Raw genomic sequence first — 72,089 nt, forward strand, 5'->3', positions numbered from 1 at the left:
TCTCTCTTCCTCTCTTTTTCAGAATTAGTATCCTCCTCTCCAGAATCTCAAGCTCATATGAGTCTACTATGGGGGCCCACTCAGAACCCCAAAGTTGATACAATTATTTTAAACTGAAGACATTTGATTCAACCAATGCGGCGGGAAAAAAAAAGCTTTCTTGGAGCTTCCCTTATCTGACCCAAAGCAGCAACTTCTGGGAGTTACATGCAACTCTCTGGGGGAGTTTTATGGTTCTGAAGACCACTCATACCTACAGGACAAACATTATCACAAACATTCTTATCTCTTATTTGTTTCAGAAAATCCATTTATCTTTCCTAAAGAAGCCTATTTGTACTTCCCATAGGAATCTTTTCTCTTCCTCCCTTTCCCCCTACTAAGTTGGGTATATAAGTCCAAGTTCTCACCACCCCTTTGAGTTACTCATTGTTGAGCACTCTTGCATATATGAGCATTGCGCATGTAAATAAACTCCTTTGTCTTGCTAAATCTGTCTCTTGTCAGTTTAATTTGCAGCCCTCCCAAGTACTCCACCTAAAGAAGGTAGAGGAAAAATTTTCCTCCCTTACAATACTCACCCTCAGCCCTCATCTCCAGAGTTTCAGTCTCTATTCCAAGTGGTATTATCCAGGAATTGTCCCCACAAAGGTGTGTTTTTTAGATGTAGAAATTCTTGTGCCAGTTGCTGAGATAAAAAAAATAATTTCTTCTTTTAATGCACAGATATAGGAAAACCAGTGCCTGCTTAACTCTTTGGGGGATGAGTTAAGGTAAACCCAAATTACTCAAAGGAATATTCACATTTTCCACAGACCACAATCCAGTCTCACTGGGCTTAAGAAAAACTATTCCTTAGGGAGAATACAAGAAGGAAGTTGCACATTTTTTGTCAAAATATTTGGCTGCCAAAAAGTTCCTGTTTGCTTAACAAAGACAAATGCATGAATGCCACAGTACTATCTGTTCTCTGTTTATGATTCTCCCCCAAATAACAGACTTTGTTGATATACGCTGGCAATTTGAGAATAAGAAACTTAAAAAAAGTAACTAGATAACCAGTTCACAGTAGTAGACAATGTACATGCCGCAGCATTCCACTCCTGCCCTAACTTCTGAGAAGTGACAGAAATAATTATTTTAAGAAGGTCCCATAACTATGCTGGGAAGGAAGAAGAAATGCTGTTGATGGACAGTAATTATGAGAAGTCCCTTAGGTTGAGTAAAGAAACTGCAGTCAAAAACCCTCTGTAGAAGAGGAAAACTGCAAAAGACAAGAGTGGGTCCAAGGACATGGCAAGCCCATAGATGGTGACACCAGGATTAGAGCAGACCCTGAGGCACCTGACAGGGTGAGTAATGGGAGATGCAGTCTTTTTGTCAGCTAACAATGCTACTTTGTCTGTCTTGTTTTAAGAGGGAGTGGTGGCTGTTTGGGTCAGAGAGGCAGAGTGGGGACTGGGGTGGCTGACAACACTCAGAAAAACCAGACAGCCCCATATGCCAAGAAGATTAGTTAATTTCCTTCCCCTTCAGCATGTCTCATTTCTCTGTCATAATCACCAGGAAGGCTGATGTATCTGCCTGGGCAGCACATTTGGTCCCTTCCTACATGCAGGCTTTTGTATGTTGATATATCTTCTCCAGCCTGGCACACAGGGAACTTTACAAACAAAGATGAACACACAACCCAAACCCAAGAACATTTGAGGGAAGCCATGAGAGAGGCACCGAACTTGACAGATGAATTTACATCTGAAAAAAGTTTAAAAAGCAAGCAGAATTGGACTGTGAATGTATTTAATTATTATCCTCAGAAAGATGTGGGAAGATATTACAACCATAAGAATCAATGTTATATACCCATGTTCATATTATTATTCGAATAACCAAAAGGTAGAAGCAACCCAACTGTCCATCCACAGATGAATGCATAAACAAAATAGGGTGTATTCATGCAATGCATATTAATATTATTCAGCCTTGAAAAGGAAGGAAATACTGACACATGTTACAATATGAATGAATCTTGAAGACATTATGTTAAGTGAAATTAACCAGTCACAAAAAGGCAAATATTCTATGATTTCACTTACATGAGGTACTTAGAGTAGTGAAATTCATAGAGACAGAAAAGAGAATGGTGGCTGTCAAAGGCTGGGGGAGCGGAAAATGGAGAGTTATTGTTTAATAGATAGAGGCTCTGTTTGGGATGATTATAAGAGTTCTTGAGATGGATGGTAGTAATGGTAGCACAACAATATGAATAAGCTTAATGAATGGTACACTTAAAAATAGCGAAAATTTGTTTCTTTTCCAACTTTATTGAGGAATAATTGACAAATATAATTGTATGTGTTTAAAGTGCACAGAGTGATGATTTGATACATGTACTGTGCAATGATTACCAAGATCAAGAAAATCCACACATCCATCACCTCACACAGTTAGTTCTGTGTGTGTATGTGTATGTGTGTGTGTGTTGAAAATGCTTAAGATCTACTCTCAGCAACTTTCAAGTATACAATGCAGTATTATTACCTATAATCATTATTGTGAACATCTTCTTATAACTGAAAATTTGTACCATTTGACCTACATCTCCCTATTTTTCTCCTCCCCTTATTCATGGTAACCACCATTCTATTCTCTGTTTCTATGAATGCAAAAGTCAGGATTTCTTTTTTATGGCTGAATAATATTCCATATATATATGATACATCACATTTTCTTTATCCATTCATCCATTGAAGGACATTTAGGTTGTTTCCATATCTGAATAATTCTGTATTAAACGTGGGCATGCAGATATCTCTTCAAGATACTATTTTCATTTCCTTTGGGTATATATACCCAGGAGTGGGAATACTGAATCAGATGGTAGTTCTATTAAAAATTTTTTGAATACTGTTTTCCATAGTGGCTGCACCAATTTACATTCACATCAATGGTGCACAAGGGTTCCCTTTTCTCCACATCCTCAACAATACTTATTATTTCTTGTCTTTTTGATAAGAGGCATCCTAACAGGTAGAGGTGATACCTCATTGTGGTTTTGATTTACATTTCCCTGATGATCAGTTATGTTGAGCATCTTTTCATATACCACTGACCATTTGTATATCTTTGAAAAATGTCTGTCGAGGTCCTTTGCCCATTTTATATTAAATAATTTGCTTTTTTGCTATTGAGTTGTGTGAGTTCTTTATATATTTTGGATAATAACCCCTTATCAGATATATTGTTTGCAAATATTTTCTCCCATTGTAAGCTGGCTTTTCAATTTATTGATGTTTCCTTTGCTGTGCAGAAACATTTAGTTTGATGTAGCCCCACTTGTTTATTTTTAGCTTTTGTTGCCTGTGCAATTGGTGTCTTATCTGAGAAATCATCGCCAAGACCAATGTCAAAAATATTTTTCTTACATTGTCTTCTTTTACATAATACTAATAAATAACATTAGAAAAAAATGTAAGTTTAGAAAGAACCACTTTATTGAGGTATGATTGACATGAAAAAGCTGTACATATTTAATGTACACAACTCAATGAGTTTGGGGATAAGCATACACCCATGAAACCATGACTACCATCAATGCCAAAAAAAAAAATCCATCATTTCCCAAAGTTTCCTCTCACCCCCTTTATTATCAGTACCATTATTAAGAAAAAATGTAAGTTTAAGCAGCTATGATGAAAAGATAAAAATACCCTGTGGGAGAGTAAATAAAATATGTAAATTCCAAACTTAGAAGAAAAATGAAACAAGTCAGAAAGAACAAGAAGAAAGTGTGGAAAATACAAAATTATTTGGCAGGAATAAGTCTAAGTAACCATAACAATGTGTTAAATTGACTTATCAGAAGACAGAGACGCTCACATTAAGTAAAAAACCCAAATCTGGATATATGTTGCTTACATGAGAAATTCTTATAATGACAAAGGAATATTGAAAATAAAGAGATTAAAAATATACACAAATATTAGCCAATAAATCTGGAATAGTGATATTAATATCGGGCAGAATGGAATTTAATGTGAAAACCTTTTATAAAGGGCAAATTAAAGCACTGTTTATAAATATAAGGCACAATGCATCAAGGAATGATCATAATTATGAATCATTTTGTACCAACAACATAGATTTGAAATATTAAAGCAAAACCAAATAAGATTATAAGGAGAAATGCACAAAGCCACAATCATATATAAAGCTAAAATGGAAATGCAAGGAAAAATTATAAAGCCTCATAATTCACTTATAAACTGACATAGCAAATAGATTAAAAAATAGTTAAGAAAATAAGAAATTCAAATAGAAAAATACAAGGTTTGATTTTGTTAGTTTTGTACCTAACGGAGAATGTAGTTCTTTTTTTTTTTCAATTATATTACTTGCAATTATGTTTTATATTAAAAATCAGCACAAGTTGGGCCACAAAGGAAATTTTGATAAACTCTAAAAGGCAGAAACAGGCCATTTTCATTTAGGTCAATTCAAACAGACTATTTTCATATGCAAAAGGCAATAGAACTACATATTAACAACAAAAAGATAACCAAAAAATCTTATACACTTAAGAGTTTTAGAAAACCACTAAGCTTGCAGGGCAAAATTGGTGACTTATAGACAAAATCATATTCTTAGGAAAATTTTTAGCCATAAATACTTTTAAACAAATAAGAGATCTTAATTTCATCTTTCAGCCCAAGAAGCTAGACAAGTACAAATACAAAATCAGACTTGATTCCCTAGTTTAAAAAAAACCCTCAAACTAGATATAATAGAAAACTTCCTTCATTTGATAAAGGGCACTTCTAAAAGACCTACAAAACAGCACACTCGACGTTTCCGATATTTCTAATAAGTTAGGAACAGGATGCAGATGCTGCCTGTCACCTCCACTACGCAATGCTGTACCTGAATCTCCTGAGAGGTTCTCAATCCAGGTTGTCTGTCAGGATCATGTGGGAGTCTTAAAGTAAGACCAGTGTCTGGATAGCATTCGAGTCCACCTGAATCGGAGTTTCTGGTAGTGGATCCAGACATTGGGAGACCTATATCCATATCTCTCTATCTCTATCTCTATCTCTATCTCTATCTCTATCTCTATCTCTATCTCTATCTTTATCTCTATCTCTATTTATCTATACACAATTCTGGAAGTATAGTCACCAAGCTATACAGAGAACAGCAGTACCTTTGGGGAAAGAACTTGGAATTAAGTGTCATGGTCAAAGGAAGATTGCTTTACTTTATCTGTAGTGATTGAAACTTATATTTGTGCACTGATAATTATTTTTATTTACTGGTATAATTAGGAAGATATAAAAAAATTAGTAAGAAGGTAACCAGGGTCTTGTTGGAGCTGAGGCTATAGACCAGCGAACGCCATGAGCCTTGACTTGGCTTCTGGAGTCAAGAGTAGACCTGGTTTCCAGTTCCACCAGTGAGCAGCCGCTTCTGTGCTCTGAGACTCTCCTTTCACATCTGCAAAGAGAGTTGGATGATGATACCCACCAAGACTTGTTGAGATCATATAAGACAATCCATGGACAAATGCTTTGTAAATTCCATTGGTGCACACAAATTATGAGATATAATTATGTCTATTTCTATAGCATTGTATAATTTATTATGTAATTGTATTACAATGTACCACCATGCAATTACACTATAATGTGTAACACTTTGTAGTGAAAGCAGAAATAGAAGACAAAGAAATACTAACTAATTTAATGTATGTGAAAGTGCCAAGTAAAGTGCTTGAGCTCACACTCAAAGTAACAAAGTTAAGTTTCAAACACTAAGCCTGTGACTTTTTCCATACTTCGTAAAAATTTTACCTAGCCCACCCCTTTCACAATCTCATTATTATATCATACATGTTCACTGACTTGTTTTTACCCCCTCTAGGTTTTATTTACCCTTATCACCTATGCCATTGTTTCAACACTGGAATTTCTTAGATCGCCAGTAAATTGTCATTCATTTAGTACATCAAGCTATTGATTAGTTGAATTGGACCTAGGACCAACACAGCTCTCCTGAAATAGGAGGGTAGAGTAGCTATTTTACAGAGTTACCATAGTATCTAGGGAAAATATGAATGTTTACTTTAAAAGGTTTAATAAATCCTTTGTGCTGAACAGGATAATTAGTATTATTACAATGAAGTTGATTTAAAAAAAATACCTGGAAATAATATGGATTCTGTGAGCTTCCAGGACCTATCTTGACAGGAAAGTAGGGATCAGAGTCTGTGGAGCATGAAAGAGTTCAAAATAGACTTAGTCACCAAATATTCAAATGCATAAGCTAAGGCCTGTGCCCAGAGAATTAAGCCATATGCCTGGTAGCAAGAAACTTCCATGTTGAAAATTAACTAATCAATATTTACTCAACTTTAAAAATTGCTATTGTCTTACGCTTAGAATTCACAACAGAGTAATGCAGTAAATTAAATGCACCTTCAATTATTCAAAGCTGCTCCTATGGAATTATTACACCTAAATATTGTGTTTTAATGAACTGTACTTAATTTCTACACCATCAAGTAACTGTCTACACTGCAATTTCCTCCCAGGGGGCTGAGGCAGTCAGTCTGGCGCTGTAGGCGACACATGGTTTCAAATGTCATCTTCAAAACCCCCTCCTCCTCCTTTCCTACTAAGCAAAGCTCAGCAGTGCTCTTCTTATTTACTGCATAAGGTTCCAGGAGGCGAAGGGGAGCAGGGGAGGGGCACTACTACTAATTGCCACATTGGACAATCTTTATCTAGGAGAGAATAAATATAAGCCTTGAAATTGTGAACTCCAGTCTAAGCTCTTAGGCTGCAGAATAGGGAAGCAACAAAAAATTCACGACCCACCCCTCCCCAGGGATGAGAATCCCTAGACCCTGAGACCCAAAGCCAGGAATGGGAATAAAGTGAGGAGGAAAAACGTGGCACAGTTCAAAGTCAGCACACTTTCGTCTTTCTGTCCCAGGTACTAGGCAAATTCATATCAGACACACTGGACAGAAAGCATCCTTCTCTGCTTGGCTCACATTCCATATGGCCCAGATGTCGCCTTCATCACTCCACGAAACTGACTCATTCTCAGAAGCTAGTACTGCACAATTCACCGATGGACCCTGAAGCCTCCTCTTTCTTCTGTCAGGGTTTCACACAGGTAGCGAGATTCTCCCAGCCAGGCCAGGAGAGGAGCCATGACCTGAGCGCAGGCTTCTGCTCACCTTCTGGACCAAACCCTACACCTGTTGTTAGCCAGGGTTATAGTTAAGACCCGTTACATTTTTCCCCCATAACACTTATCACCTTCCAATATACTGTTTATTTAATTAATTTTATTTATTGCTTGTTTCCCTTACTAGAATATAAGCTCCATAGGACCAGCATTTGATTGTTTCATTCACTAATAAATCCCTAATATCTACCTCTTAAAAATCTGATGGATGAATGGAATGAATTCCTGAATACCTACCTATATTTATTTATCATGCACATACTCACCACTCAAATATCTATCCTCCCTAAACCCTTACCCAGGACAGGATAGGTCATGTTGCAGAAAAAGGCACTTTGAAATCTCAGTGGTTTAATACAACTAAGAGCAATTTCTCATTTGTGCTAGATGTCCAACCTTGGTTATCAGGGGGCGGGGTCAAATTCACATGATCACTCAGGGACCCCACAGTGATGAAGTTCTGTCATCTGGAATGTTGCAGGTCACTGGGGCACCAAAAGAGACACTAGAGGGTCACACCCTGGCTCTTCTATGCCTTAGCCCAGAAGGGGCACGAGACAGTTTTGCCTGCAGCCTATGGAATAGTCACATGGGACCTGCCTAATTTCAAAAAGTGGCAGCAAGGTTCAGGGAAGTAGATGGAACATTAAGGGAGCATCACTGTCTCTGCCCACTCAAGCCCATTCATACTCATTCATGTATACTTACACCCACCCACACCCATTCATACCCACTCATGCTCCCTGACACTCATTCTTACTCAGAGCTGTTTCTACCCAACCATAACTTCTCTCGCCCAACCACCATATATCTCTGTGCAATGCCTAACTTCTGCCTCTCTTATTCTCCTTGTCCACCATACCTGCTGTACCCATCGTGTCTGTTCATAGCCAACCATATCTAATTTCTCAGACTCCATTCCTCACGTTTCTTCTGAACCAAACTGTTCTTTGGCACTGGGAGACCTCTCTGGGGAGAGTACTGGATGCCATCTTTTGGGATATGGGGACTTCTTTGTTATGTAAAAAATTTTATAACCTCCCAAATGTTAGCAGCCATATTTGTAATAATTCTTGATTGAACAAACACTTAATATTTAAAGAAAGCTGCTGTTAATTCAATGACTTAAGCGTCTATACCTGCTAGAAACACCGTTGTGCATTGATATGTAAGCATGTCATTTATTGAGGTTGCAGACAATGCTTTGAGCACATATGGATTCAAGCAAGGGTCTTTTACAATATTGTCACGGAATGTAAGTTGGAAGCCACTAAGTGCTAATGAGCAAGAAAGCGAAGTCCGGAGAGGTGTTCACTTTCTCCCTCACTTGCAGTCCAGTGAAGGTGACCGCAGGACATGAATCTAACGCCTCACTCCAATAGTGACTGGTTACTGTCTGTAAGTCTCTGTAGCCACACTTCAATTTTGCTGCATTGCATGTTCTCTCCTCATGGACAAACCCCATTTGCATATAGATCTCTGCTTGCAGCTAATAGAAACTGATATCTAGAAAAGGCAGTCAGTCCATTATCTTCCCTGCTGTGGTCTGTTCATCACCAAGATTTTATTTTACATTTGAGGGTACCTGAAGATGCTAACATTATATCAAGAATTTTTTAAAAATGAAAGGGACTCACTTAGGGAGCTGTGCCAGAGGTGAGGAGAGAGTCCATGAGGTGTCCAGGGAACAAACCCTGAACCTCTGAAATCATCGTAGCTTTTCTCCTCTTCTCCTTTCCATTCCACCCTCTCACCCTAGGCCGCCTGTCCTGTCAGTCTCAAGGACTTTCAGCCTCGGGTCTGCCTCTGCCAAGGGCAGTGAAGACATGGTTCTAGAAGCCATAGTTGTTTCCTAGAAGCTCCTAAATTTTCAATCCGCCCAAGGTTACTTTGTCCTTCAAGAGTTAAATCAGGGGCCGGCTGAATGGCTCAGTTGGTTAAGAGCTCACTCAAGAGTTTGAGCTCTGAGCAACAGCGGTTCGATTCCTGGCCCAAGCTGAGCAGTCACTGAGCTGCCAACAGGCAATAGGATGGCTCAGCTTAAAAAAAAAAAAAGAGTTAAATCAAATTGGTTCAAGTCCCTTCTCATGTACAGTGAATCTTGACTCTGCAGTCATCTTTAGAGTTGAGATTTCCTCTTAGACTGTTTTGCAGCCCACATGGGGGTGGGTAGGGAGTTGACTATTTTTTGTGAATACTGAGGATGGCTGGAAGGGTCATGCCACCAGGCGGAGTACCTCAGTGGCTGGTCTGCTGGATAAGGCATGGCCAACTACCCTGGGTACTGCTCTCTGCACCCCAAGTCCCCACATCCATGGCACTGACTAGAGATGGTCTCTCTACAATCTCTTCTCCTTGTGTTTCTTGCCTGTACATCACCAGCCTGTGGTTCCCTCTTCAATTTGGAAAGGAAGATCAGTTCTTCTTATTTCTATTCTGTAGAAGGTCCTCTTGTTTCCAGGTCACTAATGAATTCCTCCGTAGTTTTTAAATGTAGCTATGTATATATGTGTTTATTTTTATTTATTCTTATTTTTAACTTTGTAATTAAAATTTATTTTTTAGAGCAGTTTTAGGTTCACAGCAAATGTGAGCAGAAAGCATAGAGTTCCCATATACTCCCCACCCCCCCACACGCACAGCAGGTCTATTTTTATAACATCTACATAATTTCTATGAATTTGGGGGTGGGGAGAGGTCTGCAGCCTGGGGTGCCATCTTGAGACCAGAAGTTCGTCTCATGGACAGTGAGAAACCCAGCGTCTCTCCCGATACCTCAAGGATTCCTGGGTACAGATTCTAAGCCCATGCCTCTGCTGAGTTCTTGATCACCCTATATTTTGTCCATTTTCTCCCCTGAATTGCCTCTCTGGGGATCGTCTCACCTCACTGGGCACTTCCCCAATTTCTTTACTCCCTCAGAGTGCCAGGGGACCAAGGTTGTGTCTGCAGCACAACTTACTGAAAGGTTGGGGCAATGGGGAATGTTCTTTCTCAGAGCAGCACAGCAGAAATTAAACGTAGCATGGTAGAAATCCTTGTGCACAAAAGTCCCTGGGTTATTCCAGAATATAAGTCACTTCTACTGGTGTTCTCATCTCATTGGGCTCCAAGTTCCATTGCTTTCCATCCTTCTTCTCTCTGGCTCCATCACCAGCCCTTATTTTCCAAGATAGTTCACAAAGGGCCAGTCAGCCACATCTTTATCTGTGTCCGGACCTTCCAGGTTATGTACAGAGGGCCTCCTTTTCAAAACCAAACACCCATGGAGGTGTGTCCCTCCACCAAGACATTTCTCTTTATGAGAAGAACTCATGATCTGCGCTGCATCTTCCTTCCCCCCTGCCTGTGATCCTTCGGTCATAGAGTCACAGAAGATGAGGTTGAGTGAGACCTCAGAGTCCATCTAGTTTAGCTAACCTCCCCATTGGATGTTTGAATCCCTTCCTTAGTCACTGAAAGTGACTGGCAGCCCCTGCTGGCAGCCCTCCAGCCTCCAGGGTTAGCAGTGGTCCAGCTCATTTTGCCTCATGGACAGTTCGTGTATCTTCTCAAGCTTCCACTTCCTAATCTGTAAAAGGGAGACAATAGACTAGCGTCTGCCTCCAGGGCTGTTGCGAGGATAGAACGAGGTGGTGGAGCCTGGCACAGACTCAGCACTTGGTAAACATTCACTATCGATGTCCCATCAATGAGCAGACCTGACGGATAAAAGGAAGCAGTGCTCGCACAGTGAGCTGATCTGTCCTGGAAACTCTTTGTTTTCAGCCAGTACAGCAGGTCTTTGAATAACATTGTTTTATTCAACTATCATTTCATTATAACACTGATGAGAAAACAAAATCGATTCCTGGCTGGGGCCACTGTCTGTGTGATATTGATATATTCTCCCCATGTCTGCAGGGGTTTTCTCCAGGGTCTCTGGTTTTCTCCCACATCCCAAAGATGTGCACGTGAGTGAAGTGGCGTGTCTACATTGCCCGAGTCTGAATAAGTATGAGTGTGGGTGCTGAGTGTGCCCCACGATGGAGGGTGTTCTGCTCAGTATGTGCTTCCTCCTGGTCCCCTGAGCTGCTGCTGGGAGAAGCTGTGGCCACCTGAGACCCTACACTAGAATAAGCAGGTTGGAAAATTATTATCTTTCTTGTTTATCTTAATCTTTCTTAAGTATATGTATAGCTGATGTTTATTTCAATTTAATACTAAAAGTATTTTGGGTCTTCATTTAGAAGTTTGGAGATGTTTTTGAAATATGCTGTGGGAACTTAACTCTTGTTTATATTAATTAGTGTAAAAGTGGTTTCATTATATGTCATTTCTTTTAAAGTCTCAGTTTCCAAACACCTATTGACAATGTTACGTGAGGACTGACTCTACCACCGCGGAGGGTATCTGCCATGGCATGGTACCCTGAGCAACCCGGGACAGAGTGCTCCTTGAACTTCTGTGGGTGACAGTGCCTGTAGTTGGGAATATCTGATTTTGAAAAACTACAGAATTTCTAGGAGAGTGGTGGCAGAGGGGGAGGCAGGGACATGGGGGAGGGATGTCTGGGAGGATGACAGCTGGGCCAGGGAATGACTCCTCCAGAAACTTTTGTGACTTTATGACTTGATCTTAGAGAGTGGACTCTGCCTGACCTGTGACACTGGTCACAGACAAAGCTGCTACAGCCACAGGCTGAGCCCTGACCTGGGCTCCTTCACCAGGCCAGCTGCACGGTGGCTCTTACCACTGGGTGAAAGCTGATTATCCCTCAGCGTCCCTTTCCATCCCCAGGGACCTATGCTACCCACTGTTGGCAGCAGCAGCCACAGCTCTGAAGCAGATGGCACATGTCTGCCTCAGGAGAGCTCCCAGTTCCGTGTGCAGTTCCCCTAGGATACGATACGACTGATGTTCCCAAGAGGGGTTGTGAAATTCTAAGATAATCCTCAAAATAAGATTAATTTTAATATATTTTCATTTAAAAATAATAAGTGCTAGACAGAACTGTGTGTGTGGGAAAGCTGGTTGCAGAAGGAAGTTAGGAAATGAAGTCAGTCACCATGTTCCACCGAGCCTGGGAGAGCAGGCGAGGTCAACAGGTGCCCAGATCCAGCTGTGGGGGACCCGCTGACCCCATCACCACACCTGTGATGTGGGGACCTGGGCTCCAAACTCCTTGAAGGCAGTGCCTGTCCTTTGCTGCTGCTGGGAAGTGCTTATTACAATCAGGGAGTCCCAGCGAGCCTGAAGACAAGTGTGCTGACTCCTTCCCGCCTTCCCGGCCCCTCCCCCTTTCTCCCTGCTCCAAGTTCATGGGCTGACATTCCTCTCTTCTCACCTCTCCTTTTCTCCCCACAGCTCCTTCTGATCTGCCTCCTTAATTTCTCCACCATCTCCTTTCCCTCTTCTCTTTCCCTTCATCTATTTCTATTACTTCTGTCCTCTTTTCCCTCCTTTTATGTCAGAGAAACAAAGACTAGCAGGCTACACAAAAAACGTCCAGCTCATCGGATCCCAACTCACACTCTTTCAAAGAGCATTTCTCTCCCTCCCCATCACTTTACTTCATTTTCATGATCTTTGTACTTTTCTCTACCTCTGCTTCTGTTTCTGACCATGTCACTGCTGCTAAACGCTTGTTTTGCCCCTCACCCCTCCCTTTCTTCCTCTCTGTCCCTATCCGTGACCCTGTCTTTGTTCCCATGTCTCAGGGTCTAGAACTCTTCATCTGTCCCTGTCCCCTTCCCCCACCTCTGTCGCTTCTCTGTCTTTGTCTCTGTGCCTGTCTCTCTATCATGAGCTTCCTTACTGGAAGGCTTAGAGGAGGTCCTGGCCTCACCCCTTGGCTCGTAGTCATTCGGGAGAAGTTGAGAAGTGGGGGTCTCAGTGACATCTGACAGGGTGAAGAGTCAGGGTCTCAGTAACCATTGTCCTAGGACTGTGGCTTGGCCCTACAGGGAACCTCAGTGGAACCAGTTGCTTTTTCTACAATCTCCCACATCCCTACTCGCCCCCCCCACACACACACACACACTCCCCCGGTTCCCAGGATAAGACTTGCACCCATGGAGGAGCCCTTATACTTGAGACTGGACCTGAGCTGCTCAGAAGCTGGGAAAGGACAGGCCCCCTTTGTTCCTGAGAGCATTGGCTCTGAGGTGGGCATTTGCTGGTTTGGGGATTATTTTCTGGCTGTCGCTTTCCAAATGGAAAATCTGAAGAAACGCAGCGAGCTGTCCCTTATCTGATCTGAGAGCTCAGAGTCCTTTGTATTACAGTCTCCTGAAATATCTCACAGCCTTAAAAGACAGAAGAACATCTGGGTGAAAGACACACACACACACACACACACACACACACACACACAGAGGCTATTTTTTAGGTATGTCTGTGTGTTCTCTCTTGAGCCTGACGTGACCACCTTGCTGTTTCCTTCCATCTGTCAGAATCTTCTTTGAGGCCTAGAACCAATGCTGCTTCCTCTTCATTTCCCCTGATTTCTCTTTCCTTTTACTGTCCACCTCTGCTCCTAACTCCTCCCTCTGCTGAATCCTAGGACATATGGCTTCTCTCCTCTTATGACCCATTTTCTGCCAATTTCCTAATTCCCCCTCTATTCTTTAGTGAGTGATTCAGTAGGGGTTCAACAATAGTTTAATTCATTTCTTCTTCTCTGTATGATTGACAGTTCTGCCTAAATCAGCCCTGGTCAGTCACCTGGTCACTGGTGAAGGAGACAGCCTGGTTAGGCTTTTCCTCATCTGCCCTGTCCTACCAATTCCTTGTTATCAAGTGCTCATAACCTGAGTCTACCCATGTTTTACACTCCCACAGGGCCTCTCTGTCCTTTATTAGTAAAAAACGGGGGCTCAGTCTCTGTCCTATATATGGTGGAAAACCTAGTGTCTTACCCCAATGCCTCTGGGAATTTTCCAACATCGTGCATTTCACCTGCCCTGACTCTCAGTCTCACTCTCACGCCTAATTGTCAGACCAAACTTGGTTCCCCTAAAGGACCGCTAGCCCAGGAAGTGGGCATCATGGCATTTTATTAAAGGTTTGAGAGACTGCAACTTTGAATAGTAAACAACTCAAGTTTGAATGTTAGACATGTCTAATCATTTTGGGGGAATTTCTTATTAAGTTTCAAAAGATTTTTCATTTTGGAACAATTTCTGACTTAAAAATACTGCAAAAGTAGTACAAAATATTTCCAAGAAGGTTTCACCCAGATTTCCCAAGTGTTAACATCATACACAGGTGATTAACTTGATACAGCATTATTATTATTTTTTTATTAGTTTCAGGTGTACAAAACAATGTAATAGTTAGACATTTACACCCCTCACAAAGTGATAACCCTCTCCCCTAATCTACTACCCCTCTGACATCATATATAGCTGTTATAATACCATTAACTCTATTCCCTGTGCTGTTTTCCACATCCTGTTACTATATATATAAATTATAGTTGATATTCCATATTATTCAGCTTCAGCTTCAGGTGTACAGTGCAGTGGTCAGGCATCTACACCATCTATGAAGTTGTCTCCCTAATCAGACAAGTGACCATCTGACCCCCTACAAAATCTTTACAACATTATTGATTATATTCCCCAAACTGTATTTTATAACCTTGTGGTTATATTGTGATTACTAATTTGTACTTTCTAATCCCTTGTTAGTGTTATTATTTAAACTGTAGGCCTTATTCAAAATTTTCCAATTGTTCCATTAATGTTTTTGGTGTGGTCCAGGACTCACTCCAGGATCACATGTTGCATTTAGTTGTCACATCTCCTTAGTGTATCTCTCTCTCTCTCTAAAAAATTTTTATTAAAATAGAGCTAACATACATATTATATCACTTTCAGCTGTACACTATAGTTATTCAACATTCGTAGACCTAAAGAAGTGATCACCATGAGAAATCCAACAACCGCCTGACATCATAAATGTTATCACAATATTATTGACTATATTCCCTATGCTGTACATTGCATCCCTATGACTTATTTGTATTATACCTGGAAACTTGGACCTTTTATTCCCTTTCATCTTTTCCTCCCATTTTTAATTTTTCAATTACAGTTGACATTCAATATTATTTTATATTAATTTCAGGTGCACAGCATAGCAGTTAGAGATTTGTATAATTTAAGAAATGATCCCCTGACTAATCTTGTAACTACCTGGCACTATACACAGTTATTACCATATTACTGACTAGATTCCCTGTGTTTTATTTCATATCCCTGTGAGTATTTAGTAACTACCAGTTTGGACTGGGTTATCAGAAAAGCCATGATGCATTTTTGCAACGAAAAACATAGAAAAAATACGTCATGACTTCTCCGACAACCCAATACATCTTAATCCCTTTACCTTTTTCACCCTGCCCCCCAACCCCTTCCTATCTATCACCCCAACACAACTAGTATCAATATGACACCATACCTAGTTATTACAATATTATTGACTATATTCCCTACATCCCCATGACTACTGTGTGACACCCATTTTGTACTTCTTAATTCCTTCCCCTTTCTCACTTACTCCCAACAACCCTCCCATCTGGCAACCAGTAATATGTTCTCTGTATCTATGAGTTTGTTCCTGTTTTATTTTTTTATTTTGTTCTTTAGATTCCACATATAAGCAAAATCACATTCCACCTGTCTTTTTCTATCTTACCCTTCACTCACCAAAGTGCCCTACAGGTTTATCCATGCTGCTGCAGATGGCAAAAACCCATTCCCTTCCATGGCCAAGCAATATTCCATTGTATATATGTACCACCTCCTCTTTATTCATTCTTCCATTGACAGACACACAGGCTGCCTCCACATCTTGGCCATTGTAAGCAATGCTGCAATGAACATATGGATGCACACATACCCTTGAAGTAGCATTTTGGGTTTCATCAGATAAATACCCAGAAGTGGGATTATTGGGATTACTGGGTCTTTCTTTGTCTCTTGCTATAGCCTTTGTGTTAAAGTCTATTTTGTCTGGTATAAATATTGCTACTCAGTGTGTGTGTGTGTGTGTGTGTGTATGTGTGTGTGTGTGTGTGTGTGTGTGTATTTTCATGAAATGTCTTTTTCCATCCCTTTACCTTCCATCTTTGTAAGTCTTTCAATCTGAAGTGATTCTCTTGTAGGCAGCATATGTAAGAATTTGTTTTCTTATCCATTCAGCCATCCTATGTCTTTCGAGTGGAGCATTTAACCCATTTACACAGGAAGTAATTGTTGACAGATATGTAGCTATTGCCATTTTATTATTCATAATTTTAAGCTTCTCTCCCACCCCCCAATCTTAAAGAAGTCCCTTTAAGACTCTTTGTAATACTGGTTTGATGGTGATGAACTCATTTAGCTTTTTCTTGTCTGGGAAGCTCTTATCCTTCTAAGTGATAGCTTTGCTGGGTAGAGTAATCTTGGTTTTAGGTCTTTGGTTTTCATCAGATTGCATATTTTGTGACCATCCTTTCCAACCTGCAAAGTTTCTGTTGAGAAATCATCTGACAATCTTATGAGGGCTCCCTTATAAGTTACTAGTTGCCTTTCTTTTGTTGCTTTTACGATTCTCTGTCTATAACCTTTGTATTCTGATTATAAAGTGTCTTGGTGCAGGCTTTGGTTTGGGTTCACCTTGTTTGGGACTCTCTGCATTTTCTGGGCTTGTGTGTCTATTTCCTTCACCAAGTTAGGAAAGTTTTCAGTCATTATTTCTTCAAATCGGTTCTTGATTCCTTACTTTCTCTCTTCTCCTTCTGGTACCCCTATCATGCAAATGCTCTTATGCTTGGATATTGTCCCAGAGGTCTCTTAAACTCTCCTTATTTTTTAGATTTTTTTTTTTTTTTGCTATTCTGACTGGGTGTTTTCTGCTACCTTGGCTTCCAAATTGCTAATTTGATCCTCTGCTTCATCTAGTCTGCTGGTGATTCCTTTTAGTGCATTCTTCATTTCAGTTATTGTATTCTTCACTTCTGACTGGCTCTTTTTTATGGTTTCTATGTCTTTTTTCATGCTGCTATCTTTCCATTGACGTTCTCACTAAGTTCCTTGACTATCCTTGTAACCATTGTTTTGGGCTCTGAATCTGGTGGTTTGCTTGTCTCCGTTTCATTTAGTTTTTTTTCTGGAGTTTTCTCCTGTTCTTTCTTTTGGGATGCATTTCCTTGTTTCCTCATTTTGGCTACCTCTCTGTTTCTCTGAATTAGGTAGATCTGCAATGTCTCCCAATCTTGGCCAGTGACCTTATGTAGTATGTAGTAGGTGCCCTGTGGGACCCTGGCACACCTTTGCTAGTCATCTCCCCTGGGTGTTCCAGGAGTGTCCCTTGTGTGGGTTATATGTGCCTTCCTGTTATAGTTGAGTCTTGATTTCTATTGGCACGTCAGTTGGTGGGATTGACCCTTAGGCTGATTGGCTGTGGGGTTTGGCCGTGTCTACAGCTTATAGGCTTCTGTGCATGGGGCTTACCTCACTGAGTGTGATTTGCCTCAGCAGGCTCTGGTGTCTTATGAGATCGCCCTTTAAGTGTGCAGCTTGTAGGGTTAATTGGGCTGTGCTCTGCTATGATCTGAGCCAACCTCTAAATATGTTGGTTCTGGGGCCTCTTGCTAGGGACTCTGGTGTAGGCCCTGATCACCCACTGTCTGTGACTGGCTGGGGACTACCTGGTAGGAGCTACAAAGTGATCCACAGAGTTAGCTGCCTGTGCTAACCCTGAAGTCATGTGGGAGAGGCCACACTGAGAACCGAGGACATATACCACCAGTGCTGGGCCTGGGGTAGCTCTGCAAAAAGCCAGGACACCCTGAGGCCTGCTTCCACCTGCTGGCTGACCCTTAAGCCTCTTGCAGGTATGCAAGTTGGGTGAAGTGGGATCTCAGGGAGTAGTTCACCAGACCGGAAAGAGAGGTGGTCAGCAGGTTAATGTAGACTCCGGTTTGGTGCCAGTGCTGAGCCTGGAGCTACTCAGCAAAAGCCTCAGGGCACACTGAGGCCAGTCGCTGCCCACCTGGGGCCTGTGGACTCTGATAGTTTTACAAAAAAGAGTACAATGTAGGCTGGGCTGACTGCTTGCGGAGAAAGTGCCTCTGGTATTGGGCAAGTTCCCAGTGAGTCAGCACCATGGAGGAAGCAGAGCTCACCAGGCCAATCAGATTCAGATTTGGTGTGTGGGGGCGGGCTCAGCAAAGGAAAGATGGTGCCTGCCTGTCGGCTGCATGGGAGCAGAATCCCACACAGGGAAAATGGTGACTGTCCTCCAGTCCTTGCTTCAAAGCCACACACCTCAGCCTACCCCCACCACATGTCTCCAACACCCTCTGAGTTACTGTCCCTCCACTGGAGCCCAAGGTGAGTGCCTGCAAGTAAGACAGTTTGTGTGTGGGTTGTTTAAGTGAATTTCTGGGTTTCCCATAGCCGTCTGTCCCACCTGCATGTTTGGAATCTCCACTGTTTTTCACAGCCAGATGTTGTGGGGACCTCTCTTTCTGGCACCAATCCTCTAGGCTGGGGAGACTGGTTTGCAGCTGGGGGGTCCCTCGCTCCTTCTGGGGGAACCTTCATGGCTGAGATACCCCTCCTGATTCTCAACCACCACACAGAGGTTTGGGGCTAGCTGGTTTCGCGTCTCTGCTCCTCCAGTCTGGACATGTCTTTTTTATATCCTTAGTTATAAAATTTATGTTCAGCTAGACTTCAGATGGTTCTCCAGGTTGATGGTCTTTAATTTAGTGGTAATTTGAATGTGTTCACTGAAGGAAGCAGGCAGTGTTTACCTACTCCGCCATCTTGGATCTCCTCAGTGTTCTTTAATTAGTCTTTCTTTTTCTTTGATGAAGAGTGCTGGTGAACAATTTTGTAGAATGTTCCTCGATTTGGGTTTATTTGATGTTTCCTCATGATTAATTCGGGTTATATATTTTTGGCAAGAATACCACAGAAGTGATATTGTGTCTTGCTCAGTGTTTCCCATCAGGAGGCAGGTAATATTGAGAAGTCCCATCACTGCTGATGTTAACTTTGATCACTTGGTTCAGGTGGCATCTACCAGGTTTCTCCAATGTAAAGGTATCATTTTCCTCTTGGTGCTTAATAAATATCCTCAGGGAGAACACTGTGAGACTATGTAAATACCCTGTTCCTCATCATATTTTTGTCCACTAGTTTTAGCACCCATGAATGATATTTGACTGAAAAATTCTTACTATGGTCTTTGCCAAATGATAATTTTTTTATTTTAATCATTCCTTCTATTTTTATTAGTTGAAATTCCATTGTAAGAACTTTCCCTTCTCATTGATTGATTGATAGATTCATTCATGTTTTATTCATATTACTATTGGCTCTTGGACACTTATTTTATTCTATAGATTATAATCCATTACAATCATTATTTATCTTATTCAAATTGTCTTATATTTGACCATTGTGAGCCTCTACAAGTTACCACTTATGTCTTATACATGCCCCATCAGTTTATAAATATTGCCTTACTTTCTAGTACTACGAGTTGTCCCAGGATCACCTTGTACTTTCCCAGCCCAGCATGGGAATCAGTCATTCTTCAAAGAGCCATGGTTTCCTAGAGGGCATTATGTTAATTGAAATTAGCCAGACACAGAAAGACAAATACTGTATGCTCTCACTTATATGTGGAATCTAAAAGTCAAACACATAGAACCAGAATGTAGAACAGTGGTTGCTAGGGGCTGGGAGTTTGGGAAAATGGGGAGATGTTGGTCAAAGAGTATAAACTTTCAGTCATAAAATGAAAAAGTTCTGGGGAACTAATATACAGTATGGCAACTATAGTTAATAATGATGACATTTTCTAAGAGAGTAAATCTTAAGTGTTCTTACCACACATACACATAAATTGTAACTATGTGAAGTGATGTATGTTAATTAACTTTGTTGTGGTAATCATTTCACAATGTACCAGTATATTATTAAATCATCATGTTGTACATCTTAAAAAAATAAAACCTTTGATATCTTAAAAGAAGACGAAGGAGGAGGAGGAGGAGGAGGAGGAGGAGGAGGAGGAGGAGGNAGGAGGAGGAGGAGGAGGAGGAGGAGGAGGAGGGGAAGAGAAGGAGCCATGACTCCATTTAATGGAGTATGCTACTTAGAAGCTAAAAATCTGGTTTCTAGGTGTGCTTATTGATGCTGGGATGTCATTGCTTGCAGGCCCTCTCTGCAGACAGAGCTAGGAAACACATGTATGTTGTGAAATAATATATGTTTGTTGTTTTGAACTGCCAAGTTTTGGGGTACTTTTTATGCAGCAATTGATAGCTAATAAGGTTTTAAAATTTTAGATGAAAAGGACTTTCTAAAAATTTTTGTTATAATTTCTAATTGTATTGCATTTTGATCAGAAAGTGCTATTAATAATATTTCTACTTTAAGGAACTTAGTGATGTTTTCTTTGTGCCTTAATATGTGCTCAATTTTTGTGAATGTTGTATATGTGTGTCCTTGAGAATAAAGCATATTTACTATCATCAAAGTATAAAGTTTGACATATATATATATATATATATATATATATATGTCAATCTCCTTAATGCAACACATTTTCTGAGTGCCTACTATGTGCCAGGTTATAGAGCTAGAGATGAAAATCTCAGTCCCTGCTTTCATGTAGCTGACAGGTTTATAGAAATAGATAATATGGGTTATAGGTATCATTTGTTCACAAAAGGCCCTCTGCCTTTCCTCAAAGAAACACCACAGCATCCAGACCATCATTCTCTCTCTCTTCTGAACCATTCCACATCCTTATCTTAAAGGGGTCTTGCCCCTATCTCATAAATGGAACGATTACTCAGAGCTGGATGCATACCTGAAGGCATCTGCACATCTCTGTTGTCACTGTGCCTCTCACTACATGCAGCTGTACCAGCCAACTGAGCTGACCCTCTCAAGTAGACTTATGTCAGAGTCAGGTTTTCCAACCTCCTAACCTCCAGTCTGACTTCAAACAGAAACTGGTCTGCTTAGTGCCTGTGATAGACCTGATGGTTCCCTCCCCCAAATTTCTTCCACTCCTCACCCTTGAATGAAATGACTATGTGCAATGACCATGTTATTTATTTATTTTTATTAGTTTCAGGTGTACAGAACAATGTAATTTTTACACCCCTCACAAAGTTATAACCCCCTCCCCCAATGTACTACTCCTCTGACATCATATATAGCTGTTACAATTCCATTGACTCTATTCCTTATGCTGTACTCCACATCCTGTGAATATATATATATATATGTATATATATATATATAAAATTATAGTTGACAGTCAATATTATTTAGTTTTGACCATGTTGTTTTTAGAGCAACCATAGTTCTAAGAGTTGATTCTGATTTCTTTTTACTCAGTCAAGTTTTGAATCTCATCCCCCTTGCTACAGTATCTTGTTCAGCTAGCTCAGGCTTAAGCCAGTCAGTGCAAGGTCTTCCCCCTGGCCATAAAAATTAGCTCAGGGATGGGCATATGACTGAAATTGGGTCATCACGATGTGAGGAGAAGTTCTCAGGGCATTATGGAAAAGAAGGTTTCTTACTGGCCTGAGAGATCTACTGAAGGTTAACCCTCTTCTCTGCAGATGATGGGATATAGACGGAACTACTGCAGCCATTTTGCCACCATGAGGAGGAAAACTGACACTAAAGAGGGCAGAGAGGAGAAACAGAAACTACTAGGTCCTTGATGATGTTGTTTAGCCATGGAATCTAACCAACTCTGAAGTCCGCCTTACCTCAAGAACTTCCAACTTCTGAGTGGATAAATCTTTATATTGTTTAGAGCAGTTTGAGTTGGGTTTCTTAACATGCCACATAGACTCCTAACAGGATCAGGGGCTGTAGAGCCTTTTGCTGACTGGATTCCCAGCCCCTGTTCCCTGCATGACTCTTTTTTGTTCCATCAGGGAGGTGCATGAGATTCTGCTCTGCAGAGAAGGCTCCACTGCTGGCACAGCATCAACCTACACATGTAGGGGCTTTGGATCACATGCACATGAGTGTTCAAGTCACATCAATGTCCCTCACAAGCTGTGTGGCCTTGGACAAGTTATCTAACTTCTCTGAGTTTAAGTTTTCTTCTCTGTAAAACGAGATAAAAAAAATATCAATCCCACTCCTTTCAGGCCACTTGTGAATGAGAGGAGCGTATAAAACCTGGCACACAGTAGGACCACCGCTAATGTTGCCTCCACTTCCCTCTGCTCCTGTCTTTTCATGGAGCATACTTCCCTGTGCATCGGACCTAAAAGGAGGTGCTGGCCCTCCTGATGCAGGCTTCTCCTACTTAGAACCCCAGTGATTTCCTAAGAGGAAAACAAATCCCTTTTGCCAGAGAAGATGAACAGCTCAGCCATTTGCTAAAACAAATATTAGTTCAGTGCTATCCGGGGAGAGCAAGCAGCTCCAAAAACTATTTGTGTTTGTATCTTTCAAGGAGCTGATGAATATGCTGCCAAGGACCAAACATCTTAAGGGGAGGGTGTGAGGAAGGGCAGCTGCTCTGGGAGCTCTCCACCTGGCCTCCCATGCCTCCTGGAGGTGTCATTTATCTGGCACCTGGGACGTTTATTCATCTCTGTCCTCCCTGTGTTTTAGGACTGGTACTCTGATTACAAGGGCCACCTACACCTAGGGCCTGGAGCTGGCTCCCCTGCACATTCAGACAAATCCTGAGTTTTCAGGGGGCAATTGAGCCCCCAACTTATGGGGGCTTATGGCACACGTGCTTACCCAGGGTCATCAACATGAGTACCATTGATATCTTGGGTCTGTTAATTCTTTGTTGTGAGAGGCTGTCTTATCTATTGTAGGATGTTTGACAGCATCCCTGGTCTCTACCCATTAGATGCCAGTAGCACACCTCCCCACGTTGTGAAAAATCAGAAATGTCTCCAGACGTTGCCAAATGTTTCCTGCTTTGGTTGAGAACAAGTGTTTTAACCAAAGGCAGGAGGGAGCTTTGGAATTAGTTATACCTTGGTTCAAATCCTGGTCCTATTGCTCACCAACTGTGATATTTGGCTAGTTAACTTAACCTCTCTGGGCCTTGTCTTGCACACCTGTAAAATGGGAACCACTGTAGTGCCTGTTTCATAGGATGGTTGTTAGAGAGTGACGTGAGATTATCTACAGGGAGGTATCTGGCTCCCAATCTCCTTCATCCATGTTAGCCTGCTCCTAGTGGATTGTTAACTCCATGAGGGAAGGATTAGGCCTTATTGCTCAACACTATGTCTTCAGCATCCAGCACAGGGCCTGACACACACGTGATGCTCAGGAAATAAATGGTGTTCTTGGGGCTGTTTTGGACCTCAGTGGACTTTGATGTTACTGCTACTTCACACTCTTGGCAAACCCCTTTAGGTCCTGGCCTCCCTGGGGGAGGAAATCTCTTCTCCCTCTGTGAATTTTTCCTGAGTTTCCAGTTGCCTCCCTTGCCTTCCTCAGCCTGAAGGAGGAAGGCTCTGGAAAGCCTGCTTTTGCCCTGGCCCATTCTTACCACCATGGAGTCAGTGTGCATGATAGCACCCCCAGGAGCATCTCTCTCTAAATTCCTATTGCTGACTTCCAGGGTGTTCAGATCAGGGCTTGTTGTCAGAGCAAAGAGGATTCAACATATTTTGGGTCCAATGAATGAGCAAGTCCTTTCTTGCTCAAATGACCAGCTCAGCCAACCTTACCAGTTTTCCTTGAATGACTCCTACTCATGGAAGTACTTGCATTGGTGGGCATTGTGTCATTTCTGTCATCTAAAGGCTAGTTTAAGAAGGGTAACTATGTCCCCAAAATTATTTCTATCAAAGAGAGAAGGGCATTTCACCCCCGTAATATTTGTCTAGACCTGTGCTAGATCTTACGGGGTCTCTGGAGAACAAGACAGGCTTCTCCTTGAAGGACTGACAATTAAGTAAGGGAATGAAGACTAATAAGGTGACAATTAAAGAATATGTAAGCACTAAGTTGATTACAAGAGGTTGTAAGTGAAGGTGGAGAAGCCATTCAGGTACCTAGTCCTGTCTTTCCAATCCCTACTTCTCCACTCGCTTCTCCACTCGCTCCACCATCAACACCCAGATATAAGCTTCATCATCTCTGACCTAGAATATTCCAATTGGCTCCAACTGGTCTCCCTGCTTCCAACTTCCTCAAATCTGCCTCCACAGAGCTACCACAGTAATTTTTCTAAAATGCTAAGATGATTATATTGCAGCATGCCTAGAATCTGTTTAAGTTTTATCATGGTGTTATCTGTAATCATGGAACTTTAGAAATAATTGGGGAATGGTGAAATAAACGCTGGTACAAATGAGGGAATATTTCAGAGCCATTCAAACTCCTGTTTTTAAAGAACAGAGAAGTAGAAAAATACTCATAATATTATGAGAAAAAAATCTGTATTCAACTGTGGCACAATTTATATTTAGTAACTAAACATGTATATAATTGCACGGACTGGCAAAATTGGAATTCTATATCTGGGGAAAAGTAATAATGGCTATTTCTAGTTCATAAGATACAAAAGATTTTTTATTTCTTCTAGATATAAACGTTATGAGGTGATGTCTATCTTGCTTATTATTAATTTCCAAGGCCTAGCAGAATACCTGGCATACATTAGCCACTCAAAATATTTGTTGAGTGGACTTGAGTATGGTTTTCATAATTTCTAAATTTTGTCCAAAATCATTGTCTTTGGTTGTGTTTCCCTAGAAGCAGACACTGAGACAAAGATGTGAGTGTAAATGATTTGTCTGGAAGGTGGTCTCAGGTGGAGGTGGGTAGTGAGACAGGGCAGGAAGGGAGACAAATTAAGTGCGTTATCCAGTAGGTTAGCCTCATAGGCAATGATGTCTCGGTCTTGCCGGGCAGCTCTGGGAGACTGTACAACATGCATTTAAAGTTATGTATCATTGAGGCAGGAAGCTGTGGTATTTATCCTCCAGTTCTCATCCTTCATGCTGAAGACAGCACCTGGGGAAGCTGAGCCTTCAGGTGCATGCAGCAGGCACACTCATTGCACCAGAAGGGCAAGGACCTAAGGAATGTTGGCAGGGTGCGACAGGGTCTACAAACAAGGTGATTTAGAATTAATAAGGAAAATGTTTTTAAAAGATTAACATGTAATTATTAATGACTTTGGGTAAATTATGAACTTCTCTGAGCCTTAGTTAACTCATGTCCAAAGTGGGGACAGTGATTCCTTCCTGGCCTTGCTCTTAGTTCTCAGTGGGAGAGGGGTGTGTGTGTGTGTGTGTGTGTGTGTGTGTGTGTGTGTGTGTGGTGGACTGAATGTTCATGCCCCCCTTAAATTCATATGTTGAAGCCCCAACCTCCAATGTGCTGCATTTGGAGATAGAGCCTCTTAAGAGGTGACAGCGTTCAATGAAGTCAAAAGGGTGGGACCCTAATCCATAGGGCTGGTGCCCTTTTAAGAAGATCTCTTTCTCTTCACAATGTGAGTACACAGCAAGAAGACAACTGTCTGCAGGTCAGGAAGAGAACTCTCACCAAGAACTGAATTGGCTGGCACCTTGATCTTGGACTTCCCAGTCTCCAGAACTGTGAGAAATAAATGTCTGTTGTTTAAGCTGCCTGGTCTCTATGGTATTTTGCGATGGCAGCCTGAGCTGACTAGTACAGTGTGTGTGTTTTAAAGCAAGAAAACAGTATAAATGTAACTCATGTTTCCTTGGGTCTTGTTCGGCAGAAGGTAAAAAATGAGATCCCTGTAAGAGCCACTTACCACTTATGGTGCAGGAGCTCCAGTGGACCTGGGCTCAGTTCCTTCTAGAACAGCAGTTCTCAACCTTCCTAATGCCGCGACCCATTAATACAGTTTCTCATGTTGTGGTGACCCCCAACCATAAAATTATTTTCATTGCTACTCTATAACTGTAATTTTGCTACTGTTATGAATCATAATGTAAGTATCTTTTTATTTTCCGATGGTCTTAGGTGACCCCTATGAAAGGGTCGTTTGACCCCCAAAGGGGTCGCGACCCACAGGTTAAGAACCGCTGTTCTAGAGAATTCTGTGAGCGCCCAGGGGGTATCTTCTGGGTGCTCTGCAGTGAGTCCTCTCAGGTACCCTGTGGAGCCATATTTCTCTCTCTCCTGCGCTGCTCATGGTGGTGATGTCTTGTGACTCTGTCACCTAGAGGTGAAAGCAGTGATGCTGATGCCTGTGCCATCTGGGTCAGGACTGCCAGCGTGTGGTGCTGAAGCTGGTGCTGAGGACATGGTCCTTTCTCCTGCTGCTACCAAGGCTGCTGGGGGCACGGCCAGGCTCTTGATGTCCCCAGAAATGGCTGTAGAGAAGTTCTTCTAGTGTTTGCTTATTTTTCAGCTGCATCTCTCTCTCCTTAGATCACAGGGTAATTATTTGGGCCACTGAGTGACATGACCCATACCCAGAATCACTTCTTCCAAGCCCATACTCTCGGTCTCTGAATTAAGCATGTGGGTCTGGCTCTCTTAGCCAGAGTGAATTCTTCCACAGGAAGCTCCTCCATCCCTTATGTCAGTGGATGCAGAAGACCTTCATACTGGCCCAGATATGACTAAGTTCTAGGCTGATTCTAACTTGGGCTGGACCTGGGGCATCTTCTATAGCATACATCCTGATTAAGCCAGTGTGCTCTCCAGTTATTTGCCATGTGGCCTTAGCAAAGTTACTTAACCTCTCTAAGCCTTCCTTTTTCCTATCTGTAAAATGGGAATAATAATAGCACTTTTTAATAAGGGGTCATGAAGATTAAAATTTACATTGCATGCAAATTGCTTCCCATGTGCCTGGCAGGTGCTGTGGACTGAATTGTGTTCTCTCCAAATTCATATGTTGAAGCCCTAACTTCCCAGGTATTTGGAGATGGGCATTTGGGAGGTAATTAGGTTTTGAGGAGGTCATAAGGATGAGAACTTCATAATGGAGTTAGCACCCTTATTAAAAGAGACACCAGAGAGCTTGCTTGCTTCCCAACCCCCAACCCCCCTTCCTAGCATACACACACCAAGGAAAGGCCACATTAGGACACAGTGAGAAGGTGGCCAATTGCAAGCGGTGGGGAGAGCGCTTACCAGGAACCAAATTGGCTGACACCTTGATCTTGGATTTCCCAGCTTCCAGACTGTGAGAAATAAACTCTGTTGAAGACACCTATGGTATTTTGGTCTATGGTATTTTGTTATGGCAGCCTGAGATGACTAAGACTGTGGCCAATAATCTTTCAATATACTCGTATCTTAACTGTTGTTAAAATAACAACAACAATTTTTATTATTTACTCTTTTTATTAGGGAGAGAATAACAGTTTCCTGACAAGAGGCCCAAGCTGTCAGAATTATTACAGAACTGCTATTTCTAAGATCAGTGTATTTTCAAATGAAAATCAATCTGGAAAGAGCCCTGACTACCACCTGGGTCTAGATATAAACCTGCTTCCTACTTGGCTATTTATTGACCCTCAATGATCCAAATTCTGATTTTTGCCTCTCTATCTTCCCAAGTTTGAATATACTGCTTGGCTGGCCTCTCTGTCCCCTTATTTACAGCTTGAGGTTGAGAGGATCAGGATGGCCCTGGTTTCCAGGAAAAGGTAAGCCCATGTTCCCAGGAATCCACCCTGATTTGCCTAGGACTCTCCCAGTGTTAGCACTGAAAGAAAGCCCCATGTCCTGGGCACTCGTTATTCCCAGGTAAACCAGGAAGGTTTGTCAACCTCTTGGGAGGACAGGATGCACGTGGTGCCCGCTCATTTCTAAGCTGGCCACCCCAAGGCAGCACTCGGTAGAAACTGTGTGTTGACAGGGCTGGGTAAAGCATCAACTTCTTTCATAGCATCTGTCTGGTTGGAATCCCCAGGGCCTTATTCCTGGAAAGAATCCCTGGAGCCATCCTGGGAAGACCACCATGGAGGTGACATGGGAAAAGCCCGTCATTTAAGTCAGCTGAACCACCAATGTGATCAGATAGCTGCTCTGCTGCCCTGATCAGTGCTTTGGTGAGAGTGTTGGGAGGCAAGAGCCCTGCTGGGAGCCTGTGCTCAGGGCTATGGAGCTAGGGAACGGGGCATCCGCCACTGTGAGAACACAGCCTGCCTCCTGTCATTCCCTGGTGATGACTCCAAGGAGGGTCTCAACATGCCTGAAGGATGCCATACCTCTCCTGTGGTTCGAGCCTATGCCTCAAAGCTCCTTATGGGGTCCTTTTATACAGTCAAAGGCTGTGAAGTCAATCTCAGACTTCTCTTACATCATGTCTGGAGTCAGAAAAATAAGATGCACCAAGAGGTGAGAAACACACAGGAGGTCTGCTGGGGAGCACAAGAAGGGAGGCAGGGAGGCACAGGAAGTAAGATGGCAGAAACAGATGGAGCCTCACTTGAGCCACAGGACAACTCTGTCCCGATCCTGGACAGAGACTCACCTTTCACTGACCTCTAACCTTGACCACATCCCAACTGCCAACTGAGCTCTGACTCCCATCAAATACCAAGATTCTGACTACACCCTGACCCTTGATCCTTGACCTCTAGGCAGCCGGCAGGAGAGCTGTCCGAGGCTCTTGTCCACAATCTCTCTTTGTGTAAGAGTAGACAGTGCAGCTCCGTGTTCATGTACCAGCTCGGCTGCTTTCTCCCAGCGTCCGTCAATGCCCCAATTACCAGCAAATTGCAAACACTCGAAGCGACTCTCTCTGCATATTAATTCAGCCAAGTGTGTGTTCATCAGGTAGCCTGGGCCCCTTGAGTGCCCACTGCTGTTATTTGCTCTGCAGAACCAGGTAATTTTCTGACTGGACCATGGTGGAAAGTTGAAAGGCAGTGTCAGCTTCTCCTGCTCTTAATTAGGGCTGGGCTTTCTTTGGGGAATCACTGATCATTATCAATGAACTTGTAATTTTATGTCCCAGAATTAGAGAACTGATGATTAAAGAGAAAACCGAGGGGCTGCGGTGCAGGCCCAGCCTTCATAGATCTGGGCATTCTTTTAATCTCCATAATTTATTCCACTGTGACCTTTTCCTACAGCTTTGCTGAGACTTTCTGAATTGCATCACCCCTTTCTCTTTGAGAAGGAGAGGGCTGGTTCCCCTTGATTGTCAGCAGTGGCCAGCCCTCCGGGCTGGTGGAGAGTGAGCTGGTGGCCTGTTTGGGGCCTAAGATTTTGTTTGAAGAAGACGCCAAGGGACTAGCCTCGGAGCTGTCTTCTCTCTGCCTTGGTCCCTTTTGGTCCTAAGCGAGCCTGAGTCCACTCCTGGGGTGGCTGTACCCAGGGCAGGCAGAACTCACGGGACTCCGTAAGAGCCACACCAGGATAGGCCTCAGCCCAGCTGGCTCCCAACGCTTGGTCTGGACTCTGAAGCCATGGCCCTCTGTGGGGCAGAGATGATTGTTTTACCTGCACCTACTCCCCTTTCTTCTGCCATAACTTCTTATCCTGGCTCTCAGTCTAGTGGTTAGGGTAACATCTTCCATTTGTAGGGACAGTTTTGGGGCTCAGCCCCCACCGATCATCTGCACATCACCATGGCCACAATGAGTGGCTCAGGAATGGGCAGGTGGTCCAAGTAGGTTTGATGAGACTCGGTCCTGTTGGAAAAGTGGAAATCCTCCTTTACTTGCTAAGCTGGGAGAGAGAGTAAAGGTGTACCTGCCAGAGTGTTCTGTTTGATGACTGGACTTAAAAGCCATGCAAGAGAGGTGACATTCACAGGTGGGCATTGAATGCCTATCACGTACTTAGTTTTAAGAGAACGTGGGAGACAGAGAAGAGGCCCAACTATCCTTGAGAAGAAAGAAGGGATAGAATTCACACAGGAAACCGTAGAAGAAATATTGGTAAATCTTTAATCGATACATCTCTAAATTAGTAGGCTGAATAGATCGCACCCAGGGAGCCTTCAAAATGGAGGCTGCTGGCTTGTTCATGCCTGAGGCAGGGCTGCCGTCACCCATGTGGTTCTTGAACCTAATCCTTCCTTGTACAGTGGGGTCATCTTGGCCCCACAGGTGGGTTTGGTGCCCATACCCTCCCAGCCCTGTTCTCCCTTCTAGAATCCTACCTGGTCTCTTGCTCATATCTATCTCCAGGAGGTGGCATGATGCCGTAGTCAGAGCAGTGAGGTTGGAGTTGGGAGACCTCAGTCTCCTTCTGGTTGGGTCACTAATAACTAAACGGCTTTGGGAAAGTCACATGACCTATATAAGCTTCCATTTCCTGGCATGGCCCTGGGTTTCAGTGAGCATCCAGGAACCGTGGAAACAAATACAAAGGTTTTCATGGATTTGCGGTCTGGTAGCCTAAGTCTTCTGAGTTCAAGTCCTGCCCATCAAATACTCCATCACTAGGAGTCTCTGTTACTTGTCACTTTGTCTCCTTCTCAAATACTCGGGCAAAGTACTGGAAACTCTGAACCCAACTCAAAGCATACTTAGGAACTTGGGGAATTGCCCCTCTTCTGATGATCACATCACTTCAGGAAGGAAATTTCCCTTTGGTAAACGAGGTCAATAATAGATATAGATCAGCAAGGGCCTACCTTATTGAATCTTGAGCAAACTGAGGCTGAGACCCTGGCACAGCTTTCTGTCGGCCCTGTGTCTAGTGTAAGAGGCCTTATAGGCAAAACATATGAGTGGCTTCTGAACCAGAGCTGGTCCCTGCTACCATAATGATGCTAGCCAGAGGAGGAAGCTCAGAGCTGTCCGCAGCTTAGGCAGGAGGGAGCCCCAAGTCTCGGACATCTTAGCCAAGTTCCTGCTTCTGTCTTGTCCCAAAGTCTCACAACCTCTCAGCTAGGGCTCAGGCCTCACCCCACCTGCAGGCTCTGCCCCTCGGAGGGCTCCAATCCTGGGCCCTACCTCAGGAGTCTGAAATCTGATTCTACTTCCCCTATGACTCCAGCCCTCTTATGTCTCATCCGATGTGAAATTTTGTGTGTGTTTTAGCTCCTCTGGGAGGCTGGGCACTCTTTGACCCATGATCCTACTCTATTTGCATTTTGATCTTCCAACACAGTCTCCTGCTGAGTTAAGCACTGTTCCAAGACAGAGTGGGCACTTGGTAAATAGTAATTGGGTGGATGGGTGGAAAATGACTTGGTGGGAGAATGGCTGAATGGCTGGGTGCATATATGAAGTGGTGAAGTGATGATGGATGTGCAAACTGATGGATGCATACGCTGGTGAATGGATGCATAGATGGGTTCATTTTGGCAATGATGAGCTTGACTTGCAGCACCAGGATCTCCTCTCTGTCATGCTCTAATGCCTTGCCAGCCTGTCCCAGGCCCCTGCCCACCTGCCTGTACTTTTGCTTGGTGCCCCCATTCAGCTCGCTGGGGTGTGTTGGTAGGTCTGACTAGTTTCTGGTCCTCAAATTTCACCAGCCTTATAACAGGCACCTCCAGTAGTGCCACTTGTGGTCCAAGCATGGGTTAGGACCATGCATGGAGCAGTGTCTTATGAGGCTGAAAGGGTCAGGCCAGGGCCCACCTTCTGTTCTCCACTTACTCTGCAGATGGGTAGGCCCCTGGCCTCTGACAACTTGCTTTGTGTGGGGCACGGGATTGAGGTCTCTGGACACTTCAACATGGAAGTTTTAGGAGGCTGTGGCTGGGCTGTTGGGGGCCCAGAGTACCCCAGAATGGCCTTTTTTGGCCCCTGGGAAGCACTAACATTTGTTTTCCTTCCTCTCGGTATGCAGTGGCTGGCTGCTGGCTCCACACTGGCCTTATCATGCTTCATTAGGATTGCTTTTGTTGCTACATGCTGAGGTTTTCACTGTTGCTAGGTTGTCTTTTGTTTCATATATATCTCACCATTTCTTTCCCTGGAAAATAATCAGCACCCAATTAATTCTGAATTTCTCATTGTTTGCTCCAGCTGTCAAGCTCCTTGCATGAGCAAAGAGTGATTGTTCAATGTTTTCCCTGTAATGAACTGTGAGAGTCTTTTGGGTCACTCCTGGTTTTGGAGGAGAAGAGCAAGTGAGAGAGACAGAGACAGACAGACACAGAGACATGCAGAGAGACAGAGACAGAGACAAAGAGAAAAAGAAAGAGGGAAACAGGGAGGAAGAGAGATACAGAGAGATACAGAGAAAGAGGCAGAGGCACAAACAAACATAGAGACAAAAAGATTTGGAAAGAGACACACATGTACATCAAAGTCATAGTCACAGATGGACATACAGAGATGCACAGAGAGAAACACACTTGCAAAGCCACACACACACACACACACACACACACAGAGTCACCCAACACATACAGACCCACACAGAAAACACACCAAGATAGACAGAGACACAGAAAGAGAGAGGGAGAGGCATACAAAGACAGTGATAGAAACACAGAGTGAGTGATTCTGTGTAGCCTCCCAAGTCTGTGTAGCATAACAATGACAAGAACTCACATTACCAAGCACCCATCATGCACCTGATGCAATAACAGGGGCAGCTCAGGTATTGCTTCCATTAACACTCACAACCTCCCTGGGACATACCCATTCTCCAGGCCAGGAAACTGGTAGATAACATATGCATGGCTGCATTGCTAGCAAAAGGCAGGATGAAGTCTTGAACCTGGGTTTCTTTACCTTGAAGCCCAAGTCCTTAACCCTTATACTCTAATGATCCCAAGAACATCTGCACTTGGATTCTTCTACTTATAGTTGTGCAGCCACAAGCAAGCCCCTGTGCCTTTCTAGGCCAGCCTCCTGGGGGCTGCAAGGTGGCTGGCTAGATTCCAGGGTCCTGCATGTGCTGGCCGTCTCTCAGTGTCCCAAACCAGTATCTCCCAGGTGGCGTTACTCAGGTTCTGCCTCTGGAAATTTCCCAGCCTCCCTCCTACTTTCCAATGGGACAGTCCCTCCATATTGTTAGGAAATCCACTGGCACCCTCTCCCCTATTCTCTTTTTTTAAGACTTTCATTTTTATGTCAAGTTGCAGGCGGTCTTGAACAGAGAAAGAGGCAAGGGGTTTATTTCTGGGAAGCAGGAGTGTGTTGGCTTTGGGAAGAAGAGGGCAGTTTGGAGCTCACGTTAGGTAGGGTGCCCTGTCTGCTCCCAGGGCACACGGGGTGTGGAAGAGGAGGGACAAACTCCTTCCTGCTTCTGTATCTTGAGCTCAGGTGGGTGTGGCTTTGCTTCTACCACCCAGAAATGGGTGTTTGAACTTTCACTACCTAATGTACAATATATTTTACTTATTTATCTGGTTTGTCTGTCTTCCTTTTTAGAATATCAGCTCCACGAGGGCATGGATATCTGCCTGTTTTCTTGTTTGTTTGTTCATTTCTTTTTAAACTACGGAATCATCAGGATCTGTATATAATAACTACTTCATAAACGTTTGTTGAGTGAATGAGTGTAAGCTATAGTGACCCTCAGTATTACCAGAGTTTGCTCTCCTCTGCCTGAGGCTAGGTAGGGGCATCTGTGGAAGCTGGGGGACCCTCATGGTCTTGTTCAAAAAAACACTACAGAAGCTGCAGTGAGCTTTTGAACCACAACATTCGATTTGTGTTTTAGAAAGATGGCTCTGGTGGCTGCGTGGAGGGCAGATTGGGGGCCGGAGCTCTGAGAAGGAGAGCATGGTATTATTTGACACCTGGAGGCTTCAGGACCTGCAAAATTGCTGTCAAAACAGGAACATGCTGCAAACTTCAACCAAACTGTCAAATTCACCAACATTTTTTTTTCTTTTTTTTTTTTTTTTCAGTTAAAGATCTTGCTTGCTTGACTGGTTTTCCAAACTCCCAGAGCTCCCAGGAAAGTCAGTCAATATGGCATTATTGTCATTTGGGGAACTGTAAACCTTTGAAAAATGCCTTTTGCCTTTTGGATTTATGGAAACCGTTTGAACTGTGATGAGTCTTGAAGAGCACTTTGAAACATAGTGTTTTGATTTTCTCAATAATTTCCTGAGGATCATTAGAAATGGGAATTCAAGAGCTGGGATGGATTTTTCCCCCCACGGGCTGCATGCTTGTCAAGGGGCATGATTTATCCGGGCACTTCAATGAGGACTCATGGAACAGGCAAATGTGTCCGTCCACTCAGCAGTTCTGAGGCAGCTAGTTCCTGAGGCTACAGGTTCTGCCCAGATCTAAATGCCGAAAAGTCTGGGCAAGAGCCTGTCTCCAGGTGGGAGATGCTGTCGTTCACCTTGCCACTGGGTGGGTCATGAGTCTTTCACTCCTGGAGTTGAGCCACTGCCACCCCCACCATCCATCTCCCACCATTGCACAGAACCAAATCAGACCAGGGGGCCTTTGAGCATCCACGAATCCTATCATATTCAGGGAGCTGGAGTTCAACTGCCAACTCATTATTTTAGTTCAGACCTCTCTAGTCAGTGACCCAGATGGCTCTGGGAACCTGAAAGTTGGTACAGTTGCCAATGTCAGGGTCTGCGATTGTACAGGGTAGGGTGAAATAGGAGGGAGTGGAAAGAGAACCACTTACTAGTCCCTTTTATTTCTTCTCCAAGGAAGGCTGGGAAGAGCATCTCCAAGGGCATGATGGACTCTATGACTTTGCTAGCAAGTGCTAATGAGAAAGTAGTGGGTGCCTCAGGCCCTGGCTGGGTTCTTGGGCACTGCCATACCTAGGAAGCTGGCTTGGCATTTCATTTGCATCGGGAAGGAAACCTGTCTTCTCATTGGCCTCTCCAGCAGGGCCCACCCACCTGCTGAAAGTTCATGCTGCGAGATCCAGTGCCCACTGTACCTCGGCCCTCACGTGCACGTGGACTGAACCTACTTGCATTTTAACACATTGAGGACGGGGCATTGAACTGTATAGATGCAAATCTGTGTCACCGGTCCACAACGTGTGAAGATTCAGCTCAGGGCATCCTCCTCCTTTCTTTCCAGGACCCGCCCCAGCAGAGTTAGTGGCTCTGCCCACCCTCTGTACAGCCCACATCACACTGTAATTTTACCTGTGTCTGCCTCCCCAAGAAGACCTGAGGGTGTGGGAAAGGTCTCATTTATTCTTGTAGCTTTAGAGCCAGCATAGGCCAGGCACATAGTGGGTGGTGGTTGAATTATATGGACCCATCTGGACTTGGATTCCACAGACCTGAATTTGAATCTTTCCTTCACCGTTTGTTACCTCTGTGACCTGGGACGAGTCACCTGGCAAACCTAGCATGTTTCCTCACCTCTGTACCTGATCTGGTGAAGGTGGAGGAGGTGGTGTGCTGGAATGGGCTCCTTACATTGAAAAACATCACATAGATAATATTACATGCCAGATACAGCTCTAAGTACTTTCCATATATTAGGTCTCTAAATTTTCACAACAACCCTATGAGCTAGCTACTACTGTAATCCTCCTCCTATCATACAGACGAGGAAACGGAGGCTCAGATATTAAGTCCCTTTCCTGAGATCACACAGTTAGAAAATGCCCCCCCTGGGATTTGAAAACGGATAATGTGGCTGCAGAGTGCATGTACTTAACTATAATTAAGCCCCTCAGAGGATGTTGCTATTTATTGAGCACCCACTGTGTGCCAGCACTTTATTTCAATTAATTCTTGCAGAAACCCAATCAGGTATTATTTCTCTCATATGAGAGATGAGGAAATGCAGACTCTGAGAGGTTAAGTAACTTGTCTAAGGTCACACAGATAGTAAGTGGCAGAGCTGGGATTCTAGTTGACATGATTTTCCTATTGCTCTCCCCTCCCCCACTTCTTAAATTTTACTGCAGGAGAAACAGAAGTCCAGAGAGCAGAAAGGTCTTCCTAAAGCCATGTGACAGATAAGTGGTGGAGGCAGGATGTAAATCCAACTTTAGTTATCTATTGCTTTGTAACAAACATCTCTAGCCAGACCTTAGCAACTTAAAACTACCATAAGTATTTATTTCTCATGATTTGGTGGATCGATCGGCTGGCTGTCCCTCTGCTGGTTTTGCTGGGCTCACGCATGCAGCTGCGTTCCCTGGAAGGTCGGTCGTGCTAGGCGTCCAAGCTGGCCTCACTCACAAGTCAGGCAGGGTTCCTGGCTGGCTCCGGCTGAGGCTTCTCGGCTCCCCTCCATGTGGTCTCTCGCCCTTCCACAGGCAAGGTTATTTAGCTCCCTTACATGGCAGCCTCAGGACAGCAATGGCATGTAGCAGAAGTGCAAGGCATCTTCAGGTCTGGCCAGAACTGGCACGGGCATCCCTTGCACCGAGTTCTATTTGTCAAACCTAGTCACAGGCCAGCCTGGATTCAAGGGGAGGAAACACAGACACTGCCTCCTGAGGAGCAAACTGAAAGTCACAGTGGAAAGAGCACAGAGAGGTTGGGCTAGCCTTAAAAACCACCTTCTTAGTGTTCTCTTAGGCCCAGCCTGGTGTCCTCTGTGCAGTTGGAGTTTTCCTTTCCTTTTCAGCCCATGTCTGGTGACAGGTCATTGGGCTAGATGACCTGGTTTCGTGTGGCATGGTTTTTTCTTGAGAAGTCAGTGTGTGCAGAGCTCAGAAAAACCTCAGCCTCCTCCAACTTGTCTTGCCCTTTCCAACCCCTTGGGTGACGGCCACATTTGGCCTTGGGTGTCCCCGTGGATTTGGGCCATCCCGGTGTCTGCCCTCTGAACAGCTTACCTGGGAAGGCATTATGGGTCGAACATCACACTCTGGGATGACCCAGCTTCACCCCATGGGCCTCTGACCCACTTTCTGGTCCTTGCCATCCGACCCTACTCAAGCCAAATCTTACCCAACTGAGCCACTCGGCCAGCCCTGTTATGTATATTTTACACAATTAAACGAAACAAACAAGAGGGCAACTGTGGACAGAGGAGGGGCTCGGCTTGCACAGAGCAGATAAGACAGACAAGTCCAGATGGAAACTGAGTTCACACTTCTAATGGTGAACCCTGAGGTACTGTGGGCAATTTGAAAAATTGCTTAAATTACAATAATTTTTATTTTCTCCAAAGAAAGAAAATGCAAGAACCACAGACATTTCCTCCCCCAACTTTGGCTATATGGCATGAAACTGTGAACAGTATATAAACACTTTTTAGGAAACAATAGACATATAAGAAAGTTTCTTAGTGAATCAAGCAATAGAAGCCAACCACTGCCTTCCCCCCTGTAGGAATTCTTGCCTATAGGGTGCGCCCCCCTCTGAGGTGCCCCACACTGAGATGCTCTTTAATTTGGGCATCGTCCTTCATCCTATTGTTCTGATCAGAGTCTCACCACAGGAGGCCAGGAGGTCAGTTTTTAGGATCTTTTTGCCTTCATCAATGTGGCTTATAACTTGTGTGTCTCCACCAGTGATGGCCATGTTTGGCTGTTTTCTTAATCCAGAAAGTTTCCTTTAAAGATAAGAAAAAAGAACATGCCTTGGTAATGAAGAGAGTTCATGAGACACAGTGTCCAAGCCCCAGGAAGGGGAAGATTTTTTTCAAGTTGTGCTGTGAAGAACTTTGGGGGTTCTGCTCCCTGTCATCCTGTTGTGTTCTGCACCTGCCAGCTCAGACCCCCAAAATGTTGGTGGACAATTAGAAGCATCACTTTATATCAAAAAGCATAAAAGTATTTTGCATACATTCAGGGGTGGGTGGAGAAGCAAATCATAGAAGCTCAAAAGAGTGGATTATCTGGTTGGAGTTAAGAAGATTTGGGGGAAGATGATGGGCGGAAAGATAAAGAAGACCAGCATCTATTAAACACCTACTATGTGCTAGAACCCTGGCAGGCACTTTTCAGAGATTAGTCATTTAATTCCCACAACTATCTGGTGAGTTAGGAAATAATAGTCTCATAAAACTGTTGAAACCAAGGCCCAGAGTCTAAACTGTTAATTATTTGGGGGAAATAAGGACTTGAAATTGGTCTGGACGACTCCACAGTCAGTGTTCTGCCCACTCAATCCATATATGCGGCTTTTGCTGTAGACTTAAACCTGCGAGCGACAGTCATCCACCAATGGGTTCTGAGGTGGGGTGACATGGTCAGAAATGAGTTTTAACAAGAAGTTTCTGGCTGTGGGGTGGCTGATAAATGGGAAGGGGAGTGTCCAGAGACCGAGGGACTGGTTCTGAGATTGTTCTTCTGACTCAGTAGAAAGTGATGCCTGAACAGGGCAGAGGCAGCAGGAAAGGGAGGGGGAGGGCGTGTTAATCACATATACATACTATGTACTTTAGTTCATAAAAACCACCCTTGGAGGTTGGAATTATCATTGCCATTTTCTAGATAAGAACATGAAAGTAACTTGGCCAAAGTCATGGGACTTGGTTCACTGCCGGGATCTGAACTTGGGCTTATTTGTCTCCAGAGCTGCAATTTCCTCTGCACCACACTGTGATAGCTCTTGCATGGGTGGTGTCAGACTGGGTCCAGATGTGAGGATAAAGAAAAGGTGGAGGAGCTTTTGAGGTTTAAGCCCTGGTAGTCGGTCCTTACTCTGAGAGAGAGAAGTCAGGACAGAGCAGGATTGGACCCAGCAGGGTGTCCCAGTGGCAACACTAAGCCAGCAATGGACTTGGGGTCCTGGAGCCTGGAGATTATGGGTGGGTGTGAGAGTCTTCAGGGTGTACCTGATCTCTGAAACAAAAGGAGTGAAGAGACGAGGAAGGGAAGGGAGAGTGGAGAGAGAGGAAAGGAAGAGGAAAGCAAGCAGAGGACAGAAGAGGTGAAGAGAGATGTTGTGAGCAAGCACCTTGTGGAGGCCAGCACCCATGGGTCAAAGGGAGGAGGAGGGAGATGTGTGAAGAAGACTGAGGGTGGAGGCGAGTGAGGTGCAGGTGTGTGAGATGGAGGAGAGGCAGGGAGAAGGCAACACGGAGGTCAGGCCAGGAAACGGGAAGAGGAGAGATGATTGCAGTCAAATGCTGCAGTGAACGGAGGAGGGTGAGGCAGAGCGGTCGCCTCCGGATTGACTGTGGGCGGCTGGGGGGTGGGTGACCTTGCATTGCTGCTGAGGGAGGTTGGCTGTGGCACTGTGCAGATGCCTGGGGTGGGGACTACAATGGACCGTCCCCAGAGGGTCTTGCTTGAGGGCTCAGACCAGGACTCTACAGACAGCGTCTTTCTGTGCAAGTTATTTTTGCTGTTAACCCACGTGGTTGTGCCTGGTAATCATAGGGTAAAAGGAATTAAGAAAGACATAATTTGTCCCCCATCAAAGCCTGACTGTTTTACATCTCCACCTCACACTGGCAGTCAGGCTTGCTGCCTTCACAGGTGCCACTTTGATTTCAGTCACGTAGGGAAGGAATTTGAAACACATTCAAAGTGATTAAAGAGAGGAAGCTGTTGCAAATTTGGGCTAAATGCAATAATCACATTAACTGTTTATGGCCAGGGGGCTTTCAGGTGGGAAGTCCCTGTGTGAACTGGGCGATAGGGCTGGGGCTTGTCAGCAGTGGGCAGCGATAGCATTGCATGTGTGGATGGGGGTGGGCCCAGGTAATCATAACATTAATAACAATAGTCATTATTGTTATTACAGCTACTGTTTATCGAGCATTTAGTACTCAGTGTTCTCCTCTTTAACCTTCGCTAAGCCCTATCACGTGATTCTCATAGCGAGGAAAACAAGGTCCAGAGAAGTTCAATCTCTTGTTCAAGGTACAGACCTGGGAAGTGGCAGAGTTTGGATGTGGAGTCGGTCCTCTCCGATTATATAAACCATTCAACTGCTCTCTATGGCATTTCGAGATGTCCCTTTTTCATGTTTAGCACAATAGATCTGGACTAAGCAGATGGGACCCTGGCTAATTATTCCTCCAATGCTCCTGGACATGAAGGAATTCAGGAGGCTCATCCCCTCTTTGAGGGACACAGGCTCAGGGAGGAAGATACAGAGGCAAAAAGTGCCATCCAGAGGAAGGATGGAGAGGGTTCACGAAATGAAAGGCAAGGTGACCAGGTGCATGAGGAGGGTCCAGGAAAGTTGATGTGATGTGGTTTCATCTTCCTCTTTGACGGGATCCTGCTGTGGCCATGGTGATGCCGTCCCCACCCTAAGCAATGCTGAGCTCTGGGCATGGGTCCCAGAAGCCCTGCCACTACCTCGTGTCCTCCCCATACTGGAAACAAATCCACACATCTGTCTCCTTCATTGACATGTCCAAGCACCACCATTTTCTGGAACAAGCAGGAGCCTTGGTGCCTTCATAAAGCAACTTCAGTTTTCCTTCTTGAAACCAACTCAGTGGGCTTGTTTCTCCTGCTACTGATGAGATCCAGGAGGCCCCACATTTCTCTGCTCACACTTGGATCCCAAAAAGTCCTATGCTCACCTTCACCCCCAAGACAGTCTCAGTTCAGGGCTTCGAATGTCCAGTCTGGGGTAATACCCAAAGCTCCGAACTGCATTTAAAGATCACAATCAGAAAAGGGAGTTGGGAGAGATTTTTCTCTCTTTAGTCTCTGTATTAGTTTCCAACTGCTCCTGTAACAAATTATCACCAACATAATGGCTTAAGACAACATGACTTTGTTATCTTACAGTTCAGACATCTAAAATGGGTTGGCAAGACTGCATTCCTTGTGGAAGCTCTAGGGAAGAATCTGTTTCCTTACCTTCTCCAATTTCTAAAGACTGTCCATATTCCTTGGCTTATGGCTCCCACATCACCCCAACCTTTGCTTCCATTGTCACATCTCTTTTTCTCCAGGGCATGCTTTCCTGGAAGCGAATCCCCTAATTTCAGCATCTTTTGCAATGTAAATGGACTGAGATTTTTCTAAATCATTTAACAGTTCTTTCCTCAAGTTTTCTCTTTTCTCTCTCATTTTACTATAAGCAGCAAGAAGAAACCAGACTGCACCTTCAACACTATGCTTGGAAATCTCAATTACACGTGCGAGTTCATCGTTCGTAAGTTCTGCTTTCCACACAACTGTACAACACAATTCAGCTGTGCTGTCTGCCACTATACAGCAAAGATCCCACTTCCTCCAGTTTCCAATAATATGTTCCTCCTTTCCTTCTGAGCCCTCACTAGAAGCATCTTTAACATTCATATTTCTGCCAACAGTCTGCTCATGATGATTTAAGGGTTCTCTGATCATACAGGTTTTCTTACCCTGTTCCTCACTCCCTTCTAGACCCTCATTGGCTGTCTTTAACATCCATATTTTTTACTAGCAGTCTGTTCAAATCAATCTTGGCTTTTTCTATCATGTCCCTTAATATCCTTCCATCCTCTGCCCACTGTCCAGTTCCAAAGCCATTTCAACATTTTTGGGTATTTATTACAGTGGCACCCCACTTCCGGGTACCAAAATCTATGTTAGACAGAATTCAACCAGAGAAACAGAACCAGTGGTAGATACATATTGATAGGTTTATTGCTCAGAATTGGCTTACATAGTTGTGGGGCTGGGTAGGCAGGGCTGAAATCTGTAGGGCAGGTCATCAGGCGGGCAGGGTGGAACTTGCTGGCATGAACTCGCTGCTCTCTGTGCATGGAATTTCATCTGTATGGAAGTCCCAGCATTGCTCTTAAGGCTTTCAGCAGATGGAACCGGGCCACTCAGATGATCTAGGGCAGTCTCCCTTAAAGTCAGCTGATTATGGACTTTAATCATGACTGCAAAATACCTTCACAGCAACATCTCGATTAGTATTTGATTGAATAGCTAGTGATTGTAGCCTACCCATGTTGACACATAAACCTGACTGTCACTCTTTCCCACTCTCCCCTCCTCATCTCACGAGGTAATGGGGCTATTGAGTGGGGTCAGGAGATGTGGACTGGGCCGAGAGAAGAGGTCAGAGGGCAGGAATGGTCTGTATGACTCAGTGGTGGTGGTGGTGGTGGTTGGCAATTATTTCATCTAGTGTTGACTACTGTTGACAGCTGGCCCTTTCTCTCCTGGGTGCTGTGGGGAGTTTTTAGGCCCCTGGTACCATCAAATTTTGCTGGGTAATGCTGTGTAACAAACGGCTCCAAAACTCAGTGGCTTCAAAACCAGCATTTATTCTCATGGTCATGGGTCTGCAGGGAGGCAGTGATTCTGTTAGCACAGACCATACTTACTTGGTGGGTCAGCTCCAGGCAGTGAGTTTGGTTCATGGCTCCTCCATATTTATTCTGGGGCCCAGGCCCGGGTTCAGTGGTCACCCAGGCACGTTGGAGGGCAAGTCTAACTGAGTAAGCACGTTTGTGGTCCCTAATTTGGTAACACACTTTTGGCCATAGCAAGTTAGTGGCGTAGCTCAAAGTTGAGAGGTATGACAGTTAACTCTGTTCACCACTAGGCCATGAAGCCAGGAAGTGACAGTAACATTCCATTATAAAGGAGTGAATAATTGGGACCTATAATTCAGTATATCTCCCTTACCCTAATTCTGAGGTCTCCTTACCAGCCCCTTTCTGGTGCATAGTTTTGGTGTTCCCTGGGCCTCTGATTCCTGGTAATCTTCCTCACAGGCTGTCTTTGGGGTTCCATTGTCCCTCCAGGAAGCTCTCTTGGGGAAATTTCTTTCAAAATCAATCTGAGCATCTTGCTTCAGCTCTCTATGCTACCACAGGCCACTTCCGCCAACCTTTTGCCCATTAGATTGTTCAAACACAAGTCAGACACCCATCCACTGTGTCCTCAATTTCCATGAGGAAAAAAGCCCCTTTCACTAGCAACCCCCATCCGTCTTCTGAGAGATCCCTTGGGTCCCCATGCCTGGCAGGGGTTCCATTTGTGCAAAAAGGATCAATTGCTAAGTTTGGGGTAATTGGGCTTTTTCCTCCAGTCACAGTCATTTTTCTCTTCCTCAGTCAGGCATGTCTCCCGTGCTGCCTGCATTTTGCAGGACAATGCGTTTGTGTTCAGAGATGAGACATTTCCTGTCAGTTCCGTTGTGCTCCACTGAGCTGGCTGTTGTGTGAGCTGTTCATTAAGACTGCCTATTATCTCAGATTCCCTTCAGTTACTCAGAACAATTTATTCTCTGGCTGAAGGACCAGAAGTTTGGCTCCCCAAGCCTCAAGTCCAGAAGCTCTGGCCACACGGCACCATAAGATTAGGGCCACAGGACCTGGCTGGTGGCTGAATTTGTGGTTTACACCACACCCCACAGAGGATTAGTTTGGGCAATCACCGGGGTGAGTGTGAACACTGATTACATCTGCAGGTACCAGCCAAATGAAATGAAGTGTAACTATATAATGTTAGGCAAATTTAAAGAATTGTTATTTCTACTGGGCCAGATAGCTACTTCCCAGTGTAGAAGAGTAACCTCTGAGGTCAAATCCAAATTGCCTGCTTTATGCTTCTGTGAATCCAAGTACAATACAAGAACGCTTTCAGCTGAAGTAGCGGGTCTTGTGGCCAGCCATCTGCGCCTCTTTACTGTTCCCCACCATTAAGTCCCCTCTAAGTGGTGGCCTAGCGTGGCCTAGCCAGGTATCTTGCATCTTTCATCTGTGACAGGAGGAGAGGGTGATCATCCCTTAGGGGAGAGGAGAGGGTGCATGTGGCTTCCCACCTGCTTCTGGGGTTGGAAAGTTCCACAGCTCAGCAGGTTCTGCTGGCCTCAATGGGGGCCGTCTGCTAATGGCCTCACCTTGCCTGAACCGGCCCACTCACCCTTCAGGTCCCGGGGGGAATAATCCTCGATGAAGCCTCCGCACTGGCATGCATGCATCTTGCTCTGGGCTGCCAGTGTTTTCTCATCTGTTTGCTGTGCCACGTGCCACAAAGTATTGCAGTTACTTGTGTATTTATCTGTTTCTCCTTCCAAGCTGTGAGCAACCCCAGGCCTGGCTCTGATGTATATCTGGGTCCCCTGACACACAGTAGAAGCTCAGTGAATGCTGGCTGAAGAGGTGAAAATGAGGCAAGGAAAAGAAACATCTCCTTTCTTCTCAGCATCTAAGGAGCCCTGACTGCCAGGTGAGGCTGAAATACAGCCTTGTTGCAGGATTTTTGTGGTGATGCCAGATGGCTGGGTGTTTGGCAGTAGCTTCAAGGTGATGAATTGGACATTGTTCTTCCCTGTCTGGGGGCACCACAGCCTCAGCCCATCTCATCACAGCTTCAGTTGCCTGGTGGAAAAGCAGAGGTCTAGCAGATTTGATGGGCAGCCGACTGCCTCGATTAGGCAACATAGTCAGCTGGATGGAACATTCTTGCAGAAAGAAAACTATCAAGTCTTCCAAATGATGGGCTGACACTTTTTAAAGAATTGTTATGATTCCCTCTGGAAATTCATTCCATGGGGCCAATGGTGGTATGCACAGCTTCTTGAGGAGAACAGGGTCCGTGTTCATGCAAGGCAGGAGCAAACAACCCCGGCGTGCTTTGGGGGACAGTCAGAAGGTAGGCGTTCTAGTATCAGTTCTTGTGTTGTTCTGTGACCTTGAGTGATTCCTTTTCCTATCGGGACCTCAGTTTCCCCACCTGTAGATTGGAGTCGTTAAGCGTATGGACTCTTTTATTTTTTAAAGATTTTTATTGGGGTATTAGGGGGAAGGGAACAGTGCTGGGGAATTGGGGGAAGGGGAACAGACAAGTTGCTGTCGTTTTGTTCTTCAGTCTAGTTGTGGAGGATGTTGCTTCACTGGCCCAAGTTGGCACCATCATTGCGCTCTTCCCGGGTGAGGCAGATCAGTCGCCGGCTTCTGGACGGCCGCTCACTGAGGCTGCTGGCCGCTCAGGCTGGCTGCTGGCTACACATGGTAGCCCATGGCAACCTACTGCCACAAGGGCTGCAGCCTAGCCATCGCCGGCGACTCATGGCAACCCAGCTCCAGGTTGAGCTGTTGTTGAGCATCTTAGCTGTAGAGGGCAGTGTCACTGGCCCTCATATGTGGGATCCAAACCGGGGACCTCTGGAGTCCCAAGCCAGTTCTTAACCATCGCGCCACTCAGCCGGCCCAAGCGTATGGACTCTTAAGCCAAATTGCCTGGGTTCAGATTCCAGCTTGCTGCTTTCTAGCTGTCAGACCTTTGGAAAGTTACTTTTTCTGAAAAAAATGGGGCTAATAATAATAGATCTACTTTATAGGATTCTAGTGAGAGTTGCATGAGTTAATATGAAAGGGTGTCAAAAAAAAGTATACACATTTTAAGAAAGAAAAACTATCAAAATTGTAATAATATATACCAATAACAAAAGCTGAATACAAGTCACGTTTGACTTCTGCAATTATAAGAGGTGCTCCAAGTGGTTACCATCAGTGTCCAGACACTTCTGATCACAGCGAACTACTGCTTGAACAATGTTGACCAAAGTGTCCACTTGTATACATTTTTGGGGCAACCCCAGTATATTAAGGGCTTAGAATAGTGCTGGCACATAGTGAATGTTATGTAAATGTTTACTGTAGGTATTTTCTTCATCATCGTTGTCACCATCATCATACGACCAGGTCATTAGTCCCAAATGTGGGTCTCTGGACTGGGGCTGGTCCATGAGGGAAGCTTTCACCAGCTAGTCAAAGTGAGAACCGAATGTCCGTGTAATATGTGTGTATTGTTACCAACATTTCTATTTTTAGAAGGTTAGCCTTTTTTTGAAATAATGTCCTTTCTACTCTTTTAATACCAAAATGCCATTCTTAAGTGAAATACTAATAATTATAGATGTTAAGAAAAAGCCTATCTGGCAAAACAAGAAGCTGGTGGCTATGCAGAGAGTTTTAGACATTATTTAGTCCAGTTTACTCATTCTCTGCATGAGGAGGCCCTGATCAGAGGGCAAGTGACTTGGCAAAGGTCATGAGACAGAGTGTCAACCCACTGAGGATCTGAGGGGTAGACCTGGTCCTTGTTTACATTTAAAGTGGCTACCTTCAAAGGGAAGGAAGGCAGTGACTATGAAAACCAAGTGAAGTTCTCCTCAAATCATCAGTATGTTAGAAAGATCACTAGGAGAAATTGTAAAAGTTTAGATCAACTCCATTGGACTCGACTGAGCACCAATTAAGGCCATGTTGCATTATAACAAACAGTAACCTGACTGCCGCTGTCACCTCCCTGCTCCACAATGCCAACATTGGTTGTGCACTTATGAAGCTCCAGAAACGGTGCTAAACACTTCACATGGATTATCTCACTCTCTTCTCAAAAGTAGGAAGTATGCACCATTAGCCCCATTTTACAGAGGAAGAAACTGAGACTTGGAGAAGTGTGGTAACTTGCAGTCACATAGTCAGAGGTGGAGTGGAGAGAAACCCGGGTTTGGCTCCAAAGTCGGGCTTTCAACCCCCACATTATGCTGCCATCGCAGGCACTGGGTGTGCCCTCTGGCTATACCCCAAATCAGTCATTAAGCATGCATTCACAAGTGTGATTACTCCATTCATGTCCGCTACTGAGGGAAGAGAGAGTGAGTGCCTTTTGCTCATCTCTTCTCCCAAGCACCCAGCACAGTGCCTCGTGCAGAGTAACTGCTCACTGAACACTCATTGATTGAATGAATGAGTGAGTGAATGATTGAATGTATTGAGAATCACCTAGGGAAGCTGGTTAAACATTGGGATCCAGCTCCCACCCCACTCCAAGGCTCTAACACAAGAACTTGGGAGGGGGCATACAGACCTGCCTTTTAAGCAAATGCCTGGGCAATTCTGGTGCCCATGACCCACAGACTGCTTTCTGAGAAACTCAGTGATAGGGAAGTAGACTTTTCTGATCATGGGGCAGGGCGGGGTCGGGGGAGTTGGTATTTTATTTTGTGGGCAAGGGGGAGCCACTAAAGGTATTTGTGGGGTGCAAGGGAAGCCATCCAGAGCTGTGCTTTACAAAAATTGCCTGATGTCTCTGCTTGTCTCCTTACCTAGTGGTGATGCTTCCCTCGCCCCCACCATTTTTTTTTTTTTTGTCAACAAGACTGATTCTGCACAAGAACGATTCATGACAAATTGTCAGGCTGCAGCATGGAGTGGTCGGTTGGCTTCAGCCTTTTGCTGCCTCTCTGACAGCAGGCAGGCCATTAGGGGCTCCCTGCCCTTCCGAAATGGCTTGTTAGCGCATTTAAGCCCTTTGTACGAGGCTCTCCGAGGCTCTCCGGGGCGCTCCTCTGCTGTAATTGGGCCTTCACTCTGTTGCACTTCCTGGCCACAGAGCTTGTTAGCTGTCAGGCAAGACTGTGAATTTGTGGAATGGCCAACGAGGCTCATTTCTCACAGTCAGCTCACCATATGAGCACCCCATGAAAGGGCTCCAACAACCCAGGGATGTGCCAGATTGTGGAGGAGGAGAGAGGAGTTAGGGTTCAGCCCGGGAATGGAGCATGTGACACAATGGAGGTCCCACCCCTGGGGTTTCCACAGACCTCAGTTCAGTTCCGTGCACATTTGCTGAATGTCTGTGTTTCAGTGCTGAGTTTGCCACCAACCCAGTTACTATATGGGAACAATGACAGCTTCTTCCAGTCCCTGCATGTTTTTTAGAAGGAGGTTCCTCTGAGCAGTGCGTAAGCATGAGGAGAATAAACCCACTAGAAGGCAGCTGGCAGCAGTGTTGGAATTATAACTCAGCTCATCTGCTGCCTGGTGGAGAAAACCTAGGCTTCCATGGTCCTCACTCGATGGTAGAGGGACATTGTGAAGCCCTGTGCCGATCGGGGCTCCTACATCCTGAATTTTAAAAAAGGGTCCCATGTGTTTTTATTTCTGCTTTTTTGTTGACATTACTAAAGTGACTTTAGGTTCCACAAAGCTGCCTTGGACCAGGGACTTAGGAAAAAAGTATATTTAAGGGACTGAGAGGAATCTTTGTCAAAGTAGTTTTGAAGAAGAGGAAGAGAAGACAGGAAGCTTCCGCATCCTCAGCTTTGCCAGTGTCCTTGTAGACCTGAGCTAGGATAGATGGACAGAGATTGCGGAAGCACTACAAAAAGTGATGGGCAGTGGGAGGGCACACAGTCTCCCGGGAGGGTGAGGTGGGCCAGGAGAGTAGGTATTTATAACCAGACTTTGCTTGTGGTTTTTATTTTCTGTGCCCACCACCGCAACCAGCCCTCCACCCTAGATCCATACTCTGCCCTTCTCTGACGTGTTTTGTGTCCCACGAGCTATCTATTGGGTTTGGCCAGTGAGGCACAAATAGAAGACTGGGAGCATGGAGGGAGGGAGGGAGAGAGAGAGAAAGAGAGAGAGAGAGAGAGAGAGAGAGAGAGAGAGAAAAGATGGAGTGTGTGTTCCTCAGACCCTCCCTGCTTTGGGCAATGTTCCTGGAAATTGCTGGATCCTTCCATGTCCTGTCTGGTGGCCCTCTTCAATGGCTCCAGCTCTCACTCCAGTAACCTTGCTTCCTCCCTCTGCCCCTTCAGGCTCATGGATGGTGATGCCATCCACTGTTGTTAGACTGTTGTACCTTATCATTCCCACCCATGGCACTGGGAGAAGTCCCTTCTTTTGGGCCTTTTCCTTTGCATCATCTCAGTCGGATACTGTGACCACTGAGACCTGACTGATACTGGGCTCCTGTTCCTGGGGCTTCCTCATCTTGGCAATGGCTTTGTTCCTCAAATGATGAGCTGGGTCTGACTTGCTCTGACCTTAGGGAAATTCATGGCACAATGCAAGTATAGGGTGGAAGCGGTATGGGGGAAAAAAGGCTTATGGAGAAGAGCTGGTGGGAGAAGACTTGAGGCCAGCCCTCAAGGCAGGGCTCAGTGGGGTCTTCAGAGCACTTCTCAAAAGGGGACTGTCTGCTACCCTGTTTTTGGCAGGACTGGTTGTCATAATTGAAGATCCTTTAAATCAAGGAAGACCCGGATCAAAGCAATCTTATGGGAAAGACACGGTTGGTATTTACAATGTTAGAGTGACATTTCTGATAAGAAAATCAGAGACCTGTTGAAGAATTTTGATGTGGGAAACATTTCCCTTGAGGCTAGAAGTACGATACAAGCAATTAAGACTGAAATTGAGAAATGGCAGATTATAAGGCCTATTAAGTGGGATGACTTGGTTGGGAGGACCGTTGGGGAGAAAACTCTCCTGCTCTAAATGAAAATTCTAGGGAGGGACTCATGTGGAGGCCAAATGAATCAAATGTTCAGAAAGTCCTTAGGCCAGAGGGATGGACGGTATGTCACCTGTGAGGTGTGGTAGCATCTGCTTACGGGAGAAGAAGGGAAGCCTGGAATGAAGGAAATGTACTCTTTCCCCTGTGCTACCTACCATCTTAATTAGTGTGGCCAGGCACTGGGGCACATGACCCAGCTGCAGACACTGACACTGAAGGTTCAGTTGGGAGACACAGCCCAGAATCTGATGGGCATAACAAACTTGGTCTTGACTTTGTCAAATTGGACTGGAGTTTCTAAAAAGAAGTACTACATCTTTTAGCAGTTTTTTTCTCATGTCTGTTGAACACAATGTCAAGAGGAAAACTTGTTGGCCTACAAGTACATTCCAGCCTTAATTGTTAAATTTGTGTGTGTGTGTGTTACCAAGTTACCAAATATTTGTTCATTAGCTATCTGGAATGATGTAGTATAGGCTGGAATTGATGACAGCAAATTCAGATGGCTGTTGCTTTATAGAATGAGTTTGATTTTAGCCAAGTTGGTGGCAAAACAAATTTCTGTAAAGTGAATCCTAGTTCCCCATTATCTTCTATTATTAAGTCAGAGATGTATTATTATGAGGATTTAATTACTGTTCACTGTGTGGACACATAGAGAGGGTAACAATATAATGAATGTGGGCCACTGTGAACATTCTACAAACTGTTGCAGAGTTCTCGGGTCCTATGGTTACTGATATCTGAGGTTTTAAGCTGACAGGAGAGCAAGACACACTTCCTCTACCACAGATGTGGATCCTTTCATGGGCTGTGGAGTACACTTCACCAGTGAAGACCAGAAGAGACATTTAGGAAAGGACAATTGCAGAATACATTATCCTGATGGATTACTGATTTCTGGATTGTGGAGCTCCTTTTTCACAAGGATCCTTGCCAAGTCCCAGCTGAGAAATGTCTTCACAGCACAACTTAAATTAAATCTATTAGGAGGTGTAGGAATTACCTTCAAAGCACTGTCATTAAGTCACATCACATTCTCTTTTCTCTAATAATTCAACACATAATTTTTGAGTGACTATTATATTGTACGAGGTGCTGGGGATATAATAGAAAACAATAAAGACATCTACCTTCAGGGAATTTATATTCTGGAGACACAGATGGAAAAAAATGAATAGATATATAATCTAATGGCAGGTAATAAGTGCACTGAAGAAAATGGAAGCAAGAGTGACAGGAATTGTTGCTATTTTAGAGGAAGTGGTCAGAGAGGTCTCATCTGAGGAGGGATCATGAAGAAAGCCACCTGAGAGAACATTTGAGGCAAAGGGAACAGCAAGGACAAAGGGGCCTGATGTGGGAGCCTGCTTGGTTTGTTTGAGGAAGGACAGGAAGGCAGTGCAGCTGGACTAGAATGAGCAAGGCTCGGAGCAGGAGGCATCAAAGTCAGAGAGACTGCATCACTTTCCTCCCCTTTGCCATTTAACTTTTTAAATCCTGAATATTAGTATTTTTTCCTTTTTCTGGAAACTCCTTGATTCCATATTAGCAGCGTCTAGAGATGTGCTCACTTCCTGGCATTGATGGGGTCTCATAGAGCTTGCTTGCAATACCACCTGTCACCAGCAGTTGCCGCTAGTGCAACCAATGCCTTCAGTTCTCTCATCCCTTCTACTTCAAAGCCACAAACATTTATTGAGTGTGTGCCAGGGGCCTAGGCACTGCATAGGCTGCTGGGCTATGACAGTAAGTTAGACAGAGTCTGGTGCAGCTGAAATTCAAAGCTTTAGTGAAGTGACTATTGTGGTGACTGACTTCTGGCTTTGATGAAACAGACCAAGTTGGTGCTCTCTCTGCTCTTGTTCTGCTCATGGGGACAATTCAGGCCCTGTCCCTCATCTTCCTCCTCCTCAGCTTGAGCCTCAGATCACCTCCCAATCCAGTTAAGGGCTTTCTTCAACCTCGGCTGCATGGCATCAATTTTTTTGTTGTTGAGGTCACCCTTCTGGAAAAGCTCCCATGTGATTGATGTTTCTAAGGACCTGTGGAAAAGAACAATCCTTCCCGCCTTTGTATTGTACCCTCCAACCCCCTCCCAGTCCTCATCTCATTCTCACCACAACTCTGAGAATTGGGTATTACTATCCCCATTTTACAGTCAAAGAAGCTAAGGCTCAAAGAAGCAAAGTATTATATCGGTTGCTAAGCTACTGCCTCTCACCTCCTGTCTGTCTGTACTCGGCAAAGCTGGGGCTGATACTCTGCAAACCTCATTTTCACTTGGTCAGTTGACTTCCTATTGGGTTTTGCCTATAGGGGGCGCTAGAGGGATACCAGAAGGTAGAATTTAAAAAGGCGAAACATGCACCTTTTTGTTTTGCTTGTTGCTCCTATAAGTGGCCTGGCCTGAGATCCCAAATCTCTTGGGATCCTTGCTACTTTTATGGTGTGGTCACCTTTTGGCCTACCTGCTGCAGACGCCAAACGTCCCCTTGGCTGGTTCTCCAGGCCCTGGGATCCTCTCCAAAGGACTGGGGGCAGAGAAGCGGGGGGGCTCCTCTTCTATCACAGCTGCCTGGAAAGCACCGCAAATTCACTTGTTCTCTTAATTTGTGAAACCTCCTCAACTTGTATGTGAAGAGCTCCTTAGAAACACCCTTCTCATTACAATGTTAAATTAAAATTTAGTAGACGAGGCACATAGCAGAATAAACTTTCAATTAAAATATACACACTGAGATGGTGAAGGGAGACTAGAGAGAACTTGCAGGCATCTTCACTGCGAATGTGCTCGAGATTTAATTTTAGTATGACATCTCCTTGGAATTACACTGCTAATTGATCACATTGTGTCTGTCTGTTATTTAAACTTTCAATAAAACGAAGATTAATGGAAGGTGTAATCCTCCCGGGCAGAACAAATATTCCCATTGCTCATGTCAGGTACAGGAATGGAAATGCTCTGCTAACAGCTTTTTGCATTCAATCTGTGAACATGAAGTTAATCATGAAAAATGCAGTGATTCTTTAATTGCTTGAATGAAATTTTTTCTGCCTGCCCCATTTCTCACCCAAAATAGCTGCCCTTGTCGGAGACTGGAGTGAAGTGGCAGAAAGGCAGAGCCAGGCTTCAGAGGCTGGGGCTCTGGGAGGGGCTGGCCGGGGTGGCCAGTATCTATGTCCAAGGACAGCAGTGTGGCTGTCACATGGGTTTGGAGCAGGGAAGGGATAAAACCCAGCTACCACAGGGATGAAGGGAGCCCACAACCAAATTGTGATTTTGGCAAGAATGTGTGGTGAGCCATGGTAGGGGCAAGGGCTTGTCTGTATCTGAGACCCCTAGGTGGGGAGTAACAGATGCTGGAATCTAGAAGGCCACTTAGCCGAGACCTCCTAGTCCGAGTTCAGGTTGGGGGCGGGGCAGTGTAGCAGTTAAGAGCATTCTAGCTCCACCGTTTCCTAACCAGTGACCTTGGACAAGTTACTTAAATTCTTCATGCTTCAGTTTCCCCTCTTGTCAATGGGAATGATAACAATAACTGTCTCCAAGGGTTGTTGAGATAGGTGTGATATATGTAAAATACTCAGAACTGGGTCCAGCCCATCCTATGGAACAGGCATTGGCTGTTATCATCATCATGTTCTGAGATGAGGCATTGTTATGTTCTGTCTTGTCTGTGGCACCTCTGCCAAGGTCAGTAACATTTAAGCACATACCTTGGACTCAGAGGGTAGGGTCTTAATTTCCAGATTTTCTACCAACTAGTCATTTAACATCTCCGAACCTCAGTTTCCTTCATTGTAAATTGGAGAGGTTAATGCCTGCCTCCCAGAGTTGCTGTAAAGATAAAACATGTGTAGAGTGATTATTTCAGTACTCAGCAAGCAGAAAGCACTCAACAAGTGATAGCTGTTATGATTATGATCACCGCTTCTGTCCAGGCCTGCAGAATCCACCCAGCCCCTTCCTTTGAAGGCAGCCTAAGCCTTATGGGAAAGCCCAGGCTCTGATTTGGCTGTAATCAGTCTCTCAGTTGCTCCCACCCATTTGGGTTCCTTGAACTAGGTCTAGACACTGGGGCCACACAACTGAAGCCTGTTCACTCTGACCCATGACAGCCCTTCAGATCCTCAAAGTCGGTGCTCCTGCCCCACTCTGTCTCCCCTTCTCCAGGAGGAACACTCTCAACTCCTCTACATGTTTTCCAATGTAGTAGATTCTGGTCCTTGATTTGCCTTAAACCACCCTCACTCGGACAATTCCAGTTTGCCCATGTACCTTTGAGCGTTGGGAGACTTAGTATTCCAGATGAGTCTGGAGTAGTGTAGAGGAGAGTGATATAGCCACCTCCCATATTCTGGACTCCATGCTTCTATTGATGTGATCCAGATGGCATGTGTTTCTTGACAGCCATGTCACATTGCTGATTTGATGAAATTGAACTAATTATTCTGTTCCTAGTTCTTTTCTGTACTTGATGCAGAGTCACAGTCTCTGCATCCTGTGCTAAGCCAGCCAGATTTCTGGGCTCACATGCTGGTCTTTGTTCTTCATGGACTTCCTTACATTCTCACCTGCTAGCATTACTTGGGCTCCTAATTCTGACATTCATCATGGGAATATCATGTTTTTCAAATATTTCACAAGCATAAAATTAACCTCTTTCTAAACAGATAAGAAGAACAAGACCGAGGTTGAAGGAAGGGGCTTTGCTTAGGGACACACAGCAAGTTGGCCACAGAATCAGGACAAATAACCTAGTTTTTTAAAATCTAACTTGAGGAACCATGGAAATTCAGAGTCAGGACGGGGAAGGGAAGTGGAGGTCACCCAGACTGCTTCCCGGAGTCATCGAGTGTGACACTGTATATCTGACGTGAGGCTGGCTCCCTTTTGAAATGACCCCAATGGGAGAAGGGTCACTCATTGAGTCTTTTTTTTTTCTATATACTTTATTGTGATCAATGTTAAAATAAAATATTAAATTTTCATCATTTGCTCAAATTCATGCCTTCTTGACCAGTTCTTCCTTTTTCCTTCCAAATGTTACATGCCACCTCCTGAAGCAATGACTTTTTAAACCACAGCTAAGGGCTTGAACATTCATCTGTAGCTACCTTGTTACAGGCAGTTGAGTTCCTAGCAGTTCAGTCATCCTGTGTTAAGTTCTTGGAAAACATTCATCATGACAACCTTCATTCATCTTCAACTCATAGGCCCTGTTGCACCTTATCAGAGGCCTTTCGTTCGTTTTTGAGCTGAGAACAGTGGAAACCCGCGTTTACTCAGGGCCAGCTAACACTCACAGGTGGTTACTCACAAAATGCGACTGAGCTGATGGCGCGGAGAAAGCCGCACCAACCGGGGGTGAGGGGAGAGGAAGGCTGCAGCCGGGAAAATGGACAGAGGCCCCCGGAACGAAGGCCTCGGGCGCTGGACCCAGAAGGCGGAGAGGGTTCCGAGGCGGGCGGGGGCTCCGGCACGGAGTCGGGTTCCCAGCAGAGAGAAGAACTAAGACTGCGGGGACTCCCCACCTTGAATAGCCCGGCGACGGGCCCGCGGGCGCTGCCGCCCAGGCCGCACAGGCCGCATCTCATTGAGTCTTGCTTTGTATCTCTCCATTTCATCAGAGAGCCACTCTAATTGTTAAAACACTCTTCTTTTAGTTGAGCTGAAGTCAATGGAGATAGCCTTGAAACTAGAGTCTTTTCAAATGTTTCAGTTGGGCCTTTTTTTGTTGTTGTAAGAAATGAGACCCACTTACGCTAACTCCAGGAAAAGGGATTTTCAGTGAGGACAGAAGAGGGACCCTGGTTCTGTCCCACTCGTGCTCTTACTCTCTTAGCAGGTACGTTGCTTTTTTTTTTCTTTTCAAAGTTTATATTTTATTTTATTTTATTTTTTTATTATTTATTTTTTTTTATTGTTAGTTTCAGGTGTACAGAACAATGCAATAGTTATCCTTTTCACCCTCACAGAGTAACCCCCCTCCCCCATGTATTGCCCTCCCACCCCCAATATCATGCTTATCTATTACAATTCCATTGATTCCATTCCCCCTCTCTATTCCATGTCCCGAGACTAAATGTATATATAATTATAGTTGACATACAATCTTATTCAACATCAGTTTCAGAAATACAGTGCGGTATCAGTAATGTTGTAAATATTTCTTAGGGGGCAGGTATGTTGCTTTGTGTTTCGATGCTGTTCTTTTTCTCTGCAGACTTCCTCCGCTGTGTTCTCACTCATGGCTTCTGCACACCCCCTCCCAGACTCAGCTTCAGCCCACGGGACTTCTTCAGCCCAGCACTGTAGGCACTTTCAGCTGCAGCCTCCCTCACCAAGCGCCAACATTCCTCCAGGCCTCTTTGTTCAAGTTCTTGAGAAGGAATCAGGTTAGCAAGCGTCTTAGCCCACATTCTCTAGGGAACAGCACCTGAGACAAAAGCTTATGTGTTATTGGGAAGTACAACCTCAGGAAACAGGAGCGAGGGAAAGGCGAGTGAGTAGGACATGAGGGAAGCGAGCCACAGCTTCCAATGAGCTGATTTCTTCGTATAGCAGGTCATCTTTAGAGGGGCCATATAAAACAACAGCGTCTCCAGGCAGTCTCTCTCTAGGACAGTGGTTCTCAACTGGGGGTGATTTTGTACCCCAGGGAATATTTGTCAATGTCTGGAAACATTTTTGATGGTCATGACTGAGGGGAATGCTGTTGGCATCTAGTGAGTAGAGGCCAGAGGTCCTGCTAAACATCCTATAATACACGGGACCTCCCCTACCACTCCAAACCCTCCGCCCAACCAAATAATCATCCAGCCCAAAATGTCAATAGTGCCGAGGTTGGGAAACACTAATCTAGGCTACATGATAAGGGCAAGAAGGGATAAGAATTGATCTTTTGACTCCCATATCCCTTTGGTTAAAATGTGCCCACTTCCATTGGGTATTCATTTCTGACAGTTCTGGATTGTTCATATGCGAGTTCCCTTTGGGTGTGGTAGTGTTTCTTATCTCAGCGACAATGAGGATGTCCTGAAGTGGGAGGCAAGAGGCCTGTGGAGCAGACATGAGGTGAGGTGCCATTGGGGTGCAGCCCTGAGAGAGATGAGCGAGTCCATTATCTGCCACAATGGTGGAGGCAACAGTCTGACTGCAAGGCCACAAGAGTGGTACTGTGGTACTGGTCATTGATGTACTGTTCCAGCTAAAAATCAAGGCAAATTGCAGATCTGGGGTGGACATCACCTGAATCCCCTGTAAGCTCTACTTTGAGCCAACATCTCCAAGACATGGTTTTCTGGCCAGTGTATAGATTGGCATTATGTCCAGTGCTCTCTCCAGGCCGGTTAGGCATGGCTATGTGTGTGGAAGAATTGGGTAGGGTCATGGTTGTCATGAGGTATAAAACATGGCTGCGTATTTGGCAGAAACCATGGGTAGAAAAAATTCCATTAGAAGTAGGTGTAAGTGGTACTGGCAGTGATTAGCATTTCTAACACACTAAACTTTGGAAAACCCACTTTAAATCCTTTTAGGAATGAGGCAGGGTATAAACAGTGGTATACTGGTAAATGTTTAACAACTGGCTCCCTGGAGGTAAAGGGATGCCCTGATTTGCAGTGTTTGCCATTTCCATGGTGTAAATACCTCCACCATGGCTGATTTCAAGTTATGAGTGGATTAACAATCAGCTTGTAAATGTCCTAAAAATTGACCAATTGGCTCTTGAGAGCCATTATGAGCTGCTGTTATAGCATGCAACTGCATAAGTAAACAAATGAATTAACAAATGCAGAGTTTAGCATGCCAGGAAAACAGTTGTAAGATTACAGACCTTTCTTTTCCTCCTTTAGTATAACCTTCCCACCAGTTCTGAGCAGCCCCATCATTCTGTGTACATTGCCTCAGAGGAAAGGCACAGTATGGTGGGAAGGAAATTGTTGTGAATTCTCTTCCTGGATTTTATGTTTTAAAATAATGTTATTAGAGAGAACAGGAAGGGCTTTTGGACATTCAGACAAAAATGTTTAAGCCTAGGAGATTGAGAGAAATAGATCACCATCTGGTCTCTGGAACAGGACAAATTCCAAATGCTGGGGGACAGAAAAAAATCCAAAATGGTGGAGAAAAGACTGAAAATATAGTTGCCTGTATGTCCCATGTGGACCCCCCCCCCTGTTCCAAACTTCTGGAAGAGTGCTAGAGATCTGGGAGCAGACAGGACCTGTGCCCCATTCTCTGGGTGGCCACCAGAGAAGAACAGAGGAAGAAAGCCCAGATATGATTAAATTCCTGCCCATGCTGTGGCACAGAGGCCACTGAATGTTTTCTGGGTTTCCAGAGAAGCTTTAAAGCCATAGGAGGGAGCTGGCAGACCTGAAACGGCTAGATGCATGGAAATGTGGGACCTGTGAGGAGCAGAGAGGATGGTGGGCATCTCAGGGGATGCCTGTGTGGATGGCTGACGCTGTCACATCCAATTGCCTTGGAACTATGCAAGAGCATGGCCATGGCCCCAGGGTCATGGTCATATCTTAGCAGAACGATTTATGCCACCCTGGCAGAAAGGGAGCTTGAAATAAAGTAAAATTACCAAAAAATTAAGTTACAGATTTCTTTATAGCTAAATTTGTGGACTGTGATAAAAATTCCAGCCCTTTGCTGTAGATTAGGGGTCAGTAGCTACTTTCCACAAAGGGCCACAGTAAATATTTTAGGCATTGAGGGCCACATACAGTGACACATATTCTTCTTTCTGCTTCTTTTTTTCAACAGTCCTGCTGGAATCATGTTTTCCCCAGGTAGCACAATTTCAGAAAGCCAGGGAGATTCTGCTGCAATGAGATTCAGTTAGTACAAAATGTGTTAGTTTACCAGGAGGATGTCACTACTTCTCTGCCCGCCGGCCACATAATGAAGCTCATATCTGGTTGCAGAATGCATCCTTAGCATAGCCAAAGTCTGCTATTTCTCCCGTCTTTGGTCAAATGGGCATGTTTCCCTCATTCCTAGGGGACTGGGCCCTCTCCCCAGTTCCACTCACCCCAGTCAGCATCCACTTTTTACCTCAATCCCAGCCACTGGAAAATCAACTTCCAGGACCAGCGGGGCTGATAATTTATGAGAGGGTTGGGCTCTGGCTGGATGAGGGGTCACCACGGGTCTCTCATAAATGGACTCCAGGGCAGCTGGTCTCAGAAATCCTCAGTGGGAAAACCAGGCATCCTGGTGATTTTTGTTTTTTCTTTCTGTTTCCTTAATTCTTGATATATCATGAAAGGCAACCCATGGGTCCAGATGGAGAGACAGACAATCCAGTAGAGACGCCTGGGCTGTCGAGTCACTGTCACATTGACGTGAGCCACTGCTGTCTCCAGCACACACTCAGATAAACTCCCTGAGAGGAGGTGCCAGGGCAGGGTACACACCAGTTCTAGAAGGAGGCAGGTGCTGGCCAGGCTGCTCTGTAGTGTGAATTCCGGGGCAGCACCAGGGGTGGGCAGGGTTGCCCTGCACAACTGAGGGTCCCAGGGATACCTGAAGGCTTGGATCTGAAGGAGGTGGCCTGGGCCCCTCAGTCTGTGGTGAAATTCTGGGACTGAGGACACCAGGTTGTCACAAAATGCCTGTGAGATTTGAGTAGTTGCATCAGGTCACAGGCTGAGCCCTGACCCTGACCTCGATCTGGACCTGGACTCCTGCCTTTCAAGAAGCCCTGATCTATCCACAGACAGAGAGCCCTGAAACACGCTCCTATAGGCTGTCCCAAGTGGGCACGTCACATGTGGCTCTGTGCAGTCTGTGTTCTCTGCTTTGAACTGAACTCCAAGCTTGTTCCTCTGTCTTGAAAAAAGGGATCATTGTCTCTATATGCAAAAGACAAGGTAATAAAAGGAAAGTAAGAATTTTTCTTCTGAAATTCTTAGGAAAGCAGGCGAGCATCTTGATTTATTTCTGGGCTATTTTCTGCCAAGAAGTGAAATGAAGGGGAAAAACCAGCTCCTGCCTTCTTCTATTTAACCATTAAACCTCAGGCAACTTGAGTAATCATCAGTCAGTCAACAGCAATCAATCAGCCCATCAGCACCTGTGTACCTACTACCTTTGGGTCTGAGCCCGGGTTCAAGCTCTACAGGGAGATGGATGGCCAACTTGGTGCCCTGCTTGGGAACAGTTTCTGTGAAGGTGGGCAGAGGAATGTGGATATGATTTTAAAAGTCTGTATTCGTAGGCTGGATGTTTGAAGGAGGCTGCCAACACTGGATTGGAGTGGTCAGCGAAGGCTGCAGGGTGTGATCGCTGAGGTGACCTTGATCTAGCTGAATAAGCACATTTAGCCTGAGTGAACCCTGCTTGTCCACAGCCTCTGTGGACACCATGGGCTTGTGACTCTAGAGCTTGCTAATGGAGGCCACAGGGACATTATTACTGAGCAGCTTGTCCTTACCACACTCTGGTGACTCAGATTTCTAGCCCTTCCACTGTGAGCTGCCTTGCAAGGGTTTACAAGCCCCTGTAAATGTATCCTTTATTGAAGTGCACTGCCCCGACTTCTCTGCTGATGATAGTCTTCCCCAAGTAATTTTTCTAAAATAGATTTGATCATGTAATTTTCTAAATGAATCCCAGTTGGGTTTAGAGTAAATCAGATGTCTTTATCATTGTTCTCTCTGCCACCCTGGCCTTCATCCCAACACAGACATGCACAGACACACACAAACACTCATACACACAGACATACTCACACACACTTACACACACACACATATACACAAACATTCACAGACACACTCACACATGTATATACACATACACACACTCACGCACATGCACACACATACACTCACACAGGCACACTCACACACTCATATACTCATATACACACCTACACACCACTCTATGTGCTTTAACATACAAATGCTGTCGCGAAGCTTCTCCCCTCTAGGCTCTTCCTTTTACCTGAAGCACCTTTCCTCTGGTCTCCTGGTCACCCCTCTCCCTCTGAGCGGCAGTGATGGTCTTCCTCAGGCCACGTGCTCTGAGGCTTTCAGATCTTTGCATATGCTGTTCCTTTCCTTGGAATCACTGGCCTCTCTGCCTTCTTTCCCATGCCTCCCACTCTTCACTTGTCGTCTGGTAAGCATCCACTCCTCTGTCGGGCCCCCGATCATGTGCCACCTTCTCAGTGACTCTCTCTGCCCTCTCCCCCAACAAGCTGCCACCAAGCCTTTTTTCTCCTTTTATCACACTGCATCCTGGATACAGCTCAAAAAAAGTCACTTTTAAAAAATTAAAAATGAAACTCGCTGATTTTCCCCTTGTTCTCAGGAAAATATACACCTTTTAACTCAACATCCTCTTTTTGGTACTCTATAAAGTAAAAATGCCAGTACTGAAGGATAGTAGAACAAGAACTGTTTTTCCTTCAATATTTTAAGTGATACAATCCTGGAATATTCATGAATAAGAGGGCAGTTGACTAAATTATGGCATATCCATGTTATGGAATATTATAGTCAGTAATATTGTGATAGCGTGGTATGGTGTCAGATGGTTTCCGGACTTGTCATGGCGATCACTTCTTTAGGTATATAAATGTTGAATAACTGTGGTCTTACACTATTAGAAGCTAATAGAATATTGTATGCTAGCTGTATTTTAATCAAAATCTTAAAAAAAACAAAATAAAAGTCACCCCAATAAATTTTAATAAAAAATAAATAAAATCAAAGGAAATTTAAAAAAAATGCATTTTAGTACCTTTTGTATTTTTCACTTACTTACTCTGCTTGTAGATTGTTCTCTACCCCATTCTATTTCATGGCTGCTTAGTATTCCACTGATTTAACCAGTCCTTTATGGCCATTCAAGTTGTTTCTAATCTATTACCACTAAACATTTCTGTACAAATGTCCCTGCAAAAATTTTTGAGCATATTTGGAAGATAAATTTCTAGAAGTAGCACTGCACACACAGGGTATATACATTTAAAAATTTGAGAGACATCAACAACTTCTCTTTCAAAGAGGCTGAGCTAATTCTCGTACCAGTAGTGTATGACAGAGCATGTCTGTCTACACTCTTGCCAAAACTACATTATTAAACTCTTAGAACTCTGCCAATTTGGTATGTAAAAATGGTATCTTGCTTACAATTTTAAATTATGAGTGAAACAGAACATATTCCTACATATTTATAAACCATATGTACTTGTTTTTCTCTATAGTCTGCCTCACTCTTTCCTTTGCCTATTTTAAAAACTTATTTGTTTGTAAATACTTGGTCCATTTCATCTATGCTGTCAAATTTATGTGTACACAGTTGTTCATTGTATTCCCTTATTATTCTTTTGATGTGCATTGTTAATTTGTGTCTTCTCTATTTTTTTTGTCAGTGTTGCTAGAGATTTGTCAATTTTACTCTGTTTTTCAAAGAATCAGTTCTTTGTTTCATTAGTTTTCTCTGTTGTATTTTTGTTTCCAATTCATTGGTTTCAGTTCTTACAGTTATTCTTTCCTTCCTCCTGCTCGATTTGGGTTTATTTTGCTATTCTTTTTCTTGGTTCAGGGCAGAGGCTTGGATTATTGATTTGAGAATTTCCCTCTTTTCTACTGTATGCATTTAGTGGTATAACTCTCCCTCTCAACACTTCTTGAACTGTGTCCCACAAAATTTGATATGTTGCATTTTCATCTTCACTTAGTTCAATATATATTTTTATTTCCCTTGAGCTTCTTCTTTAACCATGGGTTTTTTAGAAGCGTGTTGTTTAGCTTCCTAGTGTTTAGAGATTTTCCTGTTATTATGTTATTGATGTCTAGTTTGAGTTTATTGTAGTCAGAGAACATACTCCATGTGATTTCAATTCTTTTTAATTTGTTGAGGTTTGTTTTATGACCCAGGATCTGGGCTATTTTGGTATATGTTCTGGGGGCACTTTAACGATATGTGTATTATATTTTGTTGTTTTGGGATGGGGTGTGGAGTGTTTTACAAATGTTGATTAGATCCTATTGGTTGATGGTGTTGAGTTCTATGTTTTTCCTGATTTTCTATTCTATCAATTGTTGAAAGAACATTTTTGAAGTCTCCAAATACTTGTACTTGTGTATTTCTCCTTTCAGTTTTATCACTTTTTGCTTCACATATCTTGCAGTTCTGATGTTTGGTGCTTAAATATTTATGATTCGCTCATTTATCATTATGTGATGTTCCTCTCTGTCTCATAATTTTCTAAGGTTCTTTACATGACTTTAATATAGCAACTCTTGTTTCATATTGATTAATGTTTGTATGATATATCTTTTTCCATCCTTTCACTTTCAACCTGTCTGTATTATGTTTGAAATGAGTTTTTTGTAGACAGCATATAGTTAAGTCATGTGTTAAAATATACTTTGTCAATCCCTGTCTTATAATTGATGTATTTAGACTATTTACATTTAATATAATTGATATATTAGGGCTTAAGTCTGTCATTTTATTTTTCTATGTTCTCTTTGTCTTTCATTTCTTTATTTTTCTTTTTCCTGTCTTCCCACAGTTACTTGAACACTTTTTAGAATTCTATTTTCATTTATCTATAGTGTTTTTAGTATATCTCTTTGTATAGAGTTTGTGTGTGTGTGTGTGTGTGTATGTGTGGTTCTCTAGGGATTACATTATGTATACATAACTTATCATTTTGATAGTTCAAGTGAAGTATAGAAACTTAGTTGTCTTTACATTCTTTACCTTCTCTCATTTATAATTGTCTTAACTGTATTCTCCACATACATTTAGAACATCATGAGGGTTATAATTTTTGCTTCAATTTCAAACATAATTTAGAAAACTCAAGAAGGAAAACCTTTTTTATTTAACAATAGTTTTGCTTAACATTTTCCTTTTCCTTCCTGATGTTTCTAGATTCCTTCTTTTATCATTTCCTTTCTGTTTAGAGAACTTTTTTAGCCATTCTTTTAGAGTAGGTCTACCTGCAATAAATTCTCTTAGTTTTCCTTCAAGTGAGAATGTCTCAATTTCCTCCTCATTGAAAAATATTTCCACTGGATATATAAAATTCGGGGTTGACAATTCTTTCCTTTCAGCACTTGAAATATGAGGTCTGACAATTAAGTTCACGAACTTGCCACCATGTGCTTACACTGGCAGCACTATACAAACAGCTCCATAAAGTTTCATAACCTTGGTATATCAGTGTCTCACAGTTGTGTTCATGTTGACATATGGTGGTGTCTTGCTGAGTGGCATTCATTATTGTTGTTGTGTGTTTTTGTGTGCCATCATGAGAATGTCTGAGCTTGAATTAGAGCAACGAACAAACATTAAATTTCTTGTTAAACTTAGCAAGAGTAGAAGTGAAATCAAGGACCTGTTAGTCCAAATTAATGGGGATAATGCCATGAAATAAACGGCAGTGTACAAATGGATTAAACGTTTTTCTGAGGGGAGAGAATGTGTCACTAATGAAGTGAGGTTAGGGCGGCCAGTAACAAACAGAACTGACAAAAACATTGCAAAACTTAGTCAAATTGTGCATGAAAATCATTGGCTGACTGTGAGAAGCATAACAAACCAAGTAAACATCAATAGAGAAACACGTAGGAAAATCTTATCTGAAAATCTTGACATGAGAGAGGTGTATGCAAAAATGGTCCCGAAGGAGCTCACTGATGAAAAATGCAAAGGAGAGTCGAAGTTTGCCAAGAGCTTTTGGAGAGGCAAGACAATGTTTTGGGCCATGTTATCACTGGTGATGAAACATGGGTGTACCAATATGACCCTGAAACAAAGTGTCAAAGTGCACAATGGAAATCAGCCAATTCTCCATGACCAATATAGTTCTGTCAGTCCAAATCAAGAGTCAAAACAATGTTGCTAACTTTTTTTGATATCAGAGAAATTATTCGTTATGAATTTATACCAACTGGACAAACAGCTAAATTTGGAAGTGCTGAGAAGGCTGCATGAAAAAATTAGACGAAAACAACCTGAACTTTTCACCAACAATTCATGGCTATTGCATCATGACAACACAACAGCTCACATGGCACTGTCTGTGAGGGAGTTTTTAGCCAGTAAATAAATAACGGTATTGAAACACCCTCCCTACTCACATGATCTGGCCCCCAAGGACTTCTTTATTTACCCAAAGATAAAGGAAATATTGAAAGGAAGACATTTTGATGACATTCAGGGCATCAAGGGTAATACGATGACAGCTTTGATGGCCATTCCAGTAAAAGTGTTCCAAAATTGCTTTGAAGGGTGGACTAGACACTCGCATCGGTGCATAGCTTCCCAAGGGGACTACTTCAAAGGTGACCATAGTGATATTCAGCAATGAGGTATGTAGTACTTATTCTAAAATGAGATCATGAACATAATTGTCAAACCTATATGTTCATATTCAATATTATTTTATATTAGTTTCAGGTGTCTAGCGCAGTGGTTAGACATTTATATAATTAAGAATTGATCCCCCCCAATAAATCTAGTACCCATCTACCCATCTGACACCATTTATTTTTTTACGATATTGACTATATTCCCCATACTGTATTTCATATCCCCGTGACTATTTTGTGATGAAAAATTTGTACTTCCTAATCCCTTCACCTTTCTCACCCATTCTCCCAACCACCCTCCCATCTAACAACTATCAATTTGTTCTCTGTCTCTATGAATTTATTTCTGGTTTTTTTTGTTCATTTATTCTGTTCCTTAGATTTCTCATATAAGTGAGATTATATGGTATTTGTCTTTCTCAGCCTGACTTATTTCACTTAGTATAATATCCTCTAGGTCCATTCATATTGTTGCAAATGGTAAGACTTCATTCTTTTTATGCCAGAGTAATACTGCATTGTATAAATGTACCACAATTTCTTTATCCAATCATCTATTGATGGGCATTTGGGTTGTTTTCATATTTTAACTATTGTGAAGAGTGCTGCAGTGAACATAGGGGTGCATATATTTTTTCAAATTAGTGTTTTGGATTTCTTTAGATAAATACCTAGGAATGGAATTGCTGGTTTATAAGATTATTCTATTTTCAATTTTTTGAGGTACCTCCATTCTGTATTCCATAGTGGCTACACCAATTTGCAATTCCACCAACAGTGCACAATAGTTCCCTTTTCTCCACATCCTCGTCAACACTTGTTGTTTTTTGATAGCTATTCTGACAAAAGTGAGGTGGTATCTCATTGTGGTTTCTATTTGCATTTCTCTGATGATTGCTGATGTTGAGCTTTTTTTTTTAATTTTATATTTTTATGTCTATTGGCCATCTGTATGTTATCTTTGGAGAAATGTCTATTCAGATCCTTTGCTCATTTTTTCAATTGGACTGCTTGCATTTGGTGTTGAGGTGTATGAGCTTCTTTTAAAAATAAATTTTGGATATTAACACCTTATAAGATGTGTCATTGGCAAATATCCATTCAGTAGATGTCTTTTTGTTTTGTTGATGGTTTCCTTTGCTATGAAAAATTTTTTAATTTGAGGTAGTCCCACTTGTTTATTTTCTTCTTTTGTTTGCCCAAGGAGATAGATCAGTAAAAATATTACTAAGGGTAATGTCTGAGAGTTTACTTCCTGCATTTTCTTCTAGGAGTTTTATGGTTTCGGGTCTTACATTTAAGTCTTTAATCCATTTTGAGTTTATTCTTGTATATGGCATAAGAAGGTAGTCCAATTTCTTCTCTTTTTTTTTTTTGCGTGTATCTGTCCAGTTTTCCCAGTGCCATTTATTGAATAGATTTTCTTCACCCCAATGTAAATTCTTGCTTACTTTTTCAAAGATTAAATAACCATATATGCATGGATTTATTTCTGGGCTGTCAATTCAGTTCCATTGATCTATGTGTCTGTTTTTATGCCAATACCATACTGTTTTGATTACTATGGCCTTGTAATATAATTTGATATCAGATATTGTGATACCTCCACCTTTGTTCTTCTTTCTCAGTATTGCCATGGCTACTTGGGTTCTTTTATGGTTCCATATAAATTTTAGGATTATTTGTTCTAGTTCTGTGAAAAATGCCATTGATATTTGATATGGGTTGCATTGAATGTATATATTGCTTTGGGTAGTATGGACATTTTAATTCTTCCTATCCATGAGTATCATATAGGATATGTTTCCATTTATTTTTATCTTCTTTAATTTCCCTCTTCAATATCTTGTAATTTTCTGAGTTGAGGGCTTTTAGGTCCTTAGTTAAATTTATTCCTAAGTATGTTTTTTATGCAAAATGGAAAGGAAATTTGTCTTAATTTCTCTTTCTGACATTTCATTATTGGTGTATAAAAATTCAACCAATTTCTGAATATTAATTTTGTATCCTTCTACTTTACTGAATTCATTTATCAGTTCTAATAGTTTTTGTTTGTTTGTTTGCTTGTTTTTTGTGAAGTCTTTGTGATTCTATATATAGTATCATGTCATCTGCAAATAATGATAGGCTATTCTTCTTTTCCCATTTGGATGCCTTTTATTTCTTTTTCTTGTCTGATTGCTATGGCTGGGACTTCTAGCACTATGTTGAATAAAAGTGGTGAGAATGGGCATCTTTGTCTTGTTTCTGATTCTAAGAAGAATGTTTTTAGCTTTTCCCCATTGAGTGTGATATTAGCTGTGGGTTTGTCATATATGGTCTTTATTATGTTGAGATATGTTCCTTTTATTTCCATTTTGCTGAGAGTTTTTATCATACTTGGTACTGGATTTTGTCAAATGCTTTTTCTGCATCTATTGATATGACCATATAATTTTTATTTTTCCTTGATACATTCCTTATGCAATGTATCAAGTTAATTGATTTGTGGATATTGAACTAACCTTGCGTACCAGGAATGATCGTGGTGTATAATCTTTTCAATGTATTACTGTATTCGGTTGTTAATATTTGGTTGAGGATTTTTGTATCTATGTTCATTAGGGATATTGGCCTATATTTTTATTTTTTTGTAATACCTTTGTCTGGTTTTGGAATCAGGGTAATGGTGGCCTTGTAGATGAGGCTGGGAGCTTTCCTTGGTCTTGGATCTTTTGAGAAGAATAGGTGTTAATTATTTTTTTAATGTTTAGTAAAATTCACCTGTGAAGCCATTTGGTCCACGACTTTTGTTTGTTGGGAGCTTGTTGACTACTGATTCAATTTCATTAGTAGTAATTGGTTTGTTCACATTTCCTAGTTTTTTTTTTCAGTCTTGGAAGATTGTATGCTTCTAGGAATTTATTCATTTTTTTTCAGATGCTTGTCCATTTTGTTGGTGTATAGTTGCTCATATTATTTTCATTATTATTATTATTATTAATTTATTTCCCTTCTGGCCTGCAATATTTTTGTTGAGAAATCAGCTGACAATCTTATGGGAGCCCCCTTGTAGGTAACTAACTCCTTTTCTCTTGCTGCTTTTAAGATTCTTTCTTTGTCTTTAAGCCTTGGCATTTTAATTATGATGCATCTTGGTGTGGGCCTCTTTGGGTTCATCTTATTTGGGACTCTCTGTGCTTCCTAGGCTTGTATGTCTATTTCATCAGGTTAGGGAAGTTTTTTTTTTAATCATTTTTTCTTTAAATAGGTTTTCAATTCCTCTCTCCCTTCTTCTTCTTCTGGCACCTGTATGATATGAATGTTAATATGCTTGATGTTGTCCCAGAGGCCCCTTAAAGTATTCTCATTTTTTTTCTTTTTGCTGTTCTTATTGGGTGTTTTCTGCTACTTTATTTTTTAAATTGCCGATTTGATCCTCTGCTTCATCTTATCTACTGTTGATTTCCTCTAATGTATTCCTCATTTCAGTTGTGTATTCTTTATTCCTGACTGGTTCTTTTTTATATTTTCTGTCTACATTTTTGTTTCCTATCTCTTTGTTGAAGTTCTCCCTGAGATTATTAGCATCTTCATATCCAGTGTTTTTAACTCTGCATCTGGTAGATTGCTTGCCTCCATTTTGTTTTTTTTCTGGAGCTTTGTTCTGTTCTTTGTTTGGGACATATTTCTTTGTCTCCCTATTTTGGCAGCCACCCTTCTCTGTGTTTGTTTCTATGTCTTCCAGTCTTAGAGTGGCCTTATTTAGTAGGTATGCTGTAGGTCCCATTGGTGCAGTCTTTCTGGTCACCTGAGTCAGGTACTCCAGGTGTTTCCCTTGTGTGGGTTGTGTGTGTCCTTCTGTTGCAGTTGAGCCTTGGTTGCTTTTTGCATGTCAGTGGGAGTGATTGACTGTTGGGCTGATTGATTGTGAGAACTGGTCATGACTACACTGGAGGAGCTGCTGTGCAGGGGCTTACCCTACAGAGCAGGATTTGCATTGGCAGGTTTCTGGTGCCTGCTCTGTCTGCCCTTCATGTGCGTAGTTCTTGGAGGCAGCCATGTGGTTCTCCATTTTGGTCTAAAACTGGTCACTGGGTGTGCTGGCCCCAGGGCCTCCTGGGAGGGCACCTACTGCAGGCCAAGTTCAGCTGCAGTCTGTGCCCTGCCCGGGGCAACCTGGCATGAGCCACAAACAAATCCACAGATGGCCACCACACACACTGGGCTTGGAGGTGACTCAAAAGGCCAGTCGACAAACTGAGGCCACCTACTGCTAGTGCAAGGCTGTGGCTGATCAGCAACAGGTATGGGACATATGGAAACCAGATGCTGCTTGTTTGGGTTTTCTTGGAGAAATTTTAGTAAAGTCTGCAGCATGTGCCAAGACAGGCCATTTGTATGGAAAACCCTGAAAGCAGCTTACATGTGCCCAAAAGTTGGATGGTGTGGAGTCTCAGGGAATCACCAGAGTGAGGCAGACCAACAGTGTTAGCCAGGTTGATAGAGATTCAAATACGCCAGCCACCTGTGTCTGCATGCTGGGAGTGGGGAAGAGCTCAACAAAGAAACAATGGATTCTGCCAGTACTTCTATCTAGTAGAAATTTGCCCCTCCAGCCCTCGCACTGAAGCCAGACAACTCAGTTCCTTCCCATATGGTGCCTTTTGGGCTGCTGTCCCAGTACTGGAGCTTAGAGAGAGTGAGTCTGTCAGCAAGTAAGTATGTGTATGGGTTCTTTAAGAGGAATGCCTAGGACTCCAGTTGCTCTCCATCTCACCCTGCCATAATCTTCACTGGTTTTCACAGCCAGAAGTTAGGGGCACTTCTCTCCCTGGCACTGGAACCCTGGGCTGGGGAGCTTGGTGTGGGCTGGGAGCCCTTGCTCTTCTGGAGAGGGAGACCTCTGCCACTGAGATAGCCCTCCCAATTTTTGACAGTCACACACAGGTGTGGGACCAGCCTGTTTTGTGTCTCTACCCCTCTGACAAGTCTTGAGGTGGCTTCTTCTATATGTCTTTAGTTGTAGTACTTCTGTTCAGCTAGATTTCAGGTGATTCTCATGATGGTTGTTCTGTGGTTTAGTTGTAATTTTGATGTGTTCATGAGAGGAGGCAAGCACAGCATTGACCTACCTTGCCATCTTGACTGGAAATCCTTAAGCAACTTCATCTTAAGCTGGTTTTCTCTTCTGTAAAATGAAGATAGCAATAGTGTTAACTTCAAGGTTTTTTGTGAAGATTAAATGCAATAATGTATGTAAAGCACTTAGCACAGTCCTTGACACATAGTAAGCACTTGGTAAATATTAGATCTTACTGCTAATATTTTGCAGTGTTATGAGCAGGGTTGCTGTGGTCATGTGGTATCAGCTGGAGGCCGGGGCAAATGCAGAAAGCAGTTACTTGGAATTTCTTCAGCAGCCCAGTTTGTTGATGCAGTGTTAAATTAAGGCTCTTAATTCATTGTGAAAACAAGCCTTCCAAATGGCCTGGAATTTGCAGCTTCTTCTGAATTAATACTGCATGGCACCACTTTATTTTAAGAATAATGAATGCTAACTCAACAGTGAAGAAAACCCCTGCTGCTGAGTTCACTGGGTGGCCAAGCCATTGGCTGCTGGTGTCACCTGCTACCTGATTGGAAGCTGCTGCATGTTTTCCTGGCAGGAACTCAGCCCAAGGCCACATCTTCAGCATATACTGAGGATGTTAAGTGGGCACAAATGTGGTGCTGGTGGTGAACAGGTGGTGGAGACAAGACTGGTGCCTGATTGAGCTGGTTCTGTGCCATCTCAGGGAACATACACAGCAGTTCTGTGAAGATGCAGAGGGGAGGCTGTAAAGGAGTAGCTAGAAGAATCCTTGTCAGGGCCAGGAAATGCCCTTGGCTGGCTAGGGTCAGGGATCTGTCTAGGGCAGGAGTTGGGGGTGAGTCTGCAGAGGGTTGTTCCGCCTCCATATCTCATCAGTCCTATGCTTTACCATGGAACCACATAGCTCAGGGGCAATGATGTGTCAAACTGGACCCAAGCTAAGTACACAGAGGGAACGAGAATCTGGTCTGTTTGCTGACTTCACATGAGAGTCCTTTCACAATTGACACGTGATGCTGAAAGACCTCTGATTTCAAGAAATTTGCCTATTGTGACTCCTAAAAATATGTCTGAGTCACAGACTGTCATAGCTGAAAGTGACTTAAAAATTCAAAAATCCTTTAGTTCAAATGCCCAAGTTAAAAAATGTATAGTTAAAAAAAAATTTATCAATGCTATACATAATTTAAAGAGCCCAATAGGTGTATGCATCTTTTTACTAGAAAGAGTCCTCCTTCTTTTTCTTCCATTCCCAGAGGCAACAATTCTCAACACTTCAGTCCATTATTTTGCTATTTACCTCTTATCTTTAAATATGGAACTTGTAGCTAATTCTTGACTTTTCAGTTTTAGGCACTATCTACTGGTTTTGCACTAGTTTCCCACTAGTGGGTGATAAGGATTTAGCTCTCTCGCCTTCCCCATTACTGCCCTATTCCCTCTCCTCCCATCAGGTTGTATGATTTGGATGTGATTTCTGTGTAACGTTCACATTATAAGGTCTCTGTAAGTATCTGTACAGCAGGATAATGAAATGTCCTATGCTTACTTTTCTTTTCTTGCCCAACCTTTTGTCTTCCATACAGTTAATAATTGTCTTGAGTTTTTCATTTCATTGGTTTTCTATGGACTTTTCACCAACCCAGTAGCAAACGCTACATCTCTTCTCAAGGTGCTCAGACATATCAGGTATTCTGACCTGTGTGTTCGCTCAGCCTGCTGCTAGGTTGTCACCTGGGACTTTCTGTCACATCATCTTGGAGATTTTCTTTGCCTCTCTCCTGTGTGGGATTTCTGTATCCTCTATGCTATGTTTCTCTCCTCTGTTTTACTCCCCTTGTTGGCTAGAACACACTTCTAGTGTCCTCCTGAGAAACATTGCCTGAGAGGTAGACTTTTTGACATCATGCAAGTCTGAAAATATCTTTATTTAATCTTTATACTAATTGATAGCTTGGCTGGATAAAGGCTTACAAGTTGGAAATTATTTTCCCTCAGGATATTAATGGCATTGCTTTATTGTTCTCTAGTTTTCCAGTGTTGCTGTAAAAATTTTAGTCATTCTACTTTTTGATCCTTTGTACAAAATCCAGAAGCTTGTGGAACCTTCCTTTTGTTCCCAGTGTTCTGATGTTTGGGAGACATATGTCTTAGTATGGGGTTATTTACATTTATTGTGCAGGGCATCTGGTAGCCCCTGTCAAAGTGAGTCCTACAGTTTTGAGAAATTTTATTCAATTTTTCCTTTCATGATTTTCTCTCCTTTGTTTTCTCAGTTCTCTCTTCCTAACCCTTCTATTGTTTGTGTGTTGTACTTTCTGAAGTATCCCTCTAATATCTTGTATGTTTTTTTCTCCTTCTTTCCCCCATCTCTGTCTGTTTCATTTTCTGGGAGGTTTTTCTCAACTATATCTTCTTTC

The sequence above is a fragment of the Hipposideros armiger genome, unplaced genomic scaffold (genome assembly GCF_001890085.2).
Source record: "Hipposideros armiger isolate ML-2016 unplaced genomic scaffold, ASM189008v1 scaffold_304, whole genome shotgun sequence".
Classification (NCBI taxonomy): domain Eukaryota; kingdom Metazoa; phylum Chordata; class Mammalia; order Chiroptera; family Hipposideridae; genus Hipposideros; species Hipposideros armiger.